Source organism: Hypomesus transpacificus, unplaced genomic scaffold (assembly GCF_021917145.1).
Source record: "Hypomesus transpacificus isolate Combined female unplaced genomic scaffold, fHypTra1 scaffold_176, whole genome shotgun sequence".
NCBI lineage: Eukaryota > Metazoa > Chordata > Actinopteri > Osmeriformes > Osmeridae > Hypomesus > Hypomesus transpacificus.
The window spans coordinates 55,371-123,260 of NW_025813730.1; the positions used below are offsets into that span (position 1 = coordinate 55,371).

Sequence of the window (67,890 nt, forward strand, 5' to 3'; positions counted from 1 at the left end):
TCCAGACCCCCTCCCTCCAGACACCCACCCTCCAGGCTCCCTCCCTCCAGGCCCCCTCCCTCCAGGCTCCCACCCTCCAGGCTCCCTCCCTCCAGGCTCCCACCCTCCAGGCCCCCACCCTCCAGGCTCCCTCCCTCCAGGCCCCCTCCCTCCAGGCTCCCACCCTCCAGGCTCCCTCCCTCCAGGCTCCCTCCCTCCAGGCCCCCACCCTCCAGACACCCACCCCAGGCCCCCACCCCACCAGGCCCAAGACTAATCCCACCCTGTCGAGCACTGCTGCTCCTGAAAGATATAGAGGAAGTGAAGGGTGGGGGTGGGGGTATAAAGGGTTGTGGTGTGAAAAAACATTTTTACAAAAGTTTTGAATAAAATGTTTTGAACAAAAACAATTCTAAAGGTTGAAAAAATACTTTTCTGAAAAAAGTTTACAGACAAAAGTCAGAAATAGATATATTCCTGATCACCCATGGCCACAGATGATGGAGATCGTATTGTATCGGAAATTGTCTGTGTCAAAAAGGATGCTCTGTGTGTTTATAGTGTGTTTTTGTGGTTATGTCTATTTTCCCATAATAGTCCTGTGACCGATTTGTGCACATACCATTTTTATTTTATGGTGATGTCCTGAAAAGCTGTCTCACCACAGTCTTTGGGACTTTTTGACGATCTCACTGACAGCAGAAACTTACTGGACTCAGACACAGGTTTTATCCTCCCCGTGTGTTTCGTGCAGAGTGCGCTTGTGTATTTAACCCCACTTGAAACATTGATTGGTGAGCAGGAAGTTCCACCCTCTCCAGGAAGACATGTTGTATAACCCTGACCAACAGATTGCCCTGTCTGCCTGCCTACCTGCCATCCTACCTGTCTGTCTGCTGCTTGTCTGCCTGCCTGCCTGCCTGCCTGCCTGCCTGCCTGCCTGCCTGCCTGCCTGCCTGCCTGCCTGCCTGCCTGCCTGCCTGCCTGTCTGTCTGTCTGTCTGTCTGTCTGTCTGTTTGCTGCCTGTCTGCTGGCCTGCCTGTCTGCTGGCCTGCTGGCCTGCCTGTCTGCCTGCCTGTCTGTCTGTCTGTCTGCTGCCTGTCTGCTGGCCTGCCTGTCTGCCTGTCACACTGACAAAGACTGTTACTGTCTGCACTGACAGACAGGTAGACGGGAAGACAAACAGCCACACTTCCCAACCTGGGTGGACACAGTTTGGAGTAAGAAACTCAGGAAGCACTGTGTCTGCAGTCACTGCGCTCTCACAAAGCTGTGTACAAAAGAGCTCTCTCCAACACTTACAGCATCCCTTACCAACACAACCAATAACAATGTTCTAATAATAGTTTAACAGTGCAAGTTTGAATGCTTTTTGAGTATTCAATGGCCATTAAAAGACTGTTACTCTATGCAAATAACTGTACTACACGGGAAGACAAATTATGACACTTCTATAGAAGGTGAAATGGGAACAATTGGCCAGTGAAGTGTCACCTTTCCTTGATTCTGACCACAAGAATACAGTTAAAACCACGGACTATAACCATGTACTTCTGATCCCTGATTTTCTGCTACACTTTCTATGTGCACTGTTTAGATGTCTGCTAAATGAATAAATTGTAAATGTTACGTAAATGAAGCAACATGTCTCTTACATGATGGATGCTAAACCCTATCAGGCAAAACACTGCATATGGTTGTACAGACTGTTCCTGCCAAGTTCTTTTAAGAGGTCCTTCTGAACTCTGTGGAAAAGACAAATCATTGTGTCTCCTGTGTTAACCTTGACACTTCCCCCCCCCCCCCCCCCCCCCCCCCCCCACACACACACACACTCATGCCCACATACGCACACCTACACACCTACACACAAGCACATACACACCTACACACAAGCACATACACACCTACACACAAGCACATACACACATATGCCAACAAATATACCCTTGCTGGCATACACACACACAGGTATCACACACCCTCCCTCTCATTAACGAGTCATAAAGCTCTTTCACTCACATCCAGGCTGCCAATGCAAGCCAACTGAGGAAACCTCCCGTTTTTCTGCAATTATCCACTTCCTGCTTCAATCAGCCACTTCCTGGTTCAATCAGGGCCCTGTGACCTTGAACCTGTGCCCAGACCCTGACCCCTTGACCCCAGAGGAAGGCTGCGACCCCAGAGGAAGCCTGTGGAGAGATGGATGGCCAGAGCTGTCTCATAAAGTGGACTGGCATGCCAGCTAGACCGGACACACAGAAGTTAGCATTTACTTTAAAAGTTTAGCATCAAATTTCTCCTATGTATTTTTCTTTTTTTGGGTGGGGGGGGGGTTATTTATTTATGTAAAAGAAAGTGTATGTCGTGTATTTTTAAGGGGATTTTTGGTTCATTTTGTTTGGACCATCATTTTCGGTCCGAACAGTAAGGCCATGTCCCTACAGTTCCCTGGCAGTAGTCAATCAGTTGTGACCATGTAAGGACACCTCAAGCACGTCCAGACAGGTCACAGGTCACATGTCACAGGACAGGAAATGCATCACCTACCTGAGCTACCTCAGGAAGCAGAAAGGGGTGTTACAAGGTTACAGTTGTCTTTCTATGACCAGCCCCTATTACAGATTATGTGATGCGTTTTATTTATGTTTTATTTATTTTGTAATATATATATTACAATTATTATGGCGTGAAATTAAATCCACAAAAAATATCCATAAAAAAATATTTTGCTTATATATTAAACATACCCATTTTAACGGCCTATCATAGAGCTGTTTGAGTGCTTTACAGTTTGAGCCCATGTCTCACACGGGCCACACAAACAATATACTGGGATTCAGTTTCACTTGAGTTATTCTCACATAAAGGTCCCAAAGGCGCCAACTACACACACTGACACTAGGTGGCGCACTTGCACTGTAGATGTAGTGCGCCCTGCTGTGTGGCCTTTAATGTAGGCTAATTTGAGCGGGGAAAAAAGTCAGAATCTGGTAACCTAGATTTTACGACAACCTCAATTCTGTCATATATGGAAGTTTTCGTTGAGACATTTTTGAAGATTCTTTCTCTACTTTTATTTTACAACCCACCGCGTCCACAACAACTTGGATTTTCAACAAAAAAAACTATATGAAATAGCCTAATATGCAGTAGCATATTACTTGTTGGTAAAAAGAATGTATAATTGCTGATGGATTATAGGCCAAATGTATAGGCCCACTGGAAGTGTTTTGCATTCGGCGGATGACGTGTAAAACCAATTCAGGAGCTATCCGTGGTCCTGACACCATGCAGGCTACATTGGCCATTAGACAACAGGTGGTTTTATAACACCTTTAGCTACGGTGCTTCGTGCTGTGGTTTTTTATTTCATATTATGCTGTGTAGATGTGTTTTATCCACTTAAAAGGCATCACGTCGCGTGAATCATTCTTTATCAAATGCTCAGGGCTATTGATCGATCTGGCTTTGTAAATGTAAGGCACATTTAATACAGAAACGTTAAAAACTGAAGTAAAATATATAAAACCTAAGCTTTTAGTAACCTGGTTTTAATTCAACTGTGACAAAGGGTTAGGGTTAGGGACATAAATACAATCAACCAACCTGAACAAGTGAACAACTGAACTCTCTGAATGGTCTGCGTTTGTGACGAGACACACACAAACACACAAACACACACACACACATACACACACGCATATACATCGACAGACGTTCAACGTGCCTCTGAAATTGGTTGCGGTTCCTTCACTTTAAATAAGGCCTATTAAGAAGAGGTAGTGCAGTTGTTTGGTACACAGCCCTTCAAACTGTGTTATCTACCGCTATTGTTGTATAGCCTACTGTATAATGTTATGTGTAATATTTATACTTATCTTCGTGCATGGAGCCGCCGATGGCTCCGGAACCACGCCGCGATATTACACCGCCTGTCCGACCGGTTGTAAATGTGAAAACGACGGAATGCTCGTGCGGGTAGACTGCGTGGACGTCGGTCTCGAGGAACTGCCTTCAAACCTGAGTGTGTTCACTTCATACCTGTGAGTACAGAGGAAGAGCCTTTAGTTTTTGTCTATTTTCTTGGTCTAAAGGCAATGGTTTTATTTCTGTAGAAGAAATGACTCGTCCATTCATGACTTTTTATGGTGAATTCAAATGTTTATACTTCAACTATTGAACATTAATAGCATAAAGTAGGGTGCGTGCACGTGCAGGGCTTAAAGACACTGCCACAAATGTAATTATTCCCTAAAATGCTACAAAACTGGCCAAATTGGTCAACTTTTGACTTGCTGCGTGTTGTTTTATAAAAGACAATGGCACATTTGAGCGTTTATGATTTTGATGATGAATTTGCATCCAGAGGTTTTTAATTAGGCTCCTTCTTGAGTTTGACTCTCCTCGGCTTTGCCGCCCTGTACAACACCGCTCAACTGCTCCGCACGGAACTTTCCCGTTCTCATCATGAACTAGTGGGACCTAAAGCTAAACTGATATTCGTATAGCCTAAGCCTACTGTATAGCATGTATTTTGTCATGACACTTTTGTAATCTAAATGTTTGCGTTTAGAAAGAATCTCGGTGCAATGTGAGTGATAGGCTACAAACAGCCTTTCGTCCACCTCTTGCCAACTATATAATGTATAAACGTCTTGAAGCCAAGATATGGATGGCTGTTCTGACAAGTGACAACACACTTTTTTCCTACAGGGACGTGAGCATGAACAACCTCCCCCTTCTTCCTGTCCACGCCCTGAATCATCTCCACTTCCTCCACGAGCTGTGAGTATCGCGGGAGTCTACCAAGCTTCGGCCCAGGTCCCCGAAATGGTTGTTGAGAACGACTTCATTAATTAACTCTGACTGCGGTTCTGAGAACGCACACATTGTTTTTTGGAGGTCATTTGTAATATTCCTAAAAACAGGATGTATGTTCTGATGTATAATCCACAATTTGAGTTTACATGTATTTACTTAACTTTGAGACACTTACACAGACTGAGAGCGCCCATTAAACTGGAGCCCTTCAGAACAGCAACATGGTCCCGAAAACGTTTCGTAACATCTGCACGTTCCAGAACACTAATGGCAAAGACAGAGAAGAAAGTCCAGGATTAATTTAGTCTGTAAATAAGGGGTTAGAGAAGAAGTTCCACCAGAGCCTGTTCAGAGGAGCCTACAGAGGCAGGAGTCTGACTGTAGATGAACTAGCAGAATGGGGACTGAGCCAAAAGCACTAAACAGGTTAAAAATACACGTTCTCAATACTTTCTACCAAATTAAGTAGATTTTTGCCTTCTGCCTGAAATGTAAGGTTTGCAATTTATATTCATTTTTTCTACATCACCTTTTCACTTCTGCAGGTCCACATTATCATGTTTATCTCGTGTTGTTACAATGTTTGCACACCGTAATCCTTAATTTTCATCAGATGTGTCTTGTTTCGCTTTCAGTCGACTGGCAGGAATCAGTTTAACAGAAATCCCTGAAGGAACATTCTCTGACCTCCTCAATCTCAAAGTACTGTAAGTATTTATGTCAAAATTCATCTCAAACTATATTTATAAATATGTAATTTTCTTTTCTGACCATATATTTTGTTCCTCAGAATGCTACAGAACAATAATCTTAAAGCGGTTCCTGTCGAGGCCCTGGAGAACCTCAGGAACCTTCAGTCTCTGTGAGCCCCCCCCCCCACATCAGTCTGTGAGCATGCCCCCCCTCAGTCTGTGAGTCCCCCCCCTCAGTCTGTGAGCATGCCCCCCCCTCAGTCTGTGAGCATGCCCCCCCCCCCTTAGTCTGTGAGTATGCCCCCCCCCCCCCTCAGCCTCCATAATCATGTACAGTAGGAACAGTCATGCATTCATGATGTCTTCTTTAGCAGACGACTCTAGCAACAAGCTCTAGGTTAAATCATGTGCTAAGCCTGTCTGTTTGAGGCTGTGCTAGGCCTGTCTGTTTGAGGCTGTGCTAGGCCTGTCTGTTTGAGGCTGTGTTAAGCCTGTCTATTTGAGGCTGTGCTAGGCCTGTCTGTTTGAGGCTGTGCTAGGCCTGTCTGTTTGAGGCTGTGCTAAGCCTGTCTGTTTGAGGCTGTGCTAGGCCTGTCTGTTTGAGGCTGTGCTAAGCCTGTCTGTTTGAGGCTGTGCTAGGCTTGGATGTTTGAGGCTGTGCTAAGCCTATCTGTTTGAGGCTGTGCTAAGCCTGTCTGTTTGAGGCTGTGCTAGGCCTCTCTGTTTGAGGCTGTGCTAGGCCTGTCTTTTTGAGGCTGTGCTAAGCCTGTCTGTTTGAGGCTGTGCTAAGCCTGTCTGTTTGAGGCTGTGCTAAGCCTGTCTGTTTGAGGCTGTGCTAGGCCTGTCTGTGGTCAGCCTTAGTTGTCTCTAATAACATAGCCCTATTAAGTTATGGAAAACAGGTCTGCTTATATTTAGAAATTCTGTCTTTGCTTGATGACAGACTGGCTATATTTGACGTTAAGCTAAATTTTCTGGTTTATTTCATACTTTTTGTTTATGCTCTGACTTATACAGAGTATTCTCAAGAGGGAGGAAAAACTAAGAATATTCATAAAAAGTTGAAAACTTGTTTTTTGTGGTTAAGTTAGTCCAGAACACCACTAATGTAATTTTCCAATGTCGTTTATAAATGTGGTCAAAGGGTTGGTAATGGAACTGTGTTCCTCTGCCGATATCGCACGCACAGACATGCATGTGTGGGCTAACACACACACACACTATAGAATTAAAAAATATATACATGTATGCATTTTAGGGCATTTCTGCTATATTTGGACTGAGATAACAAGGAGTGACAGGAAGTAAGGAGGACATGTAGGAAATGCCCTCCTGCTGCCCCCTTCCATGTTTATCTGATTTGCTGTCCTCATCGTCTCAGAGAGTAAACAATGATCACTGCTGTTTAGACGTACCAATCTCAAAATCACACGTTAGACGGGGGGAGACGCCACATCCGAGCTGTGTGCGGTGGAGCCAGGACACCGTGTCAGACACACAAGCCCCCCGAGGGAACGGCAACACCAGAAATTACTACCATGCAGCAGAGGAATGCATAGAGCGACCTCCCTGCTGGAGGACATCTCTGTGTGGAGAGATGTCTCTGTGTGTAGAGATGTCTCTGTGTGTAGAGATATCTCTGTGTGTAGAGATGTCTCTGTGTGTAGAGATGTGTCTGTGTGGAGACTTGTCTCTGTGTGTAGAGATGTCTCTGTGTGTAGAGATGTCTCTGGTGGAGAGATGTCTCTGTGTGTAGAGATGTCTCTGGTGGAGAGAGATGTCTCTGGTGGACAGAAATGTCTCTGTGTGTAGAGATGTCTCTGTGTGTAGAGATGTCTCTGTGTGGAGGACGTCTATGTGTGTAGAGATGTCTCTGTGTGTAGAGATGTCTCTGTGTGGAGGACGTCTCTGTGTGTAGAGATGTCTCTGTGAATCAGTTCTTTATAAATGTTACAGGAATCCGTAATATGGTTCTTGAAAAGCATCACTTTCTTCGTCATATATGCTCTTTACTCAAACATCCAGTTTGATGTTGACTGTTACTGCAGATGTGTTTGTTTCTTCGACCAACATATACGTTATATACTGTATATATATATATATAGTACTACTGTATATACTGTATGTATAAAATATTCATCCTTTATTCTATTCATCCTTTCTTTGGATTCTCCTTTTGTAAAATTTCAGAATGAATGAACAATATGTTCTAATTTTGTAAATTGCAGTCTTCCCGGAACTTTGTTCCAGGCAGTTCCGAACAGAGTCTCTTGTTTTCCAGACGTTTAGATGCCAACCAGATCTCCAGCGTCCCCAGCAGCTCCTTCAAGGGCCTGGCGTCCCTGCGCCATCTGTGGCTCAATGACAATGCCCTCACAGATGTGCCCACCCCTGCGCTAACCAGGGTGCCAGGCCTGCAGGCGGTGACCCTGGCCCTCAACCACATCACCCACATCCCTGACAGCGCCCTGGCAACCCTCAGCGGACTGGTGGTCCTGTAAGTGCTGCAGGAGAGCTGGAGATCTGTCTGCTCTCCTTGCACTGTACAGGTGTCTTCTCCCTCTCTCCCTCTGTCTCTTTCTGTGTCTCTCTACCTAAAGAGACACCCTTTGATCGCTAGTCTCTCCTGACCTGGTCTCTCCTGTGCCCTCTTCAGACATCTACAGAACAACCAGATCCTTTCGCTGGGCGAACGATGCTTCGCTGGACTGCAACACCTGGAGACCCTGTAAGCTACTCCAGCACTCAGCACATAACAACAGTTAGTAGTTCAAGCAGAACCCAAATCCTAGGTATTAGTAGTATTCCTATTGGTTGTGTATTAGCATTACTTGTTGAATCAACAGAAGGCCTCCCTGGTTGGAGTGAACAGGTGATGTAGTCAGAGTGAACCCCCATCCCGGTGATCTAGACAGTGCTGGTGTTGAGTTGGTCATGGTGGTAGGAAGGGCTGTTGAACGCAGCCAGACTGCAGGTGCGCTCGCTCTCTGCTGACGTGCAGGCTGTCTTTATAAGAGCCTTAAGTGCGGTCCTTAAGTGAGCCACCACTGCAGATCAAACGTCCTCTAAATGCTCATCTGGTGCATCCCAGTGTGTGGCCGCAACCCTGCGCCAATTACCCTCCGTCTAGATAGCACATGTTGCCTGAGTGTTTGCAGTGGAGCTAACCCCTCCACCCCCCCGAGCCCCCCCCCCCCCCCAGAACTGCCCCCCCCGTTCCTATACACTACCACCAGCTGGGATTACTCTGTCATCCCTCTACTAAAGACGCTGTATTCCAGTGTTTTAGTATTCCAGTGTTTTAGGATTCCAGCGGTTAGGGTTAGCAGAATTCCAATTTTTCAGTTTCAGTATTTCAGTTTTCCAGGACCGGTAATTCAGTATTCCAGTATTTCAGCACAGCAATGCAGTTTTCCAAGCATTTTCCAAGGATAACACACCATTTTTTGAAATGCACGTGTTAATAAAAGCAAACACTTATCTGCATCTGGGTGAGATTTTGCTGCATTGAACCCATTACGGTATAGCCCTAAATAACAGAGAACAATCTGCGGTTTAGAAAAGAGTTCCGTCTGGTTTTGAATGTATGTTAGATACGGACTCACTGCAAGTCCTATTGCAGCAAACACTCTACACTTGGTTCTACACGAGGACTGATATCTTGATAGTGCAGATCAGTGGACTGGGTAATGGTGCTCTTTGTACCAAGTTGGAGGTAAAACTCCCATCAGGACGATTCACACCAAAAATATACATGAACTTTGAGTCATTTTGGAAATGTTTATCACCAACCGAGACTCCAAATGATTTGCCATTCTCTCTGCTGAACTTTGAGTGTTAAGGCATTCATTCTCAGGGAGGAGTGATGGAGAGGGCTGTGAACCAATCACCTCCTTGCGTTTACTAACAGGAAGCTGGACAGTGTGAAGGGAACAATGATCTGCACATCTAGGGATGAGGGAAGCAAATAGATATGGAAAAATAAGAAACAGCAAGAGAGACAGAAACAGAGACAAATAAAGGCTGAGCATGACTGCATCCAGGACATATTACCCTGACACACTCCTCCCTTCTAACCTCTAGAGATCTGAGCTACAACCACATAGACGTGTTTCCTCCTGCCATCAGAACCCTCCAGAACCTCAGAGAACTGTGAGTGGAACACAGACATCACACCCCATCCCACACACCCCACGTCACACACCCCCACACACGTCACGTCACTTGACAGGACTGAATTACAATGACTCCTCCCTTTCAGGACGTTCCATAGCAACAGAATCACATCCATTCCAGAACACGCCTTTAGAGGGAACCCGGCCCTGAGAACCCTGTACGTGTCAAGCACTTCAAGTTTATAGACATTACGTGTTGCAGTGGACATATTTACTAAATTGATAATTACAATAATAAATACGTTCTTAAACAGCCTTTAAATGATCACAATTTTTGTCATGATATGCACCGCAGCTGTAAACATGTGCGTTGGTAATTAAGTTAGTGATTGACAGTTTTTGTCTAATGACACATCTACAGATACTTCCACAACAACCCTGTCCAGTCCATTGGGAGGTCAGCCTTCCAGAACCTTTCAGAGCTGCGCACACTGTGAGTCAGCACCAGCAATACCACACCTCTTGTCACTCATCACCAGGGATTTCTTTTTTCAAAGAGTTTGTTCCTGATGGTCCTTCCTGGTCAGACAGATAGACACACAGACGGACAGATAGACAAAGTGCACACACCTGTAATGTCTGAATCATCTCAAGCTAACTATCGGGCCAGTGGGTTCCCGAGGCTTTCTGTACATGATCAAGAAAGACACATGTCAATCCTACACATGCTATAGTTACCACAGAGAATCCCAAATAATTCTAGAAGGGTTCAAATAAATCCTCACGCGAGCCTCTTCTCTCCCTGTCATCAGAACCCTAAACGGAGGCATCCAGGACTTCCCAGACCTTACTGGGACACACTCACTCCAAAACCTGTGAGTTCAAAACCATCGTAACAATAAAACACCAGCCCAGGTTTCATCTCTTCAAAGACCTCCATTAATAACCAATACTACAGCTGTCAGACATGCCATCTAGACATTGAGAGATCTTTACAGAAGGTAATATTTACATCTCTCCATGCAGGTCAGTTAGTGGCACACACATCTCATCCCTGCCTGGATCTCTCTGTGATCAGCTACCCAGCCTGCTTCAGCTGTAAGGTCCAGACAGTCATGTGACCCCTCTAGCTATCAGGTGACCCCTCTAGATATCCAAATCTTACAGGTCTAGTACCTCATCCCCACCATGTGCTCCTCAGTGATCTCTCCCACAACCGGATCCAGAACCTGCCCAGCTTCTGCGGCTGTAAGAAGATCCACACCATGTGAGTATTCTTATGCATCTGGTCCTGTCCAAACTGAACCTGGTCCTGTCCAAACTGGACGTGTTCAAACTGGTGATCAGCTGGTACTGCACACCATGGTACTACACAGATGTTTGTGTTGCCTGTGTGTTTGTGTGTGTGTGTGTAGTGACCTGCATCACAACCGCATCTTCGGACTATTGGCAGACACGTTCTGTGAGATGTCGGAACTCAGATCCCTGTGAGTAATCTGCTGATAGGAGGAGCATACACACACACACACTACATGTGAGTAGAGTGTGTTTGTAGTACAGAACTACACACAACCACCCAACATGACACAACCACATTCAACTTCTTTTTCTTCCCTCAGTGATCTCTCGTCCAACCGGCTAGCTTCCCTCTCTCTGGAGGGGCTTGGAAGTCTCGCCCACCTGAGTGTTGGTGGTAACATGGAGCTGAGAGACCTCCTGCCCCTTCAGGCTCGGCCTCGTCTCAGGTGTCTGGAGGGAGGGATGGGTTCAGCTCAGTGGAAAAGCATCTGACTGCAGATTCAGAGTTCCCAGATTCAAATCAAATCTAAATCCAATCCCTCATCCCTCGCTGCTTAGTAAATACATTGAAGACAGTCACTCCAAGTCACAGAGAAATACATCCAAAGTTATCCTTTTGGTTAATTTACTACACTTACATATCTGCGTCTGTGCTTTGTTGGGTTATGTGAAGTTAGTCACATGGATGATGAGGATGTATTATCTGAGTGTTTGTTGTGTGGTTGTGGTCTCAGGGCTGGCCGGAGGGGTGTGTTTGATCTGTGTGAGAAGGCCGACAGCCGACACCTTCAGGAGACAGGCAGAGGTGAGAACGTCACTATCACACGTCCACTCATGCTACACACCCAAGGAGGGGGTTCTTAATAGGTATACACAGATACATATAGAAATATCCAGATTGATGTGTGTTGTTAACTCACATAGCCCGTGAGTGGGAGTGGTTGGTGTAGGTGGTTTGTGGACGCTAACATGAGAATATGAAACAGCTGGAGTAAGATGTAAGGAAGCAGAGGTGTGGAGCACTGACCTAAAGGGAGCAGCTCTGTTCCCAGTGAACGGCAGACAACCAGATCTTTCTGTTAGGTTCAGAGGAGAAACCCCCCCCCTGCATTCTGCTCTCTGCTGCTCTCTGCTGCTCTCTGCTGCTCTCTGCTGCTCTCTGCTGCCCTCTGCTGCCCTCTGCTGCTCTCTGCTGCTCTCTGCTGCCCTGGTCCTGGTGAGTGTGGAACCAGAGCATCCTGGTTCAGGAGAGTTCATCATTTACATTTAGTCATTTAGCAGACGCTCTTATCCAGAGCGACTTACAGTAAGTACAGGGCCATGCCCCCGAGGCAAGTAGGGTGAAGTGCCTTGCCCAAGGACACAACGTCATTTGACTCGGCCGGAAATCGAACTGGCAACCTTCAGATTACTAGCCCGATTCCCTCACCGTTCAGCCACCTAACTCCCATCATACTCTTCATGTGTGGCTACCAACCCTTTCCTGAAGCCCTCCTTGTTGATTGCCTCTCTCCTATGTCTGTGTGTCCTCGCCCGCCCCTAGGTGTGTCCTGTCTGACCCACAGTGTGTTTGGGAGCTCTCTGCAGCGAGGCGCAGCGTGGATCTTCATCGTCCTCTCCCTCGCCTGCAACTCCCTGGTTCTGCTGTCCCTTGGCATCACGACCGCACCCTCATGTCCCTCCCAGCACCTACTGGGAGTGCTGGCCTGGGTGCATCTCCTCTCCAGCGCCGCCCTAGCTGTGGTAGATAGTATGACCAGGGGCGGTCAATGGTGGAAGGAAGGGACAGGCTGTGAAGTGATGGACCTGGTGTTGACCTTCTCTTCAGAAGCCTGCGTGTTCCTGCTCACTGCTCTGGTAGTAGAGCGTGGCCACGCTGCTCAGAGTGCAGCCGTGCTTGGACGGACCAGGAAGAGTCCCTTCTGGTCCAGGGCTGTCCGAGCGATCTCTGTCTCATGTTGCACCCTAGCGGGGGCTGTGGCCTCCTGGCCCCTCCTGGGCACGGCTCTGCCTCCCCCCGGCGGAGCAGCTCCCCACAGACCCCCCTCCAGCTCAGGCTTCTCCTCAGCCCTGGTCCTGCTCAACTCCCTCTGTTTCCTGGTCATGACGCTCATCCACACGCGCCTCTGTCGCCGCCCGGACACTCTCGCTCCGCAGACAGGCCACGCCCACCCACGCTGCGCTCCCAACATGGTGGCTTGTCTCCTCCTCACCAACGGTCTGCTCTTCCTCCCCGCGTCCCTCACCCCTTTCATCTCATCCCTCAGACCCTCTCTCCTCTCCAGCCCAGAGGTTGCCAGGTTTGGGAAGGTGCTCTCCCTGCTGCCTGCCTGTGTCAACCCCCTCCTGTACATGCTCCTCAGTCCCTGGTTTCCAGAGGAGGTGGAGAGGCGTCTGTGCTGGAGGTCGTACAGGAGGAAGAGAGCCCGCCGCTCCAGCAGGGGGTCCGTGGACCTGGAGGCAGGTGACTCTGTTCAAACTCCCGTCTCCTGCTGATCCTAAAGGGAGAGAGGCAGCGACTCACTTCCGAGTCAGACGTTTAAGGAGAGGTTCAAGGATCAAGTTACCTGGCTCTTCCAAGGACATCAAACTGAACTTCTATTAGCATCTTGTTCCTTGTTCACAGAGCTGCTTAGGGGAACTCAGAATCCCTGAAGAGGCATGATGATACTGCTGTTCACTGCCGGGCAGAGAGAAGTGTGTTCCTTCCTGCAGTAATAAAACTCCTGTGTTGCACTCGTGGTTAAGGTATCTCCATTTTAACGTGACTATATCCATAGGGTGTGGTTCATCATTTATTTGTACCATATCCATGTATTTAATTATTTTGTAAACAGGATCTTTTTAGATTTAAATTCCCCACCAATTTGACATGTTAGTTGGTTTCAGTTTAGTTGATTCTTTTGTGTAGTTCTAAATAAATATGTTCTGTATTGTTGTGTTATACATCAAATTTGTTTATGTCTGCATAAATAAAAAGATTGGCTATATTAGTTGAATTTCCACAAGGCAGTAAAATTCACACAAATAAAGAAAAGACAAAAGATATTTGTTTAGAAAATAATTTAATATAAACATTCAAGTTCAACATACAAAATAACAGTTGAAGGACTTCTCGGCTCATAGCCAAATACTCTTTAATCATATATTTTTGACACAAAAAAAACCCCTAAATTGCACATAAGAGAACAATATAGCTCCAATATTGAACCCGTGACTAGTGATGGGTTTGAAGGGCCTCCCCGTCAGGTCTACAGGGCGTCAGCCTCAAATACACAGGACAACGACAGGCCAAATAGAATACTTTGCAGTCAGACATTTTGTTATTGGCCAATCATTTAAATTTTGTTCTTCTTTTATCGTTTAAAACAAATAGTGAAATAATGAGTCCATCTTTTCTCTAAGGATACACCAGAACAAACAGAAACATCCTGGTAGCAGCCTAGTCTGGCCAGGAGAGGGGAACACCCTTTAAAACACACAGATGCCTGCAGGCGTCCGGCAGAACTACTAACCCCCCCCCCCCCCCCGGTAAAACAGAAGCCAAATTAATTTGTTTAAAAAGGTGACAATACAAATAACAAACAAAAGGAGAAACGTGTCAAACATAAAAAGGGAAAGGTAAGACGTGTCACTTGGCAGGGTCCATACTTACGTACATGATGGAGGCTGATTTAAGAGGTCAGAGTTCAGGACACTCGAGGAGGCTTCTGTGACGCGTGTCCTACGCCGTGTCTCCGGGCACCCTAACCCTGCTCACCTCCTCTATCTCTCTCTCTCTCTCTAAGCAGCAGCCTTTCCATTAGGATGGTCTGATTGGCGCTAAGTTCATTTTATTTTCTCCCTTTGTGTTTCTGAAAGGGGGGGGGGTTCACTGAGGGGGTGCAAGTGGGGGTCAGTGATCCTCTCCCGTTTAGCACGAGCCTAAATTTAGGGGCTCATTTAGACTCACTCCCACCTCTTGACACTTGTCAACAAGCTTCCTCAGTCTATCAGTTTTACCTCCTCCCTCTGCAGCCTCAAACAGCAGACGCTGGAAGGAGGGAGAGAGAGGGGGGAGTGAAAGAGAAGAGGGGGAGAGAGAGGGGGGGAGAGAGGGGGGGGGAGGGATGGGGATGGAGAGAGCGCAAGAGAGGTGGGGGGGGCAAGGGAAGGAGGGAAGGTGAGAGAGAGAGAGATGGGGAGGGGAGGAGAGAGAGATGGGGGGAGGTAAGGAGGAGAGGATAGAGAGATGGGGGGAGGTAAGGAGGAGAGGATAGAGAGATGGGGGGAGGTAAGGAGGGTAGGAGAGAGAGAGATGGGGGAGGTAAGGAGGGGAGGAGAGAGAGAGATGGGGAGGGGAAGAGGGGAGGAGAGAGAGATGGGGAGGGAAGGAGGAGAGGAGAGAGAGTGACATGGGGGGAGGTAAGGAGGGGAGGAGAGAGATGGGGGGAGGTAAGGAGGGGAGGAGAGAGAGAGATGGGGAGGGGAAGAGGGGAGGAGAGAGAGTGACATGGGGGGAGGTAAGGAGGGGAGGAGAGAGAGAGACGGGGGAAGGGAAGGAGGGGAGGGAGAAGCAGGTGAACATGCGTGCATATTGGCCAGTCGGACAAGAACAAATAAGCAAAAACCCTGTTGTAAGAGTCATGTGTATGTCTGCTTGTGTGTGCGTGTCTGAGAAGAGAGAACTGAGGAGGGGACATTTACATCTTTCCACAGGGTGGCGCACAGAGGGAGCCTTTGCAGGGCTTGCTGATAGAGAAGTCGCACCTACAAAACAAACGAGGAAACAAACAAAAACAAAAGACACCAAACGTGGGAGCGCTGCGTCAGTTGAGCGGAGGACAGATGGTGAGGTGAGCGTGAGGGGGGCTTAGTGACCGGGGCTGTTACTTGTTTACCAACAACACGCAACATTTCCATTTCATTTCGTCACCCCTCATATGAAAGGCTGTCATACATTACTTTTTCTTCAACAGTGATTAAACAGCCTGCAGGGAGAAGAATAAGATAGAACAACAACGAAGCGATGATTATGGAACGGCTGAGTTAGCAGCAAACAACACAGCCCACTCTGACGCACAAACAGGAAGGCGACACATGGGTCAACAGAGAGAGTTAGACAAGGTTTAAGTCATCACGCAAACAATCCAGATCTCTCCTTCACAAGTCTGTAGTCTCCAAATTCCATGTACAGTCTTACTCTCCCTTCTTTCACCCCACCCCCACCACCTCTCCCACCCTCACCCCCACCCCATCACCCCTAGCCCCCCCACCCTCACCTCACTCCCCCCCCTTCCCTCTCTAACTCACCTCAGATCTCTGCTTGAGCTCCTTCTCCACAGTGATGGCTCTGAAACACACCACAGAGGGTTGTCAGCTCAGGTCCCCCCTCTGACCAGCGTCAGCTCGGGTCCTCCCTCTGACCAGCGTCAGCTCAGGTCCCCCCTCTGACCAGCGTCAGCTCAGGTCCCCCCTCTGACCAGCTTCACTCATGGGTTCAGCTGGTATTAGCGCAGGTCAACGGTAGGGGCTTTGGACATTGCCGTTTGGAGGGTGAGAAAGCTCGGACTTACATTTTCCAGTTGGCCAGACAGTTGGGAATGCTGGCGCTCAACGTTCTCGCCTGGAACTTCAGATGTTCCACGTTCCCGTCCGTCCACTCCTGGTGCAGCAACCTAAACAATAACACATAAACAACAACACATGAACAACAACAAATAAACAACAAGAGACTGAGACTAACCGCCTGGACATAACCAGATTCCATCTCAGACAACGACAGCTGTAACTACCAATTAAGTATTAATTTAATTAAGACCATGTGTATTTACATTTATTAAGTCAATCAAAGTGATTGGAGGGGTGTGTATGTACCTGAGGGCCAGGTGTGTGTGTACCTGAGGGCAGGTGTGTATGTGCCTGAGGGCAGGTGTGTGTGTGTGTACCTGAGGGCAGGTGTGTGTGTGTGTGTACCTGAGGGCAGGTGTGTGTGTGTGTACCTGAGGGCAGGTGTGTGTGTACCTGAGGGCCAGGTGTGTGTACCTGAGGGCAGGTGTGTGTGTACCTGAGGGCCAGGTGTGTGTGTACCTGAGGGCAGGTGTGTGTGTACCTGAGGGCCAGGTGTGTGTGTACCTGAGGGCAGGTGTGTGTGTACCTGAGGGGAGGTGTGTGTGTGTGTACCTGAGGGCAGGTGTGTGTGTGTGTACCTGAGGGCAGGTGTGTATGTACCTGAGGGCCAGGTGTGTGTTGGTGGGCATGGTGTAGCGCAGCCTCTCCAGAACCAGGGGGTGCTGAGACCCTGGCAGGCAGCTCAGGTAGAGAGACACCACCTGCAGAGAACACACCACGGGGTTTAACACACACACACATACGCACGCACACACAAACAAAAGTCCATAGAGTTGTAAAACGCATGCAGCCGAATCAGACAGCTTGCTGATGGCGAGATCGAACTCTGGTCTCTCTGGCCGACAGGGGGGGTCAGCTGACTGAGGGGGGTCAGCTGACTGAGGGGGGTCAGCTGACTTGGGATCACCTTGTTGTGGAACGTGAAGCAGCTCCAGTAGCGGGCTGAGCTGAACGGAACCTCCAGTCTGGACGGCACCGTAACCAGGCAACGCTGGACGAGATCCGCAAACATCCTGAACTCCCGGCCGGTGGCCTGGGACCCCAGGAACTTACTGCTGGTAAAGACGAGATAACTGGAGAGAGAACACACAGGAGTTAGCTGGGCCCCGGCCACCCCCCCCCCACCCGTCTGTGTGGACGTGATGTAGCACCACCCAAATACACCTGCTACCACACCCTTCTGACCCTGCTGACCCTTCTGACCCTTCTCACCCCTCCCTTCCCTCTGTACTTTCTACATGGACGTTTAGCGTGTAACTTAAGAGTTAAAAGTGTCGGCTAAATGAATCAGATGGAAAACTGTAACTGTACTGCAGGCCAGATGAGTTTTCACCTCCTGCCCTTCTGCATGCAGCCTCTTCAGACAGGCCAGGGTAGCAGACCATGGGAGGAGAACACAGGTGTGAAGGGTAACGGGCGCAGGGTGTAACGGGCGCAGGGTGTAACGGGTGCAGGGTGTAACGGGTGCAGGGTGTAACGGGTGCAGGGTGTAACGGGTGCAGGGTGTAACGGGTGCAGGGTGTAACAGATGCAGGGTGTAACGGGCAGCGTGTTGACATGCAGGACTCACTCCATCCAGAGCTTGTGGAGAACATCCAGCTGCATGACGGAGCCCAGAGCGCTCTCAAAGGCCTCCACCGCCACCCCGACTGCCCCATGAGTCCACTGCCAACAGCTGGGGGGACAAGAGCTGCAGTCAGCCTCTCCAGCCTGGCTCAAGACCACACGGCTTATGGAGACATTTCTCCACATGTATCATCCAACTCCATAAGAAGACTCACCTTCTATCACACTCATATATGAAAGCATCTGAGTTTTTACTTATATTTACTGCAATTTATTTAGTGACTGTTACTGTTGCACAGTCTTTTGCGCACGTCCTATTGGATAAAAGCGTCTGCTAAGTGAATCAAACGTCATATAAACGTGAGGCTAGCAGGAGTCTCCGTCGACCAGAGCTCCAGCGGGCCGTGGGAGCAGTGTGTTTGTCTGTGGGCAGTGTGTGTGTCTGTGGGCGCAGTGTGTGTGTCTGTGGGCAGTGTGTGTGTCTGTGGGCAGTGTGTGTGTCTGTGGGCAGTGTGTGTGTCTGTGGGCGCAGTGTGTGTGTCTGTGGGCAGTGTGTGTGTCTGTGGGCGCAGTGTGTGTGTCTGTGGGCAGTGTGTGTCTGTGGGCACAGTGTGTGTGTCTGTGGGCGCAGTGTGTGTGTCTGTGGGCAGTGTGTGTGTCTGTGGGCAGTGTGTGTGTCTGTGGGCGCAGTGTGTGTGTCTGTGGGCGCAGTGTGTGTGTCTGTGGGCAGTGTGTGTGTCTGTGGGCAGTGTGTGTGTCTGTGGGCGCAGTGTATGTGTCTGTGGGCAGTGTGTGTGTCTGTGGGCGCAGTGTGTGTGTCTGTGGGCAGTGTGTGTGTGGGAGCAGTGTGTGTGTCTGTGGGCAGTGTGTGTGTCTGTGGGCGCAGTGTGTGTGTCTGTGGGCGCAATGTGTGTGTCTGTGGGCAGTGTGTGTGTCTGTGGGCAGTGTGTGTGTCTGTGGGCGCAGTGTGTGTGTCTGTGGGCAGTGTGTGTGTCTGTGGGCGCAGTGTGTGTGTCTGTGGGCAGTGTGTGTCTGTGGGCAGTGTGTGTGTCTGTGGGCAGTGTGTGTGTCTGTGGGCAGTGTGTGTGTCTGTGGGCAGTGTGTGTGTCTGTGGGCAGGGGAGAGCAGGCCGCACCAGTGCACCAGGTGGAGGTGAGGCATGTGGTGGATGATCTGCTCCTGAAGCTGCTTCTTGATGACTGGGCTTCGGAGGACGTCTTCTGTAGGAACACCCAGGATGAACCTGGAACGCAACAACAACACAACAAAACCATCCTTTGAGATGTTCAAAATCCCCCCCAAAACTCACGACTGTTCCACACGCCACCACTGGCTAAACACACCACTCATCCGTTCCGTAGTTTCAATAGATTCTGACTGTTAGACACGCCTGTAACATGTTTAACATGTTTGGATGGGACCACGTACCGAAGCACGTCCACCGGCTGCCGATCGCTCTCGTCGTTCTGGCAGAAGGACAGAACGAACCCCCGGAACAGAGGCTCAATGATCTCGGGCTTCTCCTGCTCAGAGGCCGACAGGAGAGGAGAGGACGTGAGTAACGTGAACATCACCAGAGCACCCTCAGACTCCCCCTCTACCTGCAGGTAACAGCCTCACCTGGGCCATGAGGAACTTGCAGGCGTGGTAGAAGATCTCTGCGTTGTGTGGACACTCGGCGAGGGCCCGGAGCCACACTCTGACGGCCTCGTCGCTGTGGCCCCGGCAGACGTGGATGTTAGCCAGGGCGTCCAGCAGGGGGCAGGACTCGGGGCACGTGACCAGCAGGGACTCACAGAGCTCCATGCCCTTGTCATAGCTGCAGAACAACAGCAGCACACACACACTGTACTGCACACACACACTGTACTGCACACACACACTGTACTGTACACACACACTGTACTGCACACACACACTGTACTGTACACACACACTGTACTGTACACACACACTGTACTGTACACACACACTGTACTGTACACACACACTGTACTGCACACACACACTGTACTGTACACACACACTGTACTGCACACACACACTGTACTGCACACACACACTGTACTGCACACACACACTGTACTGTACACACACACTGTACTGTACACACACACTGTACTGCACACACACACTGTACTGCACACACACACTGTACTGCACACACACACTGTACTGCACACACACACTGTACTGCACACACACACTGTACTGCACACGCTGTTGGATGAACTGGACGTGTTTGTAAAGATAGGCGCGCTCTACTACCAAAATAAAAGCGATTTTGAGTAAAAAAGACTGTTAACTTAAAAGTAGAAAAAACCTCACTCTCAGGCTTGTCTCATAGCTTCTTTAGACCAGTTTATTAACAAACAGACGCGTTTCAGTCTAAGCCATCGTCAGTGTGTGGTTTAGCTTAGGCCTTGTTAATAAACTGGTCTAAAGAAGCAATGAGACAAGCCTGAGAGTGAGGTTTTTCTACTTTAAGTTATGTACTGGACATAAACACACACACAGAGCAGGCACACACTCAGAGCAGACACACACACACACTGGGAACACATGCACACTCAGAGCAGACACACACACTGGGAACACACTCCAGACACACCCACCGTTCCAGCAGAGTGTTGAGGGTGATGAGGTTGGTGTGGAGGGCCAAGCAGGCTAGTATCCTCTCCTTCTGAGGTAGTGTCTCATCTGAGCACTGCCGAACGGCATCTGCACACGACAGACCCCACATCAGTCACAGCTTCACTTCACCAGCGACGTTGGATACATCAACCCCGTGTCATGAACCAGTCATGTGTTACTATCCTACACTATATTACACTATAAAAAGTCATGAGACAGCAAAACAAATCTTGGCAGCTTCTGACGTGTAGCATGTCACAGCTGAACCAGTACTGAGAAACAAATCCCGTTTACAACACATTTATTTAGGACACGTTTTTATCCAAAACAGCGACTTACAATGCTTTCAGAAAGTCCAATCAGAAGCACGCACCTTGAAACAGGGCAACCAATCAGAAGCACGCACCTTGAAAAAGGGCGACCAGGATGTCAGGGGGCGTGCTGATGTCCTGCGGGGTGACCCAGGGCAGCGTCAGGGGCTCTGTGCTCACCAGCCTGGAGGGGTTGGAGTCGGCTGGGTCGTACAGGCTGGCCGGCAGGCTGTCGAACTCTGTCAGGTGGATGTAAGAGAGCCAGGCAAGGGCACGGTCGCTGACCGTCAGGTGGTCTGCAATGCTCCTCCCGTTGGCCGACTTGAGAGCACTCTGGAATGGAAAATGATGTTTGGCTGTTCCGCAGTACCTTCCTGTTTCAGTGGGTCTAGTATTGGGAGGGTCTGCTGCCCTGTAGCATGAAGCGTGATGACTAACCTGCTTTGTTTGGATTCCCCACACATGTTTTTGTGGTAAGTAAGCTAAACATTTATAATTTATGACATGTCTAAGGATTTGTACTTCAGTAGTAAATGATGTGTAAGGATTCCATCCAACATATCCTAAGTAGTGTCCCTCCCCCCCCCCGTGTCTGCAGTGACCCTGCAGAGGGACCCACCTGCAGGAAGGCCAGAGCGCTCTGCATGCGGCCTGTGAACAGGCTGAGCTGGACCCGGTACAGCAGCGCCTCCAGCAGCAGGAAGGACAGCTTGTCTGTCTGGCCGCCGGCCACCTGGCCCAGCAGGAACCTCAGCAGGCGGTCACACACGTAGTCCTTCCCCTCGAACGAGCTCTCCAGACTCAGGTACTGCAGAGGGGGAGAGAACCATTTGACGGGCCGTGAATATGGACAGCTCTGATGTAGAGCATGTGGTTGAATATGGACAGCTCTGATGTAGAGCATGTGGTTGCAGATGCAGCTGTTGTCCTCAGTTGTTGCAGATGTTGTCCTTTGTGTTCTGCTCGTATGTGAACCCTGGCGGCAAAACTATTTGACATGAAGTGGGCCAGTAAAGATAACCTTGCTCAAGATCGCAGGTTCAAATCCCTCCCGTTCACTTTGGGTAGAAAGGTCTGCTAACTGAAGACAATATTCTGCCATGATTTTCCTGACTAAAGGCTGTGTTGTGGGAGGTTGGGATGGGAGATGGGGACGGGAGGTGGAGGTGGAGAACCTACCGTCCACCACACTTGAAAGTGGGCAGCATGTTCCACGGCCATCTCACACATCTCCTGCACCTCCTCCCTGGCCCCGCGCCGTGAGAACAGCCGCAGGTAGTGGCACCAGATCTCAGGGTTGTCCCGGTTGTCCTCCAGAGCGCGGGACAGCGTGTTCAACGCTGCGTCCAAACACTCTGACGACGAACTGCGGGAAGAGGAGGAAAAACGTACTCAGCATGTTATACAAGCACACACACACACACACAGTGTGCTCAATGAAAACATTCTACTATTCACTGAGAGGGTTATGAACCCATGGGGGACAGGTCAACGTACGGCTCTTTCTGGCTGAGGTACTTGAAGGCCAGTTTGATCCAGAGCTGGGTGTCCCGAGGGCTCTCCAGGATGCTGGTCTCCAGGTTGGAGATGTCGTCAGTCTCGCTGGTGAAGTAGCGCTTGTCCTCGGGTGACACACACACGTCCAGCGAGGGCAGGCGGGTCTTGGAGACGTCTTCTGGGAAAGACAATGATTCAATCAATCAACGGTTTAGTTTTTTCTAGAAAACATGTCTAATGGTGCGCTGGCCTGGGAAGCAGAGCAGGCACAGACAGAGAGAGACAGACAGACAGAGACAGACAGAGAGAGACAGACAGAGAGAAAGAGAGACAGACAGAGAGAAAGAGTGAGACCTCTTCCGCCTCAGAAAAAGCGACTGACCATATTTGACGGCAGCAGTGCTGCCCTCCAGGCCCTCGTCCCCGCTGTCGTCCCCAGTGTTGGGGCTGGCCTGGCAGGCCGGCTGGGGCCTCCACGTCCTGGTGTCCTTACAGGTGGTGAAGGGAGGGACTGGGGGAGGACAGGGAAGAGGTCTGCCGTTAACCACTGATCAGTGAACCATGTTTGATCTATACCCTGCTATATTAGCTCATGGGGCAGACAAGAGACTTCTTCAACAGTCACCAGACAGCAGCCTTAACAAGCAAGGTTCCACTGAGGAGAAGAGGAGGAGAAGAAGTCTCTTACTATGTCGCTTGCTTTCGTTCACTTTGCTCACTAGGAGGACTGCTTTCTGGTCCATTCCCATGCGGTCTTTGTTGGCCCCAAAGAGTTTCTTGATGTACTTTTCTGTAGACAACAAATTAAGTAAACATACATCAAGACACTTCAAATGTAAGAGTAATGTAAATGTTTGTTGAGAGAGCTATTTCTGCTCTCTGATTAAATCAGTTCCTCGTGTGATTAAATGGCGACCCATATCTGATGGTGCAAACTGAACTGAGGTCAGTGTGAACAAACACCTGTTGCGGCGCAGATCTCGTCATTGTTGCTGCTTTCTGAGCAGCCAATCAGAGGGAGGTTGTAGGACAGGATGTCCTGGAACAGCTGGTTCCCGCTAAAGGTGCAGTTCCTCATGTGCTGCCTGAAACACAATAGCACAACATCATCAGATGACTGATTAACAATGAATAGAAATTAAATGAAGGGGAATGAGGCAAACGCAGGTCCACTCAATCATTTTCATTGGATTCATTTAGCAGCAGATGCTTCTATGAAAAGCGACGTCGACATATCGCAGGTCGTATGGGCAGCAGGACACTGCGGGAGTGGAAGAACCTGTCCAGCAGGACTCGTGCAGGGTCAGCAGGTCAGAGGGACTCACCACTTGCAGTCGTCATCGTTGCACGTTCCCGTCAGGTCAAAGCGGCAGAAGCACTTCCTGGCCTCTATCGTGTTGCTGTGGGTCACCGAGCTGAGGGACATCTTCTCCTTCGTTCTGAAGTAAGGACTGAATCTGAAACAAGATGGCCGACACGGTGAGAAGAGCTGAAACTGGTCACGTTCCTCTCTGAGTCGGGTCCAGAGCAGAGGTGTTACCTGTAGGATCTGAAGACCAGCAGAGGGCTTCTGTACGATCCAAAGGGAACTGGTTTGAGCTCCGCTCGGCTGCTCTGAGGCGTCATGGCCTCCACATCCACCGCCAACACCTGCATATTCAAAACACGCTTACTTCCAACAGTGTGTTCGGTGGACTGGGATTCTTTTAATAGTTTACAAATCCTAAATGACTCTACCCCACCAACATAAAAAGTGTCTACTAAATGAGTAAGACGTCAATGAACAGGCAGCAAAGCAGCAGTTAATACTGGATCAGGGAGGGTTACCTTCTCTGGAGGGTTCCTCTCCTCCCAGCCCCCCATGGTCCTCAGCTCCCCCAGCAGCAGCTCTCCCAGCCTGGCCTGGCAACGTTCAACAACCATCAACACCAGAAGCTACACTGACATCATTCCATCATTCCAATGGAAAGAAGGTTGACAGCAATAGTTTGACCGGTCACCGGTCATCGGTTCTCTGCCCAATAGCAATTGTACCCACAAGGACAAAGGACACGTATGTATACTGTATGTGCCATCACACGAACGTTGGGTTAGGTTATAAAGAGAGTCTATTGATTATCTGCTAGTTTACACATTTTTATACCGTCTGTCAAGACAATATTCCTTTACCCAAGGGAAGGGGTTGAGATCAAAGGTCTGTGGTCTAGGGCCCTAGCCCTGAACAGATGACAACTAAACATGAACCCACATGTAGCTAGGAGGTAAGAGAAGGGCTGAAAGATCCTCCCTCACCTGCTGTTGGTGCTTCAGCCTCAGCGCCTCCACGTCCAGCCCCAGGAACAGCTCCGACGGCTCTCCAGAGCCCACCGGCGCCTTGGTCGGTTTCACCGCCCCGTCTTTCACCGCTGAGCCTGCGGCCAGCTCCAGCTTGGGCTTGGTGGACGCGCCCAGCTCCGGGAAGGACTGCCGGCGGCTCCTCCTGGTGGCGCCGGAAGGTGCGGCAGGTTCCGGCTCGTTCCCGTCCTCGGCGTCCTCGCTGTCCAGGGTCAGCTTGTCCTGGGTGAGGTCATGCCGCGAGGGCTGGGGCACGGGGAAGGGGCTGGGGGGCGGGGGGGGAGGGGTGGGGGGGCGCGGGGGGGTGGAGGGCAGGGCGGGGGCCTCTGGGGCCAGGCCGCGGTGACGCAGCGTCTGGGCTTGCTTCAGCTTCTGGATCTTCAGAGCGTACTCAGACTCCAGCTGCTGCAGACGCTGCTTCTGGGCTATGAGGTCCGCCAGGTAGCGTCCAGAGCTGTCCACACGCTGCAGCTTCCAGGGCTGATGAAACAAACACACCACACATTTACATCTTCATTCAGCGGACACCAGTGTCCAGAGTAACGTACCAACAGTGCATGGAGAAAGCACAGAAGAACAGAAGTACATAGTTCGAACACAGTTAAACTGTTTCAGTGGTAGTAGCCAAAGAACGGTGCAAAGGAACCAAACGTCAGTTCACCGTCTGGTGAACTGAAAATAACTGAATGACACACACCCAGACAGGACACGAACCCGAGGCCACTTTGTTACATGAACGCAGCAATTGGCTGAAATCACCTCCAGGCCTGGTTGACCTGAGGTGCTGTGTTAGGAGGAGGAGGCCAGGCAGGTGTTTAATGCTCACCTGCAGAATGCTGGTGTCAGCTCTTCGTTTCTGCCCCCTGCCTGTGGCCGCCTGGGCCTGCATCAGGTCCCTCTCCAGCCTCACGCTGTGGTTCTTCTTAATCAGCACACGGTGCTCCACACGGGTCACCTGGACACAGGAGACGACCATCAACCACACAGGAGACGACCATCACCCACACAGGAGACGACTATCACCCACACAGGAGACGACCATCACCCACACAGGAGACGACCATCACCCACACAGGAGACGACCATCACCCACACAGGAGACGACCATCACCCACACAGGAGACGACCATCACCCACACAGGAGATGACCATCACCCACACAGGAGACGACCATCAACCATCACCCACACAGGAGATGACCATCACCCACACAGGAGATGACCATCACCCACACAGGAGACTACCATCAACCATCACCCACACAGGAAACGACCATCACCCACCAAGCCAGTTTAAACTGACACACTAATCCTGTATAGTAAAGTAAAAAAAAAGGACAAACAGTCAGACACCGACCTGTTCCTGGAGCTTCTTGAGGAGGGTCCTGTTAGCGCTGACGATCTTCTCAGACGCCAGCAGCTGCTCCTTCAGCTTGAGCACCTTGCCCTCAGCAGCCTTCAGAGACTCCTTCTTCCTGCTCTCCTGCAGGAGCAGCTGTCTTAGGACGGCCTCGTCTCTCTGGAGCAGCTCCCTGGAACACCGGCAAACACATGGTAAACAAGGGAGCCAGGTAAACAGGAGTCAGGTGGCTGAGCGGTTAGGGAATCGGGCCAGTAATCAGAAGATCGCTGGTTCGATTCCCGGCCATGCCAAATGACGTTGTGTCCTTGGGAAAGGCACTTCACCCTACTTGCCTCGGGGAGAATGTCCCTCTGGATAAGAGCGTCTGCTAATTGACTAAATGTAAACAAGGGGGCCAGGTAAACAGGGGGCCAGGTAAACAGGGGGGCCAGGTAAACAAGGGGGCCAGGTAAACAGGGGGCCAGGTAAACAAGGGGGCCAGGTAAACAGGGGGGCCAGGTAAACAAGGGGGCCAGGTAAACAGGGGGGCCAGGTAAACAAGGGGGCCAGGTAAACAGGGGGGCCAGGTAAACAAGGGGGCCAGGTAAACAGGGGGGCCAGGTAAACAAGGGGGCCAGGTAAACACACCTGTGCTTGCTCAGGCTGTCCTCTGCTTCGCTCAGGCAGAGCTTGGCTGCTGCCTTGGCAACCAGGTCCACCTCAGAGTCCGACCCGGCCGGAGACCCCACGGCGGCCTGGTCCTTCAGGGTCTTCTTTTTCTCCCGACTGGAAGGAAAAACACCGACAACATGTAGCTCTTCCTTTCACACCAGGCACACTGGAATCCACTCATTCTCATGTGCAACCTCTATTACAGACAGTACAGTGTATTGTCTACACATCAGAGGTCAGTACGTGGACAAGTGGAGATACTGGGCCATATGAACACGGTGCCTGGCTAATCCAAACATGGTACCTGGCTATTTCCTCTCTCAGCAGGCGGTACTCAGCCTTCTTGGCAGCGGGGAGGCTGTCCGGAGCTCTCACAGGGTGGTTCTCCTTCTCTGCAGCAGCTTTCGGCTTGGCAGCCTGGGGTTCCACACAGGAACATGTTATCACCCCACACAGGAACACGTTATCACCCCACACAGGCAGGAGCTTATACAGGGGCTCCAATCACCTTTCCATATGTTGCTTTTGATACGTGTGATCAATGAGTGAAAGTAGAAAAGGACTGAAGCCATTGGTTAAAAAAAAAAAAGAAGACAAATGGCCACTCACCTCCACCGTCCTGCGGGCCTCCTTGATCATGAACTCCAGCCCTCCGAACACAGAGGGCATGGAGCTGGACGCCTCCTGCTCGTCTGAGTCGCTGTCGTCAGAGTTGTTCAGCTGCACCACTACGGTTTTGTGTCTGGGGAGCTGAGAACACACACACACACACGATGAATTTCAAAGTGGTTTTACACATAGAAGTACAACAACTATTCAGAACATTGTGCTTTTTAACAAGGAGAGAAAGAATAAAAGTTATGTAGGTGACACGGCTAAGCCAGAAATGTCAAGTCAAATGTAACTCTGTAACATGTAGGAAGATGTCGTACCACCAGCGGGACTCTGGGGCCGTGATGGCCCCGGGGGAACTTGCTTCCGCGAGCCTGGGTCAAGACGTTCAGACTGGCGATGTTCAGGCTCACGGTTTGCAGGTTCCCCCGGGGGGCAGGCTGTGGCAGGGAAGCGGGCTGTGGCAGGGAAGCGGGCTGTGGCAGGGAAGCGGGCACGGGGGACGGAGGGCCGCTGTCGGACATCTCCTGGGAGAGAGAGAAGGAAAAGATTGAAGAGAGGAACACTAAACACTTACAGAGAGATCACCAGGTGTTGTGTTTATGGACACACGTCTACAGAACTCCAGAGGGATCAGGGAAACCAGTCGTTCTACACAGACAGGAAACGTGACTCCGCTCAACTTCCTGTGGCGCCACAAGCAGTGTACCTCTGGCGCATTGACACGCTTGTTGGCCATGGACATGAGGCAGGTCTCCCTGAGCAACATCTCCTCCTCCTCTTCCTCGTCTGCAAACGGGGGCTTGGGGGGCTGGTCGTGCTCGTCCAGCGGGGGGGCTGGCGGGGGTGGGGGCGGGGGCGCAGCCGTGGGGATGACAGACAGGAAACGCTGGCCCGAGTCCTGCAGAGACGGGGCTGATTAATTTCAAGTCAACACGGTTCGTCAACGTCAAGTGTTCATGTGTAAACGGCTGGAACGTACCATTCTGTATTCGGGAGAGTCCATTGTGAATGGATTGAGCACGGGGAAACACAGAGCGTTGTCAGCAAATGGGTTGTGTACTGGGGACGGTACTGAAAGAGACAGGAACCAAATGTTACAGTTAGGCAAAGGTCCATGACTCACACATACAGTATCAAAACACACCCTGACTAAAGTAAAGCTTTCACAACATATCACACACATACAAGTTTGTCATAGCAATGTCAGGTGAGCTGTGTGCTCACCTGGGGAATTGGTCTCACTGTCAGTATCCATGGCAACCTCGTCGTAGTTGTCGTACTGGTACAGGTTGCCTGAAGTGTCCAGTCCCTGTTTGCCCACTGACTTCCGCTCGTTGTCCTTGGACTGATGAACACACATTCAAAACCATATCAGCAAAATGTAGACCAGGGCCTGGGTACATCACTAGATATGATGTTGCTGTTACACTAACCACTGCAAGAACTGTACACTTTATGAACTCCAAAAGAAATCCAAGACTTGATCTTTGATTATCTGGTGCACTTGCTTTGGATAAAAACGACAGCTATATGAATCAATGTAAGGTGTCACCTTGCTCCTGGTCTGCCTCTTGCCCCCAACCAGCTTCATGAAGCGGTTGTACTGCTCATCCTGGTTGGACAGGTCCCGGATCTTCCTGATCTCCTCCTCTCTCCTCCGCCGCTCCTCCTCCACCTCCCTCCTCTCCTCCTCCACCTCCCTCCTCTTCTCCTCCACCTCCCTCTGCTGCTGCAGCTTCCACGTGCGCAGCTGCTGTTTCCTGAAGGCCTGCTTAGCAGCCGACCCTGGAGGAACGAGGGGGAAGTAGGGAAGACGAGAGACAAAACATTTAGAATTTAAGAATGTCAGATTTAATTTTTAACCCTGGAAGCTGCTAGAAAACCCAGGCTGTGTTATTTGAAGATGGTTCCAGAAATGGAGGATCCTACCTGGACCCTTGTCCCCCAGGCTGACTGCTTTCCTCCCTGTCTGGGGCTTGGCTGGACCTTTGCCCCTCTCCCCCAGAGCCCTGACCCCAGCCGTACCCCTCTCCACCGAAGCCCTGGGCCCAGCCTTGGCCCTCTCCTGGGGCTTGACCAGCGCCTTGGCCCTCTCAGCTGCAGCGGAAGAGGCTGAGCGCGTGGTAACTCGGCCCCGGTCAGGAGGCCCGGAGCTGGGGGCGGCGCTCTTCTCCTGGGAGGCCTTGGCGATCCTCTCCTTGCTCTCCTTCATCACCTGCTGCTCCTGCTGTTGCCACTTCCTGCTGGCGGACTGCAGGGCCAGCAGCCGCAGCTGCAGCTCGGACAGCTCCTCGTCCTCGTCCTTCCCCTTCAGCTTCACCTGAGGAGCGCAGGGCTGGACACACATGGCTTCTGTGAGAAACTGCTGGGGACCTTTTTTTGCTCAAATGTACATTTGATTGACAGGCATTCCTAGTTCTACTGAAATGGTCAGACATTGAACGAAGCGATGCACAGAGATGGCTGTTTCCCAGCAGGCATAAAGACAGCTGTGCTGTGAACAAATTAATCAACAACATACGAAAGAAATGAGATCCGAGCAGCTTACTTTGACAGGGGAGGGAGGGGAGTCGTCTGATTCGCTGCAGCACATGCCCGTGTTTGTCTTGTCATCTTCTCCCTCTTCCTTTCCTTCCTCACCTGAAAGTATGGTGCTTCTTTATAGCAAAACTATAATAACATACATTCTCACCCAAATACTGATGGAACCTGAGGTTAAGAAAGGCATTTTTGAATAAATCGTGGCAACATTTTATTATGATTCTTACGCACCTTCTGAATTGGCAGTGAGGTCGATTGGGCCTTTCTCTTCCTCCACTCCGGTCTCCTCGACACTCTCTTTTTCAGGTTTCTGGTCGCCATCCCTTAACTCCAGCTCTGATGATCTGGTTTTCAGAGCGTCCAACTCGGCAGGTTTGAGGAGTTTCTGGCGGAGAGGCTTGAGGGGGAAGGCTTGGAAAGCCTTTTTCTCCGCTCTCTCTGTGTCATCAGCGGCATCGTCGCTGGGAACAGTGTTTGTGTCTGCTACTGGGTCGGCTGTGGAAATACTGACTGGGACTTCAGCCTCTTTGGAAGGTGACTCATCGGGTTTTAGAGCCATTGTTTCCTCTTTCCTAATACATTCCAGCTCCAACTGAATCTGCTTGTACTTCGAGAGCAAATCCTCAAAGCTCTCGTCAACCCCATTTTCGGTTTTGGCAACATTATGAACTGGTTTCCTCACCTGGTTCCTCCCAAATACTTTTTCTGAAAATAGTAGGTCAAGGAAAGACTTAGGTAATTGAAGTGGTCTTCCGGCTGTCATGTAAGGCCATAAAAAAAAAAAAAAAACATTAGGCTTTAAACTATGACTGTATTACAGTTTACGTACAAGCCCATTTCTTCAAAAAAATCGACATGATGACCTACAATCAGGCCTATTGCTTGCTACAATTATTGTTAGCAATCTAATCCACATAAAATACAGTTGTCAAATATTTTAGCAACATGTTCATATCATGTCAGCCACAGCTCTGACAAACCACGTCATACCCAGTGTTACCTTACCATCTAGGGACATACATGCCGGTTACATACCAGCCGATGTTGTGCCAATTAGCTCACTTATACATTTTTGTTAGTAAGAATCAATAACAAAGGATACTTCTTGTGGGAGATTCTCTGATGTTGTTGTGATTCTCTCCGGACCCATAACGACCCTGGGGAGGTCTCCCAGGTTCTCTTCCTCCAGCAAGCAAGTCTCCCCAACCTACTCTGTCCCAATCCCCGTGTCCTTCATTTGGCTTCCCCCGATGTCTAAATCTTCCCAAGGCACTATGACTTCGTTCCCAAAAGCTGGAGCGTGGCCTCTGATCTGGCCCCAACGGTAGTCCCGGTGGTGGTGGTCGGTCTGGTCCACTGGGTCCCCCTTGCTGTCGGTGATTTATGGGAAAGGGACTGTGCAGGTGAGGTCCGCGGTTGTATGGCATTAAAAGTCGAAAATCCGGTGGTATAAGCGAAGGTAACATATGCAGTTTTTGCTTCGATTTTCGTGTACTTCGTTGTGAGTTAGGGATCGTTCTACTACTAGGCCTTAATCCCTGCTGTATAAGCACCTTTTCCTCGGTTTCATCATCGCATATCTCTCCGTCTTCGAGCTCCCCTTCTTCTCTCGGAGAGAGATCACTCGGTTTTAAATCCATTTTGTAGCCTAGTACAGCTTGATCGTTACGTGTAGAGGTAAACTCACTACATCTGTCTATAATTACAAAATCGGACCCATTAATAGGAGAGCAAATATGTTAAGAAGTATTATGATCAATAGCACAGTTAGCTAGCTAGCCTGTGCGCTAGCTTCGCCGTTCTTACTTCCTGTGGTTTCGCTTATCAGGAAATGGCGTAATATCCCCCTATGGGAGTGTCCGTGGTTGCATTCCAATATCCTTACTGTCATTCAGTAAGCCAGGCAAAACTTGTGTATGTCTCTGTAAAGAGCACTTTTTAGTTCAAGTTCAAGTCTTTTATTGTCAGATGCACAGAACAACACAAGGTCAGACTGGGCAAGACAGCGCAAAGCAACCCGGCATAACATGACACATCTACCCTGATGTGGATGGACAATAACGTTTTATTTATTTAATTAAAATCATATATTAATGCCATCTGAACAATACATTGTTGGAATAAGTAAGTCGTTCTAAGATTAAAATACACGAATTAAAACGGCTCCCTACAATGTTATTTGTCTGTGATGAACCCCTCTTTACTGCCAAATACATGGAAACGCCTGGTGCTCACGCATGCGCAATCAGACATTTGCGGAAGATGACTTGTCACTGTTGTTGTGGAAGCTGACAGGCACGTGAGCTATGCTACGTAGCTAGTCGAGTCGTGAGTGCTTGCTAGCAGGCGACATGGCGGCTGATACTCCTCCAAAGGTATTGCAAATACATAACTGTTGGAATATGTTTATTTTGTGTGTTTGCGTGGTAACAGATTGACTTCTGTAGGAAAATACTTTAGTCAATATGAAGAAACAATGGATAGATACAAGTAATGTCCAACCATGCTTTTGTTTTGAGTTTCCCTACTGTAGCCTCGCCAGCTACGGAACTGTAGTGTTGTGCTAATTTATCAAGAGTTATTCGAGTTGATGAGGTGATGTCGATTAAATTCAGCTTCAAAGACACCGTTTCATAGCCCCGTAATTGGTTAATCATTTAACTAGCAGAAAAAATGAAAAAGAGAGCTTGCTATAAATCCTTGTTTCATATCGAGTCACTGCAAGTGCAAGCATTAGACGTTAGCATTTTTGGACACGTCACGAAGCATGGGATCCTATCAGAGATCGACAGATACGTGGCTATTTACCTAGTCTAGCTAGCTTGCCTTGAACTGCCTTCACTTTGGGTTAATGTCGACTCGTTTTGTTCAAGAATGCTAGTGATATGTTCCCACTTGTCAAATTAGAAGAACTATTCAATGCTATGTAAATTGGTAATGTATAAGCTGGAACGTGGTGTATTTAGGCAGTAACTGAGATTAGCAATAAAGCTAGTAACAAACCACGGTGTTTTGCAGCTTCTAGCTGGCTAGCTAATTGCTACGAAAGACCCATGCCTTCTATTTGAAGCTTAGCCAACTGCAAACTAGTTTAAATAACTACTTTATTTTATATAAAGTTCCCTATTTCGTTCATGCTCTTAGTACAGCTGTAGGTAAATGCTGCCAGTGACTTGGAGAAGGTAGCCTAGCTACCTGTTAAGCGGTAGCTGGCTAGTTATCTAGTTAGTTAGCTACCGCCACAGTATAGTGCGTGCAGTGTGTTTATATTTAAAGCATAATGATTAGCTACGCTATCTACGTTACCATTTCCAAGTGAATAAATAAACTCTGTTGAAACGTTTTCCTTGTAACAGTGTGTTATTTCTGCTCCCTTGAGGTTGTATTTGAACATGAAGGTGTGTTCATACATTCAAGCAATGACGACAGCGACGAGCAAGACCTTCTATCACCAGGTTTCCTAAGATTAATTGACAAGGTACATGTGGTTTATAGCATTTGGAATTCATGTACAATTCAAGAAGGGACACTTTTGAGTAATATGTTTCTTGTTTCCCCCTAAAAAAAATCAGGATGGGGACATTGTTGTGGAATACAAACCTATGGAGGACAGTGTGGATCCATCCAACATGCTGTGCGCTGGCAAGGTTTGGATCCTTTACTGCGTAATTGCTATATTATACAGACAAAAAACAGGGGTGGCGGTATCTAACTGATCTCACAGCATATTAGGATTAAAAAAAGTGATGTGACAAAATCAAAACCTTATAGAGATATTTTCCTGCATTCTCCCTGCAACATTTAAATTGTGGTGGCTGTTTTGTCTAAAGACGCAACTATTCAACTCCACCAGGACTAATGACCTCCTGTTTGGCCTAAGGTCACCCAAAGCTGCTTTTAGCTGCCCTCTTCTGCATTCTGTATTTAAGACCCCGATGGAGAACTTCATAAATAGTTTATAAGGTTGCACTTAAGAGATGCCGCTGTTCTCGTAACTCTGTGCTATGTTCTTGTAAAGCCCATGTGAGTCCAGGCAGGGAGTCCAGGCAGTAATGGAGAGCTGCTGTTGTCATGGCTCCCTGATGAAGCCCATGTGTTTTCTGAGCAGGACTCCAGCTCAGTGATGGAGTGGTCCAGAGGTCCGGGGGAGAAGCCACAGGTGGAACCGCAGCAGAGCTACGAGACAGAGTGGGACATGATCAACGCCGTCACCTTCAAGAGGAAACCCTGCACCAACGGCGATGGTGGGGGTTCAGGCTCCAGACTTGTTTTCATACGCTGGTTGATATGTTTGGGAATTGATGTTGTAGAGAACTTGTACATTGTTCCTTTTTTAAATATATTGTCTTTTTTGCATTTGTTTTTTAGGTGCTTTGAACCACACTAATGGGAAGAGCAAGTACTCATTCGCCTTCAGTGTGTATGACCTCAGGTCAATCACGGTGAAGGAAGAGGGCTGGTCTTACCTGGTGTTCCAGCTCAAGGAGCCTTCCTCTGCCCTGCCAGCACTGCATTTTCACCAAGGAGGCAGTAAAAGCTTCCTGGACTGTCTGAGGAGATACACAGTGCTTAGCGAGTGAGTACACAGGCCCAGCAAACCAGGTTTTGAGAGAGCAACAAAGGCAAATGTTCACCTGGTGCATTGTGGTTATTGTCCAGCAGATGGGGTCATCAGAGGTCTTTCAGGGACGAATGGTCATTATGAATATTTTTTCTGACCGATAGCCAACACTCGTTAATGACCATTAACCGTTAAGCAACAAGATTAAAATGTAGAATGGACGAGCGTCTGTGACTCAATCGTTTTTTATTTATTTATTTTTATAGCAGCATAAACAACAACAGAAGAGAAACTGATTAAAAACGAAAACACATTGAATCCGAGAGCGTGTTGCACTGTGCTTCAAGTGGCTCGATCACGTGATCACGTAAATCCAAACCGTTAAGATGATTGGCGGCTACAACAACATGGAAGTACAAGTGTTATCCTGCTGCTACTCCTCAATGAAAACGGAGATTGCGGAAAGTCACTTTTCATTAGGGTTTGAGCTAATGTTTCTTCTCCTTTTATGCCTTTTTTTGTGATAATCCTTTTTTTGGGTCAGCGAGCAGCCTCAAGGAAAACAACTGTCATCTAGAAAGAGTCTGGCTTTCTTTCTGTGGGGGATTCTTTATCTCTGAGGAGGTAGCTGTTATTAAAGTTCTTATCCAGGCTTTTTATAATCCAAGCAGTTCCTCCAACTGTGTCTTCAGGTTTTGAGTTATGAAAATGGTTTGTGATATCATGCGTGTGTTATGACGGCAGGTAGAGGTGTGATGAACCTCAAAGCTGTTGAAATTAATTGCAAGAAAGCTATTATTGACTCTGCACGGACGTGTCTCATTGTGATGGTGGTGCTGTTACCGCGGTGCTGTTACCGCGGTGCAGACGTCTAGATCAGTGGTTCCCAACCCTGGTCCTCAGTGCACCCCTGTCCTGCCTGTTTTAGAATGTTTCACTGCTCCAACACACCTGATTCAAATGAATGGTCATACGCAGGCTTCTGCAGAGCTGGATAACGACCCAATCATTTGAATCAGGTGTGTTGGAGCAGGGAAACATCTAAAACATGCAGGACAGGGGTACCCTGAGGACCAGGGTTGGGAACCATTGATGTTCCGATCTCAAGCTTGTTTGTTTGGTTTAGTTCTTGAAGAAGCCTGAATCCTTGTGCTACTGAAACACGCTGTTGAGCACTTGTGTCTGTGTCTGTCGTTTCCAGAGACCCGGAGGACGAAGGCTGCCTGCTAGTCAGTACTCACCACAAAGCTCTCTCCCAGTCCTTTGAGAATCTTCTAGACGATAACAACTTCGGACTCGTTCATGTACGGTGGCAGCTGTCACACAAGCATTGAAATGTGCATGAGGGGATGATGTAGATCACGTTGTTAACCCCCCCCCTCCTCCACCCCCACAGAAGCTGAAGAAGGATCCGTACGTCACCACCCTGGGCGGCTTCTCCAAGGTCACCAACTACATCTTCGATGCGTTCCGAGGCTCGGAGGAGCAGCAACAGCGCCCCCCAGAGGAGGTGGCCGACCTGCTGGGAGAGGTCATCCCAGGCCTGGAGATCAACCAGCAAGAGGAGCCGGGCTTCGAGGTCATTACCAGGGTGAGTGGTCCACAAGAAGCAACGCTGATGTCATGTGATGTATTCATTTAGCTGAGGCTTTTACCCCAAGCTGTGGCGCTGAGCGAGGCTGTTGGTGCTGTTCTGAGGGGCACTGGGGTGGTAGGCAGAGATGGATATGTTTCTTCATGCGTCTTGCTGTGGTCGGGTGTTTATTAGGGGTGGGGGAAAGAATCGATTCACATTTGAATAGAGATTCAGTCTGCTAGCGATTCAGATCGATTCACAAATATATGTCAATACATTTTTTTGTAATGATTTTTTTAAATATATATGTATATATATATATTTTTTTTTTTATGTCGGAAAAATCGTGATCGATTTTTTTTATCGACTCGTTTCAAATCGTGAGGTACCAAAATATTCCCACCCCCAGTGTTCATAGTGAACAATCCCTTCCTCGTCTTTACACCACTGACAGACCTCCACGATCTGCTGTACTTTCTGTATGTGGAAGTCGCTTTGGATGAAGGCGACTGCTAAGTGAACCAAACGATTGACAGATCTTCTTGTCGAGTGGGAGTCGTAATGCCTGTTCCCCCGCCTGTGTCAGATTGACCTGGGTGCCAGGCCAGACGTGCAGAGGAGGAGTCCACTGTCTGCAGAGGATCTGGCGGAACACCAAGATCCAGAGGGAAGATTTCACAACGTCCCCCACCTCAAACAAGCCATATTTAAGGGGGTATGTTAAACAGGCTGTTACCCACGTACATCCATCATGCTGGGAAATTCCTCCAGGTGGATAAAGTGGTTAAAGGTCTTTTTTAAAGGTCAGCTTTTAGTGCACTGAATAAATGAAGCTTCTTTCTTATTTGTTTTTGTCATTGTAGGGTCTGTGCCACGCACTGAGGAAAGACACGTGGAAGTTTCTCCTTGGCTACTTCCCATGGGACAGCACCCACGAGGAGAGGAAAGCCCTCCAGAAGAAGAACACGTAGGTTGCTTATCTCTCTATCCTCGTGTTACTGGATGATTTGCTAGCGTGTACACAGACACACACACAGACACACACACAGACACACACACAGACACACACACAGACACACACACAGACACACACACAGACACACACACAGACACACACACAGACACACACACAGACACACACACAGACAGAATGCCAGGCTTCATTGCCTGCCTTCCACCATTGGTCCACTAGAGATGAGTACTTCAGGATGAAGCTGCAGTGGAAGTCGGTCAGTGAGGACCAGGAAAGAAGAAACTCCCGCTTAAGAGACTTCCGCAGTCTGATAGGTAACGCCATGGCAACCAGAGCCCCTTCATCCACTCTCTCTTCCAGCCAGACTCTGAGACTGTGGGCTTCATACCACACTGTTTCTTCCTAGAGAAAGATGTCAACCGCACGGACCGAACGAACAGGTTCTATGAAGGCATCGACAACCCAGGACTTGTCCTCCTGCATGACATCCTGATGACGTACTGCATGTATGACTTTGACCTGGGTGAGTGCACACAGTGATCGCTGGCCATGCAGATGTCCTCAATCACAAACAGGGGCAGAAGATTTGAACATGATCTGATCATTAGTAGTATTAGTTGATTGTTATTAGAATATTCTAAATGTTACCTGTGACTCACCCCTGATAACTCCCTCTGAATCCCCATCTTTAACTGAAACTATCCTGTCAAAGGTCAACATATAGAACAGTGTTCTGAAACTGTGTAAATATTTAGCAAGTTGTGAGAATTTAAGAAGGCATCATTTTGAATAGCACATAATGAGTTTCTGTCTTAACTGCTTGATTGTTGAGGTTTGCCTCCACAATTAAGGGCGCACCATAAATTAAACGCGTTGATATCGTTATGAGCTTGTGTTGCTGTGTTTGTGTCCTTCAGGTTAGGGTTAGGGGTTAGAGCTTGTGTTGATGTTGCTGTGTTTGTGTCCTGTCCTTCAGGTTACGTCCAGGGAATGAGCGACCTGCTGTCTCCAGTGCTGTATGTGATGGAGAACGAAGTGGACGCCTTCTGGTGTTTTGTGTCCTTCATGGATCAGATGGTAACACTGCTTTGCTTTAATCTTCTTCTGTTCCTTCTGTTAACGCCGGGGGGTCCAGGGTTAGCCTGTCTCCTGGACATCACTGGACATCCAGGCGTTCCAGTTGGTTTGAATCTTTTGAGGAGCAACATAAGCTATTTCCTCAGTCCCGTATATATGTGTGTGTGTGTGTGTGTGTGCAGCACCAGAACTTTGAGGAGCACATGCAGGGCATGAAGACCCAGCTCATCCAGCTAAGCTCTCTCCTCAGACTGCTGGACGTGGCCTTCACCACCTACCTCGGTACAAATATTGCATGTATAAAATACATCAGAAAAATCAAGGATCAGAAGCGCATAGTTCTCACTATTTCAGTGGGTAACGTCAAGGAACGGTCTGTATTTACCGGACGCACAGTGCTTATGTAGAGTAGTAGCTCATTGTTTTGGTTTTGTTCTCAACATTTCTCATGACAGATATAAAAATACAGTATATGTGTAAAAATCAAATCCTTTTTAAATAACTGTCAAACTGGCACTTGGTCTGTTAACCCCCCTCTCCTCTTCCTACAGAGGCGCAGGATTCAGGATACCTTTACTTCTGCTTCCGTTGGTTACTGATCCGCTTTAAGAGGGAGCTGAGTTTTCAGGACGTGCTTCGGCTTTGGGAGGTGAGTTCCTTCAGCAGGACCTGCAGCCCTGTTCCTCCTTCAGCAGGACCTGCAGCCCTGTTCCTCCTTCAACAGGACCTGCAGCCCTGTTCCTCCTTCAGCAGGACCTGCAGCCCTGTTCCTCCTTCAACAGGACCTGCAGCCCTGTTCCTCCTTCAGCAGGACCTGCAGCCCTGTTCCTCCTTCAGCAGGACCTGCAGCCCTGTTCCTCCTTCAGCAGGACCTGCAGCCCTGTTCCTCCTTCAGCAGGACCTGCAGCCCTGTTCCTCCTTCAGCAGGACCTGCAGCCCTGTTCCTCCTTCAGCAGGACCTGCAGCCCTGTTCCTCCTTCAGCAGGACCTGCAGCCCTGTTCCTCCTTCAGCAGGACCTGCAGCCCTGTTCCTCCTTCAGCAGGACCTGCAGCCCTGTTCCTCCTTCAGCAGGACCTGCAGCCCTGTTCCTCCTTCAGCAGGACCTGCAGCCCTGTTCCTCCTTCAACAGGACCTGCAGCCCTGTTCCTCCTTCAGCAGGACCTGCAGCCCTGTTCCTCCTTCAGCAGGACCTGCAGCCCTGTTCCTCCTTCAGCAGGACCTGCAGCCCTGTTCCTCCTTCAGCAGGACCTGCAGCCCTGTTCCTCCTTCAGCAGGACCTGCAGCCCTGTTCCTCCTTCAGCAGGACCTGCAGCCCTGTTCCTCCTTCAGCAGGACCTGCAGCCCTGTTCCTCCTTCAGCAGGACCTGCAGCCCTGTTCCTCCTTCAGCAGGACCTGCAGCCCTGTTCCTCCTTCAGCAGGACCTGCAGCCCTGTTCCTCCTTCAACAGGACCTGCAGCCCTGTTCCTCCTTCAGCAGGACCTGCAGCCCTGTTCCTCCTTCAACAGGACCTGCAGCCCTGTTCCTCCTTCAGCAGGACCTGCAGCCCTGTTCCTCCTTCAACAGGACCTGCAGCCCTGTTCCTCCTTCAGCAGGACCTGCAGCCCTGTTCCTCCTTCCATGATGGGAGTAAACCTCAATACAGACCGGAGTTATAGTGACAGAAGTTGTGCTCGATTCTGTGGGCATATGTGAAGCCCTCTGTGACATGACTTGTAAAAAGGGCTATACAAATACATTTATATTTGATCCTGCTCAGGTCATGTGGACCGGCTTGCCCTGCCAGAACTTCCACCTGCTGGTGTGCTGTGCCATCCTGGACGCAGAGAAGCAGAAGATCATGGAGGAGAACTATGGCTTCAACGAGATCCTCAAGGTAAATGCTGTTCACACCCAAAGCCAAGTTATTCGCGCCAGTGAAGCGACTTTTTTTGCTTCTCGTTCACGTGTATTTGAATAAATATTGTCCCCTCTAAATGTGCATGCTGTTGTTTCCTGTTCGAACAGCACATTAATGAGCTTTCAATGAAACTGGACATTGAAGAAATCCTTCACAAAGCCGAGGCCATTTGTATGCAGATCAGAAGCTGTAAGGTAAGAAAACGGTTTATGCTCTAACTTTTAAGTGTCTGAAGCAATTTCAAAACAGAACAAATGACATGTTCTAGATCTTCGTAACCTTCTTGTCACGTTTGTGTGCTCCTGCTGCCACTCATGTTGTACTGATGCCTACAAATCCACATGAAAGACGATTGAGGGTTTGTGTGAAGACTAATATATACATATTTCTTGCTGAAACAGGATTTGCCTCATGCAATAAGTGAAATCCTGGGATTCAACATAGAAACAGAGATTCCTGGGTGTGAAATGAGGGAGTTTGGGACGTGTGAGTCATCTTCATCTCCAAGATCCACACAGAGACAAGAGACCTTCTCCAACGGCCATGGACATTTAAGAGAACCCCTTAAGAACGGGTGCAAAGTTGCCTTCATATCATAGTGAACAATACAACTCAGACAACAAAGAAACTTTTCTTATATCCACCCATAAGGAGAATAGCAGACCTCTGCTGGAGAAACCGGCAGGTCGATGCCACAATATCAAGTTCTGGAGGAGAGAAATGTAATCGAATGTACAAAGGATTGAAGATTATTCAAAGTTTATTATTTTTGTAATTTCTTGAACCATTTTGTCTTTTCATTGAGTCATTACTTCTCTTTTGCGAGTGATTTTGACATAAGATGGGTGAGGTGAGTTTGCAATGTAAGTAATGATGTGCTTATTATTCTTTAGGAAACCCTTTTATGAATCATGCACACAATGTCCAAATCCTGTTTTTGAATTTAAATGTTTGTTTAATTACATGCACATTTGGCAGGAGATTTTAATTGCCACTGACAAACTGGATATTGGCACCAGAGATCTCTAAGTGAAATGTGAGAAAAGTCAAAAAACAGCCACCATAGTTACAAAACCGTACAGGGATAATACAGTAAATGCAAACCATTGTGTACTCAAATTTCAGTATTGATGAGTTTGGTTTATTTTTTATTATTCCATGGATTAAAATATTTTATAGACTAAATATTTCCTTCCTTGAAACCTATTGTTTTCCACTTGAGTTACTAACCATAATCCTTACATTGGATTGTTTTTGGATTTCTTTTGTCCATTTTTTAATACAAGCATAATCTTGATCAAATTGAAGTATCCATTTGTTTTGCTCTGATTTATGAACAACTTTTATTTTTTGTTGAGTGAATTGATTAACATAAATGTAACAATATTCATAACGTTTTTCGTTCTGGAGGTATTTAGTAGTGTTAGCACGTGAAGCAAAGGGTTCAGTTCCTATTTTAATTGAAGGGAATGTTTTCTTCAGGGAATAAAATCAATCATTCAGGGTTTATTTAAATGTATCCTTGTTAACTGGCAGTTAATCTTGTGATAGTGACACATTTTCTATTTCCTCTTCCTCTGTATTCTTAAAGGGGCAATTGACTGTTTTTTTGGGGTATTTCACACTGTTCCTTAAGGTCTCCGAATAGGGTATGTAACATTGGTTGGGTTGAAAATGGCCCGGGTGCTGTTCTATGCCCTCTTACAGATCGTCTGAAATGTTCCCGGGAAAAAACACTAGCTTTTCTCCTTTTATGGTATGCTCATTAATATTTAGATAAGCTGCGCGCTGATTGGTTGGTTATCAACGAGTGAAGCTGGGAGCAAAAACGCAACACGGCCAACAGCAGCACTCGCTGAAACACTGAAGTTGGAGACTTGAAATAAAAACGCGCAAATAAATCTATTGTGTCTACACAACACTGTTTTCAACAGATTGACTATATAACATTTGAAATGATAACATTACTTGTTTCCACTTCTGTTGTTGAAGCAAACTGGATTGACTTAGGTGGGTAGAACATTAGGCTACAGCTTAGCAACCAAACGTTGTTGCAATCGTGATTCTACTCGGCTTCAGTTAGCTAGCTAGGCTAGCTCTAGATATCTTGCTGTAAAATAACATGACAAAGATCTGGACAAACATGCATCGTGAATTGTAGATTTTCATTACACAGGTTATTTATTTGAATGAAACACAGTCAGGAACATGAATCAACGTTAGCCCCATTGCCAATAAACTAGGCTAAATTATTACACATTCTATGCTCTTGCATTAACTAGCAAGCTAAACTTGTTTACATGCCTACAGTCTAGGTGTTACTAGTAACAGTTACTAGCAATGCTAATGTATCCTGTATCTAAAACCTGCCTTTCTCCAGTTCTTTCAAATAGATTATCTAGACAGGCGTTAGCAATAAGCCAGACTGCAGTTCGTATTCTGGCTATTTTTCGGAAGCTTCCCTTCTAATGCCGACTACAGCTAGTCTAGCTAGAGTCATTTGATGTGTGTAGAAACGTATTTAGCATTCTACCTGGTATGCTATATACAGGAAACGTTAGCATTGCTAATAACTGTTAGCACAACATCTTACTGTCCTTATAGCTTGCGGTTGCAATGAGCATACGGTTGGAACAGCACTTCTTTCCAGGTTCAGTTTCCTAGCATATCCTGCTTGAAATTGTCCAAGGTTGTCAAAACTGTCTTGGGTGAAATGTTCAGAGCAAATGAATGATTGAGTGTCGAACTTCGCCTGGATCTTCTCATAGACAACAGCAGCCATGCCTGTTGAATGTTTGGCTCCTTGGGAAGACTGTAAGTGTTAGCCTTCCCTGTACAGCCTGGAACACAGCATTTACGACCGTGGTCCATAATCAATATCCTTGTTATAATTCAAAACGTTCTTCTTTGTAATTCCTTATAAGTAGCCTACACAGAGCAGCGCGCAGCTAAACTAGTATCGGAGATAGACGCTACCTCTGGCTGGTCTGGATGTAAATTCTGGGGCGTGACAAAGATACAGACCAGAGCCAATAAGAGGGCGATCACCGGTCCTACGTAGGACCGGTGGCTTTGTTGAAAAGCTAGCGTTTTACAGCCAAATTTTTTCTTTTTGAGATTTGAATGGGATAGAGGTGTCAATAGACTTTGATATTCACGGTATGTTCAGTTTACCCTCCGAACTGTCGTTTTTCAACAATGACAAGGTAAAATCGGTTTTGCAGTCAATTGCCCCTTTAAATTCAAAGTAAACTCGATTAGATTAATGATTAAGTACATCTCAGTCTTCCTATTTTTACTAAATATGGAGTTCTATAAATTGCTTCTGCTTAGATTATTTGAGCGTATTGCAAGATATTAAGTTATTATTTCAACTAAAATGAAACTATATTTTCATTTGCTGTCCAACATGTAGTCAATGCAAGGAATATTCAAGTCTCCAATATTGAAGCAAATGTGTGGTTATTTTCACTTCTTAGTTTTTTTTTATGCCGTACTTGAATTTGTCCTAAAATGTCACGGAGGCCCGAGACGTTATTCAGGCATTTGACTGCGATTGAAGAACTGAAGCACCCATCATTCCCGCCCCCCTCCTGCCCCCATAATTCCACTTGAAATGCAGGCCATGCACGGCTCTAAATGCCATTTCGCCCTTTTTAAGTCTGTGACGGACGTCAGTATGTGACGCTCGTCTGTCTGTGACAGTTCACAGTGCTCCCCGTGGCTTTGATGGAAGACGTTTGGAGTTGTCTCAGGCATGGAGGCGGCGGGGTCGGCGCTGCCTCCGGATCGAAGTATCAACACACAGATCTGCTCATAATTCGAAGTCCCCTTTAGAACAAAGCCTAGCCCGGCATAGCGTCCCAGCGCCGCATGCTTTCATTTCCTGTCAAGCAGGAAATTGCTTCAGAGTTGCCCGATAGCGTATCGCCTACAGCTTATCTTCCAGGGATTTAATAAAAGAGGCGGCTTTGTTTGGACTGACAGCTACTTTACCATTCAGACGCACCTGTATTGTACTTTATGAATGCGGGAAAATAGCCAGAACGCATTGTCTGCGTCATCTTGTGTAGCCCAACAAATCTCGTCTCATCAGCTGGCTTCCATTGCATCATCCTGTGCAATATCCCCATCAGCCTCCTTCTATAGAGGGAGATCTTGGTGTTAAGAGTGCATTGTCAAGGATAAAATCTTAAATCTGATATAAAATGATAATATTTTGTCAAGTCACCCCCCCCCACACACACACACACACACCTAATGAACAGCAACACCTGCCTCCTATCCCACAGTTCTGACTGATGGAGTCGAGGGGCGGAGAAAGCTCTTCAAACCTTTATACCAACCTGTGTGTCAGCACTGAGTGTCATGAGGGGTGCCTCAGCCCCCCCCCCCATCCCCCCTCCCCCTCATCCCCCCTCGCCTATAAAGCAGCTCAGGGCAGGGGGTGGAGGCAGAGCGCAGCACGGAGGCGTGAGACGAGGCGCGCGGTGGACAGCATCAAGGCACTGTGCGGTACACTGTCCTGCCTGGCCATGGCATCATCGTCACAACCCAGGAAGAGGGAGCCCGTGCCCAGGATGCAGCCAGCCATGATGATGTTCTCCAGCAAGTACTGGACCCGCCGAGGGCTCTCCCTGGATTCGGCCATGTTCAGCCAGCAGAACCTGCGCCACACTGGTGGACAGATGGTAAGAGCCTGAACAGGGCACCTGCCGTGGGCCCCTGAGGGCACCTGCCGTGGGCCCCTGAGGGCACCTGCCGTGGGCCCCTGAGCATTGATTGGTTGGTTGATTGAAAAGCTTTTGCTATTTGGTTGGTTTGATAATTGGATGGATTTCTTGTCTGTTGGATATAGTTATGCATTGTATGATTGATGATGGTATATTAGAACATTTGTGGTCTTAAAAACACTATAAACTATGTTTATAATCTGACAAACTATCCTTGCTATTCCGTTATTTAGGCTTTATTGTCATTCAACAATACAGACTGAGTGCACATATGAACGAAATTTTGTCCAAGTAGTGCTCTAACTAAAAACATTACTCCTGTGCAGAGTGAATACAAATAAAGGCAAAAACTATACAAAAGATAACCATGTTAAATATAATTATTGCACATCATAAATATGGATATTGCACATATTGAAAAGATAGCTTACAAATACAAAAAATCCCTTTCAAACAGCGGCATATAAATACAGTTGTTGCATGTCACAGACCAGTAAGGCTTTGAGATGTAGAATTATAGGTTATTTAGAGTTCACTGAACTCAGTTCAGAAGTCTGATAACTTGACAGTAGTCATTGAACATTTTGTTTGTGAGTATATCCTTGTATCCTGTTTTGTAGATAAAAAATCTAACTTCCTGTTCATTTCTGGTTAGTCTGTAGTAATCAAAATACTTCATCATGTCAAAGCTAATCAGCGCTTTTGTTGCCCAGACACGACGCCCCTCATTCTATCCTATCGACGAGAAACCTAACACCGAGAATCAGGCTGCAGAGACAGGGAAGACTGCCGTGGTTTTCACCCTGAACAACGAGGTTGGATGTCTGGTCAGAGCGCTGCGCCTGTTTCAGGTCTGTCACATCTTGATATCAATCATATTTTAAGATGTAGGAAGTACGTTTTACGAATGTTTATTAAAAGTTTCTTACACTTTCGATTTGATTCCCCTATGATTGATGGAAAAAATGCCTGAGTTAACATGCTTTACCTTTTTTTTTATTGCTATGAATATATTCTAATGTTCACCAGGAGAAACATGTCAACTTGAATCACATCGAGTCTAGAAGGTCAAAGCGCTTCACTTCGGAAGTGGAGATCTACGCTGATTGCAGTTGCACCAAGAAGCAGTTTAATGAGTTGCTTCAGCACCTCAAGGATCACGTCAACATCGTTTCCTTCAACACTCCTCCCCACGTATGGACCGCTGAAGCAGGTAGACAACTCCTCTGTTTTGTCTTGAATCACTGGCCATGGGTAAGATCATGTTGTTCTACATTCTTTGTAAAACAAGTGTGCCTCTGTTGTTGCTTAAAGGTTGAGAAAATAAGATTAGAAGACTAGATTGCGGCTGAGTGTGTGGTGGACAGTTGCACATGCGTTCATTGGTTTGAATGCTCAGAATGTCTGGTTATAGTTTTGCTCCTGGTTCAACATCTCATGTATGTCCCTGTGCCTGACATCATGTGAGTTAAGGACTTGCACAGAGTATTGTGTTTGTTTATTTACATAGTATCTTGTGTGTGCATATACAGAGTATAGTGTGTGTGTGTGTATGTGTGCAGAGTATAGTGTGTGACTATTGTATATGTGTGTACACTGTACATGCAAAGTATCTTGTGTGTGTGTGCAGAGTATATAGTGTGTGTGTGCAGAGTATATAGTGTGTGTGTGTGTGTTGTAGATGAGGAAGAGGTGCCCTGGTTCCCACAGAAGATCTCAGAGTTGGACCAATGTTCCCACCGAGTCCTGATGTATGGATCAGAGCTGGATGCAGACCATCCTGTAATTTCTCTACATTATCACTCAAATTCTACATGATTATTTTCCTCTCAGTGACAAACTGGTAGCCTTCAGTTCATGGATGTTTCATGTTGCTGTTAGATGAGCTGTAATCACCTGAAAAGGAGAACCCATTCACTACTTCATACCTAAGCAGACACTAAACCTAACTGATCTCTTATCTCCCTGCTCTTCCTCTCCAACCAGGGCTTCAAAGATAATGTTTATCGCGAGAGAAGGAAGTATTTTGTGGAAGTGGCCATGAATTACAAGTTGTGAGTGTGGTTTCTGATAGACTTCACTAATCCTTCACTATATATCTGCGTAATACATTTCCTCATACACAGAACAATACCAGAATCACATCAGACAGTACAAAACTGCATAGCAATGTTGCACATTTTGTCAAGTAGAAGCTGCAAAACTTACCTAAATGACCCCCCTGTATCCTCATCTCCCAGTGGCCAGCCTATCCCTCGCATAGAATACTCTCCAGAGGAGGTGAGGACATGGGGGGTGGTGTACCGTGAGCTCACCAAGCTCTACCCCACACACGCTTGCCGTGAGTACCTGAAGAACCTCCCCCTGCTCTCAAAGCATTGTGGGTACCGAGAGGACAACATTCCTCAACTGGAGGACGTGTCTCTGTTTCTGAGAGGTAGGGGGCAGCCGGGTCCTTTAACAGGTTCTGTCAAGCGTTTCAAACTGTAAATCAAAACTGAAACCCTCACCCATGTACGATCAGCACAGTGGATGTTTGTGTGATGACTGTTTCAGAGATACCAAAATGTTTATGTGATGACTGTTTCAGAGATAACAGAATGTTTGTGTGGTGACTGTTTCAAAGATACCAAAATGTTTGTGTGAAGACTGTTTCAGAGATAACAGAATGTTTGTGTGGTGACTGTTAAAGAGAGATCAGGCTTCACCGTGCGGCCTGTCGCGGGGTATCTGTCGCCGAGAGACTTCCTGGCTGGCCTGGCCTACCGAGTGTTTAACTGCACTCAGTACGTTCGCCACAGCACTGACCCCCTCTACACACCAGAGCCGTGAGTACCACAGCTACCCTCCCCTGTGAGTACCGCAGCTACCCTCCCTCCCTCCCCCTGTGAGTACCGCAGCTACCCTCCCTCCCTCCCCCTGTGAGTACCGCAGCTACCCTCCCTCCCTCCCCCTGTGAGTACCGTAGCTACCCTCCCTCCCTCCCCCTGTGAGTACCGCAGCTACCCACAGCTCCACGCTCCACTATTGCTCGTCTGATCAAACTGGTTTGTCAGCGAGAAAGAGAAGTACAAAGACATTGAAACATGGATCGGACACTGGTCTGAGACAGTTGATGAATTTCCGGTTGGTGAACTGTGTGGAAATGCAGAACAATTAGTTTTTCTTTGTGAATTTTGTATTATTAACATTTATATTCCCTCAACCATATCTTAAACCTTTCCCCTCAGAGACACCTGTCATGAACTGCTGGGTCATGTCCCTCTCCTCGCCGACCCTAAGTTTGCCCAGTTCTCCCAGGAGATTGGTCTGGCGTCTGTAGGAGCATCGGACGAGGACGTACAGAAACTAGCCACAGTGGGTACCAGCTGGTCTACATCTGACCCTCTGTGGGTACCAGCTGGTCTGACCCAGCTGGTGTGGTGCTGAGTGTGACCCAGCTGGTCTGACCCAGCTGGTGTGGTGCTGAGTGTGACCCAGCTGGTCTGACCCAGCTGGTGTGATGCTAGTGTGAATGGTGGAGCTGTCTGACTGTCTTCCTTCTGCAGTGTTATTTCTTCACCATCGAGTTTGGCTTGTGTAAACAAGATGGCCAGCTGAGGGCTTATGGAGCAGGCCTGCTGTCATCTATTGGAGAGCTACGGGTAACACACACCTTGAGTACACACACACACACACATTGTACTCATATTGTACAAACACACACACACACACTTTGTACTCATATTGTACACACACACACACACACTGTGCACACACATATCAGACAGGGTCAAAAACCATTTAGAATACTTCTAAATACCTCACAAGTGTAATGTCGTCCCCACCTGCCCCTCCAGCACGCCCTGTCTGACAAGGCCACAGTGAGGATGTTTGACCCGGGGACCACCTGTCACCAGGAGTGCCTCATCACCACTTTCCAGGATGTCTACTTTGTATCCGACAGCTTTGAAGAAGCCAAAGAGAAGATGAGGTGAGGGCAGGTGTAGGTGGCACGCAGACTGGCGATAGCACCTTCTACTGTGTATATAACAGCAGTAATGGATGGGTGGGGGACAGCATGAGGAGAGGTGGTATGCACTACTGGACTACACCCATGGGAAATCTCACTGGCTCTTTGGTTGATCTGCAACTGTGGGCCGTCTTAAATGGCTTTGATCTAACCCATCGTCCTACACAGTCCATATCTCTACCTGTGACACCCTACACAGTCCATATCTCTACCTGTGACACCCTACACAGTCCATCTCTTTACCTGTGACACCTCACACAGTCCATCTCTTTACCTGTGACACCCTACACAGTCCATATCTCTACCTGTGACACCCTACACAGTCCATCTCTTTACCTGTGACACCTCACACAGTCCATATCTCTACCTGTGACACCCTACACAGTCCATCTCTTTACCTGTGACACCCTACACAGTCCATATCTCTACCTGTGACACCCCACAGTCCATCTCTCTACCTGTGACACCCTACACAGTCCATATCTCTACCTGTGACACCCCACAGTCCATCTCTTTACCTGTGACACCCTACACAGTCCATCTCTCTACCTGTGACACCCTACACAGTCCATATCTCTACCTGTGACACCCCACAGTCCATCTCTTTACCTGTGACACCTCACACAGTCCATCTCTCTACCTGTGACACCCTACACAGTCCATATCTCTACCTGTGACACCCCACAGTCCATCTCTTTACCTGTGACACCTCACACAGTCCATCTCTTTACCTGTGACACCCTACACAGTCCATCTCTCTACCTGTGACACCCTACACAGTCCATCTCTCTAACTGTGACACCCTACACAGTCCATATCTCTACCTGTGAGACCCCACAGTCCATCTCTCTGCCTGTGACACCTCACACAGTCCATCTCTACATGTTACAATCTGCCCTCCCCCATACAGGGAGTTTGCCAAGTCGATCAAGAGGCCCTTCTCAGTGTACTATAACCCGTACACGCTAAGCATCGACCTGCTGAAGGACACCAGGAGCATAGAGAACGTGGTCCAGGAGCTCCGGAGCGACCTCACCACCGTGTGTGACGCCCTGGGCAAGATGAACACTTATCTGGGGATCTGACCATATGCCGTCAGGGCGATTTAGACTCAATCTATTTCCTGTGATACAAGCACACCCCAAGCCCAGGGAAAGCCTCGCGATCTGTCAGTGGGTGATGTTTGTTGTCTGGGACAAGGAAACCAACTTTAAATTCTTACAAATGTAAATAATCCCTTTTTCCTCTCCTTCGTCAGTGCTACTGCATAACTTCAGTACGTAATGAAGCATATGAGTTTAGTGTTGAATGTTCTCCAAAAAATGAAAGGATTTTTTCCTGCTCTGTACATAGAGCATGTCATTGCAATATGGACTTTAACTGTTGTCTGTCAGACTGTCCATATCTCAGACATGCCCTTGAATCTAGAATGTGTTAACATGTCAGTCTCCCAGCTTGACAACATCATCAACATGTTATTAAAAAGCTAATTAAGATCCATTTCTAAAAACAGAACTTCAAGAATGTTTTAATTTTCAAGAATATTTTCAATAAGTGCCGTCACTGGGTGCAGTATGTGCGTGTGTAAATGTTGTACGTGTGTGAGCTTTCAACTCTTGTTTAACGACCAACACTCGACATTTAGTAGATTGCATGCTTTTATTTGTATGCATTTGTAATACATATCATTTCAAAGCAAAAATATAATTAAATGTTTTATGTTAAACAAACCACTCTTCATTCAAAACAGTAAGACAATAATTCATATTTAGTCATTTAAAAATACAAATCCCTGCATCGCCTCTTCTGAACTGTTATTGCTGCTGGTAATAATTGGTCTAAATTAATAAAATGTCAAAATATTAAAGATGCTGTAATCCTGCAAAACCTGTTGCCTAAATCCTGCTTTGATGTGAAGGTGTAACCATGGTGATCTGCGGGCTGTGGCAGTTCTTTGCAAGTGTTAATCAATGTCTTCGGATTCAAATACTTTTTTCTAGGAGGCAAATAAATGAAAGTAATCATAAGAATCATAAGAATCTTAAAACATTATTACCATAATGTACCCACCCAGCACCTCTCACCCCCCCCCCCCACACTCACCCAGGCCCCGCCCCCCCACACTCACCCAGGCCCCGCCCCCCCACACTCACCCAGGCCCCGCCCCCCCACGCTCACCCAGGCCCCGCCCCCCCACGCTCACCCAGGCCCCGCCCCCCCACGCTCACCCAGGCCCCGCCCCCCCACGCTCACCCAGGCCCCGCCCCCCCACACTCACCCAGCCTCCGCGCTGCTTCACCCAGGAGGAGTGGTGTATCTGGACGTAGTGAGTGCCGTAGCCCATGGCCCTACTCATGGGCAGCAGGTCGACCGCTGACAGCCTGCTGGTCACCTCGAAGGCTACGGCGATCTGCTGCCTCTCCAGCCGGTCCCGGGCCTGGGCCGTCCGGCCGCCGCTTCCCCCGCTCACTACCTCCTGAACCCTAGAGGTCACCTGCTCAAACAGAGCGTAGGTGAAGGTGCTCTGGAGGTAGGTCTGCATGGCCTGGTTCCTCTGGATCTGCCAGGGAGGTGCTCCCATTTCAAATGCATGGAGGGGTTTTAAATGTAGTTCTGTGTTACCATTTAACACACCAACAGACACACACACACACACACACACAGAAACACTTACCGATACACGTTCACACACATGCATTACCTCCTCATTCAGCTGGTCTCCAGAATTCTTCAGAAGCTCCACCAGTTTCTGAATCACATCTGCAGAGAAGAAGTTGTTTTCAAGTTCAAGCCTGTGAATGTCGTGGGCCGGCCGCAAAACTACCGTTCTCAACGTGGTAGAAAGGCGGTATGAAACATAACCACCAAGTCTTTCAGTCAGACAGATGTGATGCTTGTGATCCACACACTGTGTGAGAAAACTGATACGATCTATCCTAATCGTGTGTGTGTGTGTGTGTGTGTGTGTGTGTGTGTGTGTGTGTGAGAGAGAGAGGCCTACCCTCTGGGTTCTCAGGGGAGTCTGGTTCTAAACTGCTCGGTTCTCTAATCTGCACATTGACATCGTCTGCTATCTCAGTCAGCCTGTCAGCCACAGCAGTGAGACCCCGGCCTTCGTCTGCTGCACCTGTCACACACAAACAACACACACACATACACACCAACAAACATGCACAACACACAAAACACACCAACATTAACAGTGTGTTGTATAGAACCAGAGGAACCAGAATGTACAGTATAGAACCAGGGTGTACAGTACCAGAACCAGAAGAACCGGGTTGTATATCGGCACCGGATGCACACTCGAATATTGCCACGGGCTTCTTCTTAAAGATGGTTTCTCTAGCCCCTGATTCAGCATATGCCCTCTGCGTTACTTTATAAGGCCCTGAAGGCGGTCTCATTAGACCTTCAAAACGTATGCCTTTACCTCTTTCTCCCAGTAAGGATGGCCCAGGGGCAAGTGGTGGCAAAGAGCCCTCAGCCCTCATGAAAGACTTTGGCTTGTGCCTGGACCTCCTGGTGCAGTAGGCCTGGAGGAGCACGTACTCGTCACTGTTCGTGTCCACTCCATAGTCCTCCTCTGCCCGGAACTCCATGTTGCTCTTCTGGAGATAGAAACCAGCACGAGTGCACCTATCACTTCAACATTAAGACCTAGATGACTGGTGTTATTAGTTTCTGAAAGCAGTGCAAAATTGTATTTTGATGTTTAACTGGTCATGTTGTGTAGCCAACCCAGAGCCAGAGCCACAACCTATGTGGTGGACATTAGCGTTATGTAGAGTTTGTCAATGAAACTTGAGATATAATTTGGTTGTCATAGCATTGTAAGAGTCGAACGCTTTCATTTGCATTTTCCATTAGGCTAACTCTGAAAAATGTTAGTACAATGTTCAGTCATGTGACGTCTAACTGTAACCTACCGTCATTACTTTAGTGTTCATTTGAATTTTCTTAAAGCGTTAGGTAGAGTTTGTCGGTTATTTCTTTTTAGAATTACCTATACATTATTATAATGCTAAGGGAATTTATTTGCACGATTGCACAAATTGCACCTTCTATTGGGCTATACTCTTTGCTAAAATCAACCCGGTAGTTTAACTTTTTTAACAGCAATGGTTACAGTTTCATTGTCTTAACCGATGAACTACAGTTATTACTATTTTCCAAAGCATTCGTTTTTTAGGGTGCCTACCTTAACGTAACTGCCTAATCGGTGTTGAGTGTATGATTAAACAGCTTCACACATAGCCTTTAATAAGGCATGACAGCAAGTTGGCCTGAATCCACAACAAAAATCAAGCGGTGGATGAATTTATACAACTTTCAAACAGTCAAAAGACGAAAGGCTCGTCGTGCAGTCGCCTACTACGTGTTAAACTGCTTCCTGGTGTTGTTGCTTTCTCACTGCCGCCTCCTCCTGGTAGGTTAACGATTAATAAAATGGCCTTTTACTTTTCACTATCCTTTTGCTTTTAGTTCGTGTATCCTATTTATCTGTTGTGACCAGCTGCTCAAGACCTCGCCCTGTCGGTCGGCCGGTTGGTCTGTCCAGACAAATGTCCCTGTGGTCGCAGCTATTGGGAACCCATGCTTATTCAGTGACATGTCAATATTAAGGCAAAGAAAGTGAATTGTTTTTTCTTTTAATACATTTATTTCACAATCATGTCGATATCCATAAGGCCTGCAATTATATGATAACCCTTGAATTAGGTGACAAGGTTGTTCTCCTGTTAAACATCGCCAATATCATTCCGTTATAGGCTTCTCGCCAGTCGCCACCCACCGCCGTATGGTTGGACGGGGTCGGATGAAGTCAAGCCGTAGAGAAAACACCAGTTCTCCACGCTCGGTGAAATCTGTCACCGTCCAGGTGCCATCCACGTCACCGTCAGTGCACATCCGGCGGGACAGAATGCGCGCGTAGCGCTTTCCTTTGAAGGACACATAGATCAGCTCGTCACGCTGACCTTCGCTTGTCGGTGTCGCACCGGGGAGGCTTGGTGACTCACGGAAGGACGATCCGGAGGCCGAGTCCCAACGGGCACAGCACGTGGCTGGAGAGGAACCTGCCGAACAAGTGTAGAAATCTTCCGAACCGGAGTGCTCATGGCCTGGAGATTTCTCAGTTGTAATCTCTACAGGTTGTCTACATTCAGATGTGACTAATCTCGTGGTTACATCTCGATCTGCGCGCATCACCTCACCAACGTCCTCGTTCAGATAAAAGCAGGCCAGTGGAGGCGCGAGTGATGTCTCGTTGTCTCCGTCAGGTTTATCTGCCTGTGCCGGTGGAAGACAATACACTTCCACATTCCCATAATGAAATAAACCAATATTGCCGATCATAACTTTCAAGCGAATGTGAAGGCTGGGGATACTGAAAGAGAGCGACTGCAAATTGTCGGGTGTTAGCGGGACTTCTAGACGGTTTGTCACGCGCACTTCTACACCATGCTTGAAGCCGAAGCCGATATCAATAGGCCTACCTGGCGGAAGGAACACACCAATGCGTACATTAGTAGGCCTATCTGTTGTTACACACTTGACACGAGTGGGGGCTTTTTACCTCAGAAAAAAACAATAGTAACAATGGGCCTCACATGCACCTGCACATTCATTTTTTGAATCCGGCATAGTTCCGTAACTAAAGATCATAGAATATCGAGCTGTGGGGAGCTTTGATGACTCCATAACTGCGAAAAACTTGTGTCCCAGCACAGAGACAAGGGTTGAGGTCTTGGTCAGAGGCCAACGGCTTTAGACCACTGTTGATGTTTAACAACTCTACCTATTATTATGACGTCACGAAGGCCAAAATGCTGTAGCATCAAGCTGTCCATTTTCCAAAAATGTCATATAAATTGCCATTTCGTTGACAGTTTGTCAACGAAACATTAGTACACTTAACTACTAAAATGTCATTAATTTTAACATTGTACAAGTATTATACATTATTATTATTTTGAAGATTCAATGTAAGGCTTCTTGTGTGAATTTCTTTTTAAAAAAAATCAATAAAAGCTTTTTATGAAAGTATAGCTATTTATAAAAATATAACCATGGTGCTTTTCATGTTGTGTTATAACCTGTTAGCAATAAACATACAGCATGATGTATAGAGCTGCCAACATCCAGCTGGACCCTCACACCGTTCTGAGGGGGACTGCCAAACATTTGGACCCAAGATCATTTACATTATGGTAAATAGAGATGCATGAGAAAGGTGTTGACAAATGTCAACAGGAGCTCACCTGACCACAAAGTTTTCTTTTCCATGGAACATTTGCATCTAAGTGTTTGTTCACTTGTAAAAACGACGAGAATGAAAACCCATCAAACCTTGAAATTCCGCCGCATTCATCACTCACATGTCCACTGGACCATCACTGGAGAATGCAAACTGCTTGGTCTCTTTGTCTGTCAAATTATCATCATGAGGAAGGGTAGTAGCAGCCAGACACTATAATCACAGACATCCTTAGACGTGCATCATCCTCTACCTGAACTGGTGAGTTCCTTCACAGCCAAGTTTATCTCTGAAATATAAAAAAAATAGGAAATAAACTCATCTTCACATTGTTTAGATGTTGAATAGTTTGGACGTTTAGCTTATTGCTCTTTTTATTGATCTTCAGTTGTGCAATTTTTTTTTTTGTATGGTATGTTTATTAAATTCTCCTTGACAATTTCTGTTTTAATTTGTAATAGGTAATTTTTTTTGTTTCAGTGAACAAAATTAATGACTACTCTTGGTACATTCATTAAGATTCAGTGACAGAGTTCCAGGCACTTGATGAGCGACACACCCATTTATCCTGCCCTGTCTGACTAACGTTGTTTTCTGACACCATTTTCACACAGGAAGCTCTGCCTGATTTCCTCCCAAACTACACATAATGGCCGTCAACAGCAGCCCCTCCATTAACATCACATCTTCAGGAAACACATCATCCAACCACTCTACAGACGACGGGGACTCCTTCCCGTCGGACTTTGAGTGTTCGCCTTTCTCATGCTTCCTCTCAGAGATGTTGGTTGAGAAAATATACCAGTGCATTGTTAACTCCAACCCCAACTTGCTCCTTGGATTCAAAATCTTCATCCTGCTGACTAGCCTGACGGCTAACGTGGGCCTGACTTGGCTCCTTCTGAGTCCCAGGAGGGCTCTGTCTGCCTCCGAGGTGCTGGGCTTCAACCTCTCCCTGATGGACATCCTGTCTGCCTCCGAGGTGCTGGGCTTCAACCTCTCCCTGATGGACATCCTGTACTGCCTCAGTCTGCCGCTGAGTATTTATATCATCCTGCACCCAGACGCCCCTGTGAAGACCCTAATGCTCGCTGACGCCGCCTCTATCCTCAACCTGTTCGGCTGCCCGCTGCTGCTAGCGTGCATGTGCGTGGAGCGTTATCTGGCGGCCGCGCACCCTGTAGCGTACCTCAGACTGCGCAGGCGAGAGTACCGCAGCGCCGCATGTGTGCTGGCCTGGCTGCTCACTCTGGCCGTGGTTCTGCTGGCCTATTACCTGGGTGTGTTCAACATGGTTCTGTATCTGGCCGTGACCACCTCTGTCCTGTTCCTGGTCATGCTTCTGTGTCTGGCGGGGATGGTGTGGGTCCTGTGGGGGAGGGGTCCTGGTGAGGGTCCACAGGACGGCGTGCCTCTGAAGAGGAAGGTTGTGAAGAACATTCTGGCGGTGATGCTGCCAGCTGCTGTGGCTTACATGCCCTTGGTGGCCCTGGTGCCTCATTTATCCATCATCTACTCCCAGAAAAGTGTCAATCCAGCTCAGTGCTCCGTCCTGCAGTTCCTCTGGATGTCCCCAAGCTTTGGCACCTACATCGGGCCCATGTTTTACCTGTCCCGTGTTAGACAGCTGGCTTGCTGGAGAAAGACAGGGAGGGTAACAGAGCAGTCCCCCAACTCCAACATACAGGTAGGATCATCTGTAGATGGTGTAAATGAGACTTGAGGTTTGGAGCCATGGAGTTAGGGATTGGGGCCATCGAGTTAGGGGTAAAAACTCGGTAGTTCCAAGATCATGATGTTGTGCGAGCCGATGCTGTACAGTTACAAAAAATTGCTCTGTAGGGGGATTTCTGACCAGTAGACTTGGTTACTTTCAACATATTACTTCATGTGGTTATGGATTTTTGGGTACACTATTAACATTTTCTGCAACATGTGTATAATTGTTTTAAACTTTTGATTGTGACATTTTTACTATTGTTCTATATGTAATAAACATGGTTTCAGTACCAGTCAAAAGTTTGGACACTATAAAACTAGAACCTATTCCGCTTGTTTCCTGCATGAGTGTGGGGTAACAGGCAGTGGCGTGTTCAGGGAGTGGCCTAGGGTGGCACGGGCCACCCCTGAAATCTGATTGGCCACCCCAATATCTTAAAATATGATTGGCTATATGCCCAGTCAGAGGCGGGCCACCCCTTGTGCCACCCCTATCAAAAATGTCTGGACACGCCCCTGGTAACAGGGTGCAGGTGTTCACAGTCATAAATCCCTGTGAGGGTGTCCCCAGAGAAGCCCCGAGGCTGGGGCTTCTGCCTCACCTCCACCCTGCCATCCCAATGATCCACCTCCTACGGGGCCGGACCATCACCTGCCACATCTTAGTCTTCAAATCAAATGTATTTGTCATCTTAGTTTTCAGCTCCACTCCATAATACGTTTAAAAAAAAAAGAAAAAGAAACGGAAGAGATCTACGTGAGGGCGAGCACTTCCGTTCACAGATTTTTGTTAGAAACTGAGAAAGTCATGTTACATGACATTATCCATAGGGAACACATATGACTTGCGTGACTTGCGGATTGAGCTATGCAAGTGGGCCCTCAAAGTGGAAAAGGTCGGGAATGGCTAATTACTGATTAAGTATATGTCAGAGCCCATACTTCTTTACATTAACTTGAGAGAAAATGTGTATCAGAATCAGAATCAGAATTTGTGTTTATTCGCCATGAAAGTTTGCACAGACAAGGAATTTACTTTGGCAGGAGAGCCTACCCAGGCAGCCATTTTCGGCGCCAAGTCAGTGTAGTCAGCACTTCGACTTTTACCAGATCTTGTTCAAACAGGAGTATCTGTACTTCTATTTGAGTAAAGGATGTGTGTACGTCTGCCATCTCTGCTTAGACAACCGAGTGTCATTGTTCAGTGTTTGACTTTGTGACTACCACACCAGACCACCAGAGGGCAACCCCGAGCCTATCTGCTGCGCGAGCTCAGGTAAGGTTATGATCGGTCACTTGCTAAATCGACAAATAGCCTATACCACTGATATTAATTCTTATTTAAGTCATCCCCATAAAGTAACCACTACATTAGTAGGTATCCATTCTGACCGAAACAAATTACGTTCTAAAAGAAACAGTCGCTCCATGTACACCAACCTGTCATCGATCTTAGAACACTATTCTGATCTTATTGCGAGCTTTTGTGGCCCTAATTGGTACGCCGGTTACGTTGAATATTACAGTTGGTGAATTTAGTTTTAAGAATATATTGGTAACTTTTCTCTGGTGTCACCCATGCGCGCTAGGCTATAGCAGCCTATTTTTATTCAGCCTATTATTATTATGTATTTGTTACAATTGTCAAAATGTGCAGTAACTGGTCGACCAACCTAGATACGAACAATAGTCTACCTGTGGTTTGTAGTCGTTTGAAGCTCTAGCTATTATTGTAACAGTTGCTTAGCGGCGACGGCAGTATCAGCGGCATCACTTCCCACGGGACTGCTGGGGACGTCGGGCGTAGAAATAGAAGCAGGGAATTGCAGCGCGCTCTGCGCTCTAGTCACATTTGGCAAATCGCCTTGGCTACAGCGGTATGCGCTCCTTGTCACCGTCGAGCTTTATCTATCGTCTCACACCGATGAAATTGGGCTCTCTATGTTGCTACTACTGTGAACTGACAGACGACTTAATGACATGTATTATTTTCATTGTCAAATATTCTAGGCCTACGTTTGAAGAGTTGTCTGTATTCTAATACGTAGAATTCAATATAACCGCGAACAAGAGCAGAACATTCACTTCCGACGGGAGAAGCAGTCTCTTCAGTTCTCAAGCCAAATGGTGATTTCTTCTGAGGTAAGTAAATTAAGATTTAAATAGGTTATAAATGTCTTTTCATACAGTGTTGTAACGGTTGGTCTTGACTTGATTCAACCAAATAGATGCGGACATTTTGCCAACTTGCCACATCAAAATAGTTTTACAAGGTGGTACAGTAGACTACACACCAGAGTTTGCTTCTATCGGGGTATAAACTTTGCATCATATGTTATGCATTCTCATGAACTAGGCCTAATTTAGACAGAAACATTTAGTCCAGTTCAATTATCAATAACGGAACATCCCAATCCTGTACTGGGCGTCGTATGAAACTTCGTGATGAGACAGCAGCCAAACATGACAAGGATGACAAGCTAGTATTCAGTACCATGACGACCAGACAACCTAGTGCGAGTTGTTTTGGTTTAAACATGAGTTTGAAACCAATATGAGGTTAAAGCACTTTAAAAACGTTCAACTTTACTTTAATTAGTCAGTTGGGATGAAAACCAACCTGTGGTGCTAGCTAATATTCCTCCAAATGACGTCAGTGTGACGTGAAGAGGCTGCTATTAATTTGGTGAATAGGAAATCCTAGATTGGCTCATTAAATATAAACATTTATAAACAAGGTGTCAGGTGGTTGAGCAGGTAGAGCATCGGGCTAGTAATCTGAAGGTTGCCAGTTCGATTCCTGGCCGGTGCACATGACGTTGTGTCCTTGGGCAAGGCACTTCACGTATGTCTCCAGTGTTAGTCTGTGACTGTTCACAGAGGGATGGAGCCATCATGCTTCAAACAGATATCATATCCCACCTGTCAAGCCTGCTGATTGGTAGAGAGAAGGAAGAGGGGGGTTCATCTGTTCAGTCCTCCTCACCTCCTCTGTCAAAGAGGAGTTGAAGAACCTGCTCTGTGATCACACTGAATTATTTCTCTGCTCAGCTATAAATAGTTGTCCTGTGCACCTCGTAGCCCTGGGGTGGGAATCTGTGCACTGCGCCCGCAAGGCACACACACACACACATACTCTCACACACACACACACACTTGCCTGGACACAAACTCTCAAAGGCTCTCACACACACACACACACACACACAGTCATCCAATTTCAAATACTCATGCACACACACTGCAGACACTACACTTTCAAAACTCTGTCAGCTGTGTCAGAAACAACCTGACAACATGTCACGATGTCAAGTGATTTGTCACAGAGCTGATACGTCCTCCACTCAGACCAGTCTACTTCCTCCTTTATTAAATCTGCTGCATGATAGGGAGTAGCTTAGCAGTACTGTAGGGTTATCAAAACGCCCATAAAAATGCTCTTAAGCTTAATCACCACAGCCTAGATTTTAATATGGTACAGTATTTCAGCGTTCTCTGCCGCGGTGCTGACTGAATCAGGTATAAAGATTCAATTACCACCAAGACCATCTGACCTTAAACTCAGTCTCCGAGGAAATACAATGCTTCCGAACTCGGCTAATGAGAAAAACCACACTCCCTTACTATGCATCGGAGACGTCAAATAAGCCACAAAGGGCGTTTATTTCAAGGGTGGAGACCATTAATATTACATCCAAATGATCCCCTGACTTACTGAAACAGGTTTTAGTCTCTTCCTCCTTCCCCCCCTGAGGACACCCCCCCTGTTACGGTGACCTTTACTGTCGTTCGCTTTTGTTTACTTTCCCTCTTGGGATGGACAAGCAATTGGAATGTGTGTTTGTGGAGAGATGGGCGTGCGAGGCTTCTTCCACTATCAGGACGTAGGGCTGGGATCAGCCATGCATCTTTTAGCTCCATGTTTTAGCATCGCGGCTAATGGATGGTAGGCTTCCTTTGAGAACAGACACATAAAGTTGCAGAGCTTTTTATCGCAGCTTACCTCAGTAACTCTCTCTACTGGTGTTTTAACGAACAGTCATTTGTTGATTTGTGCTAAAAAGCAACAACATAATTAGCAATTGGCAGGGGAGGAAGGGTTTCTTCCCGTTTGTGCAAAACAAATGTACACAAAGAGGTTATTGTATAGTTTCTTGGGTCCATTACCGTCATGTAAGAATACCACTGTTTACAACCATGTGTTAGGCTTTTTACCATTTAAGGGTTCATTTACTGAATATTGCTGACAGGCCTGTGTCAAACATTATTAATAAAGCCTCATTATTTCTCATTGGATTATAAAACCCAGTGAATAGCCCATGTTTCACAGTAAGAAATATCCTCACGTTTTTCTGAAGGAGGCACTGAAAGAGGTCCTTGTGGCTGAATAGAAGGAACTATGGCTCCCTTCAGAAGCCTTTTTATTGGATGGAAGCAAAGCAATCAAGACCCTGAATACAGGGAAAATGGGTCATATTGACGCTGGACTGTCACAATAGAGAGAACAGTTTTGGTTGAAACGTTGTTGATCGGTTTCTTCAGAGTTCAGTGTTTCCCACAGATTAGAAAACTATATGTGGCGGGGGGGGGGGGGGGATTGGAAATAATTCACAAAATCAACAACAACAAACAAATAATTTCTGCATATGCAGGTAGCGACGCTGCATACAGGGTGCTAAATAACTATTTAACTGTTCGGCTCCATGACGCCGGGTAAGTAGCTAGCTCTTGAAACTTCTCACCAAAAGAACGTAGGGGAACCTTCGATTAAGACATGTCCGTCGGTACCTAGCGAAAAGTAGCCTCAACTTTCCTAGACCTTTAGCTACGGCACTAATGCTGAAGGCTCGCTGATGTAGCTGTCGGTCTCACTAGAACGGCGTATGCATTGTTGCTAACGTGTGCTGACGTAGTGACTGTGTGTGTATGTGAGAAAGACGCGTGCGTGAAAGAGACGGAGGGAGAGCAGGGAAAGGAAATGCAGCTGAACGAATACGCTGCGTGTTTTTACCTAAATAGCGATAAAAAAAAATGTTTTACGAAACGCAATGTGTGGCGGCCGGAGTTGATTCTGTGGCGCACCGCCACAAATTAGTCTATGTGTGGGAAACACTGGAGTTCAAGTGGGGGGGATCAGCTGAAATCTTTCCTTAGTAACGACATTGCAGTGTGATTTAAAGGGAAAGGGAAACAGAGTCTTGCGTCTCAAAAGCAACAATGACTGATGCATTCATCTTAGATCGGTTGTTTCGTATCGCAAGGTTTCACCGATTCTCTTGAATGATTAATTTCTGTCAATCTCAGTCCTGGGGTTAAGGGTTAACACATGGCTGCATAATCCTGTTATAATACTGCTGGAGAAGATAGATCAATAATGGGAGAGGCACAAGGAAAGGGGTTCATGCATCTCTATCACAACATCAGAGATATAATCCCTTAATCCCGAGGGTTGAGAAGTGTCATAGCTCCACCACAGTAAAGGGCACAGCACACGCTTCTCTGAGGCCCACACAGGAGATTACATCCCTGATCATCTCTGATGAAACAAATAATCTTATGTTGGCTTCTGCTGTGCTCTGCATCCTCTGCATGGTGTTGAGCTAAACATGTATTATAAAGGTTAGATGTTGATTTCATTGCCCTAGAACAGTAGAATCGGCGTGTTGCAAAGAATAAAATATCTGTGCTATTTTATTGTTCTCTTCCAGTATGGCTGGTTTTATGACCAGGCAACAAGGGACCCTCCATCACAACACTCCACCTACAGCAGATTGTTGGTGTATTTTAAGCTGTTTTAGTACTTTTTTATATTGATGTATAGATGTACCCAACACATGAAGTGGATGTCTGGCGGTCCAAATACCGTTTAGAGTCACCAGTAGAACTGATCCGTAATAGAACCAGTGTCTCTCACTAAACTCTATTTGTAAAGGGCTCATCGCATTGCAGTCACAATATTGACACATTTTGGACGCTTCAATATTTTTGTTTCCTATTTCAGTGTGTATGATCCACCTCAGGGTACTACGTGTTGCTGCTGTGCGTAATGGCGGATGACGCCTCCATCATTCTTTCTCTGAGAGAGCTATGATTGTCTGTAGTTTCTCAGGCAGCCTGTCCAGTGGTGTGCAGACAGCTATTGATCTCAGTGTGAGTTCTCCATCTGTCATGGTGATCCTGTATCCACGGGACTCTGAGCTGGATACAGCATTCTTGGCCGATCTGATAAAAGTAGCTTCCACCAGAGTTAAAACTCGATCAAAACGAGCGGGCAGGAAGCAGGAAATACACTTTCCACTGCTAACAGTCCAGGTGCTGAGACAGGTTTGGGTTTCCCTGGACGGTTTGATGTCTGTCATCTGAGTCGTTATTCAATACCTAAATACAATTATGATTGACCAATAGGAAAAAGGTTTTAGTTTTTAAATCAAATTAGAGAGGTTGCATAGCTGGCACCTTTTTAAATGTGCAAATAAGCTTCCTGGTCTTGTAGTTTCCACAGCAACAACAAAACATTTGTTGTGGGAAGTCAAGGGACTAGTATATGAACTATGAACACGATGAACAACGTGTCTTCGTTGAAAGCAGTGTTAATAATCAAAAGGTGTCGGAGGAGGGAAATGCTTTCACAATCACAACAATTGTTCTTTAGCACCATACGTTCTTTTCTTCAAGTAAAAATTATTGGAGTCAGGGTATAATTATCATGTTATATAATCACACCTCTGATTACTTAATATGGCAAGCAAGCCCTTCTGAGATGGAACAAGCCAGATTTGGACAAAAATCCCTTGTAAAGTGGATATTTTTTTCAGCAAATATTGTAAGTGTAGGCATTTAGTTGGTGTGTTTGTGTATATATGCATATATATTGCATTAAAGGTACATTAACCACCCTATAACTACACAGCAAAACTTCACATTAAAGTTCCATTAACTACCAACCACGTAGCAACACTTAACATGAAGGATACAGTAACAACCATTTAACTACATAACAAAGCTTTACATACAGGTTATTTTAACTACCACGTAGCTACGTTGATATGCTTACTATAGATTTTGCTTTGAAGTTACATGGTAGTTAATGTAATTAACCTTAACGTAAACTGTATTCCCACACGCTGAACGCAGATGAACAGCTGTGAGAAATCTAATGTGACCAGTCAGCATTGTAAAAGGTATTGATTTGAGATATCAGATCAGGGTTACACATTGCGGTTCAATGAATCTGCTTTGATAATACAAAATGTCACTGTTGTAATTATATCTGTCCCTATTGAAAAGATCAATATGGATGCCTGCAGCTGGCATACAAACTAGACACCCAACAGATTAGAATTGTAATATTCAACCCATCATTTTCAGTACCAAAGGGTAGATTAGAGAGGGGAAAACAATCACCCCTAGAGAAAAGTTGCAGTTGCCTTTCAAGGAAAAGCAATCAACAGCCAACACACCACAGCAGATGAAGGGTGAGGTTGCTGTCTGGCTGCCCAGGATCATCTACCTTCACTCTCATTCCCCCACCAGTAAATGAGCAAATGGCTGGAAGTGTGTTTCCGTGTGTGAGATTATGTGTGTGTTTCTTTGTGCGATCGTGTCTGTGTGTGTGTGTGTGTGGGCCTACCTGAACAGCTGATCTGTGCTGCTAGTCACACCTGCTGTGTGTGTTTGACCCTGCGCCTGAGACAGATGCGTCTTCCTGGGCTCTGGGGAACAGCAAGCTGCAGCAAACTCTGCAGGGGTTCCTGAGCAATAAACACACACACACACAGAAGCACACACACACACTCACACACAAAATTCTGCTAGATAGTTAACTAGATGTCTATCTTATATATATCTTAGATAGATAGATAGATAGATAGATAGATAGATAGATAGATAGATAGATAGATAGATATAGATAGACAGACACACACACACACACACACACACATATACATACATACATACTTACTTCATACTTACTTCTTTGCATAGCAACAGTAAAGTAGTCTCATCGTCACTGGTCTATATACCTTCCAGCCTGGTCCTAATCTCTCCTACAGTAAACTCAGCCAGAGTCTGGTTCCTCTCTCCTGTCCCCAGGTACCAAGGCCAGGGCCGTGGAGGGATGCCCGGGGTGGAGTGTAGGACTGTGGGAGCCCCGTGTGGTAGGAGGAGGCCCCTAACCATGAAGCTGCCCTGCTCCCTCTACTGCTCCCTGTGGCTCCTGCTGCTGCTGGTGGCCGGCTCCCTGCTGCTCCTCGTGCACCTGCAGGACGTGTCTGAGATGCTGCAGCACACCGCAGGTCAGCACATGGCAGGTCAGTCCCCGTCGCAGAGGACCAGGTGCAGAGACGTCTGTCCCTGACTCCCGCGCTTCCCCTGTTTGAATTACTGACCACAAAGGCTGATTTCCCGCCAGTCTGCAGGAATGAGATGGTCTTGAGACCATCGTGATTATTTTTTTTATGTAGTAGATATAGAATATATAGTAGTATTCTGGGAATCTGATATCCAGTGTCTCTCATCAGCCTCCACAGCAGGTTACCACCCCGGGCGTGGCCAAGACAGTGGCACCTGACACTGGTGCTGTGCCTCCTGAAATCCTTCTTCTGTTTTTGCTCAGGAGATTAACAAAGCTAACAGCAGGGTGTGTGTGTGTCTAGGTGTGTGTGGGGAGGGGGAGGGGGGGTCGTGTTGACCCTGGCACATCCATGCAGAGGGCTCAAGCCCTTCAGTACCTAAAGCCTGTCCACTGTGGAGCTCCTGCTGTGCTCTGTCAGGCCTCTTCACTAGCCTCCTCATCTGTTTGGACTTCCCACAGTTTCCTAACGCTAATTGATTAGCTTCTTATTGATTTCCGTTCTCTGGGAGGGAGGGGCTGAGTGTTGAATGAGATTACCCAGAGCAACAGTAACTCACGCTGTTCCAGATTGTTTTTTCATTAATTGAACCAATCACATCTCTGTTTCAGATGTGTGAAACTCGATCCCTCTGCTTTGCTTACTCTGCAACCCGCCATTTTAACTGCCACTTAATCCCTTAGAGGCATGGTCCTAAAAACCTTTTTTTGTTTATAACTAGATTTCCATTCAGTATTTTAAGATATATATACATCACATTTACATTTAATCATTTAGCAGACGCTCTTATCCAGAGCGACTTACAGTAAGTACAGGGACATTCCCCCCGAGGCAAGTAGGGTGAAGTGCCTTGCCCAAGGACACAACGTCATTTGGCGCAGCCGGGAATCGAACTGGCGACCTTCAGATTACTAGCCCGAATCCCTCACCGCTCAGCCACCTGACTCACCTGACTATATATATCATATATATGCACAGCGTATTTCCATTCTACACCATTGTGATTAGGGTCCCTGTATAATTATTTCCTCTGCCTGCTCAACTTCCTCCGGTCGCTTGAATGCCTGTGAGATAGTGCCAGTTTAGTTCCAGGCGTCTTTCAACACTGCTTTAAACTGAGTTGAGTCTGCTAAATAAAAACTCACATTTAATCACAACAAAGACTTCCTTTCCCTTCTCCCCCTCGTTTGCACCCCGTGTGCCAGGTTGTCTGTTTGAAGTGACCTAATGACATGTGAGAAATACAAAACAAAAATACGTCACGGCAAGTTAATTTCAAGTGGGAGGTTTAATTAATGTTCTCTGTGGGTGGTCCACTCTGGGATAGACTACCTGTGGGGGATGAACACCATTACCCAAGCTGCCTCACTGTCTCTTCACAATGAGGATGTGTTCGCTCAATAGAAATACCTCAGTTGACATTTTCATTGGGTATTATTTCGTCTTAATTAATTTTTAGTTCAAGCTGTTGGTTCCCTGTCAAGGTTATTTCTGGGGTAAGTCTGCTTGTGCCTGCCTGCCTGCTGTGTGTTTTAAACACATTCTAATGTTCCATACCTTCATCTAGTCAAGCAGAGTTCAGAATATGAGGAGTCAGATGGCTGAGCGGTTAGGGATTCGGGCTAGTAATCAGAAGGTTGCAAGATCGATTCACGTCCATGCCAAATTACGTTATGTCCTTGGGCAAGGCAGTTCACCCTACTTGCCTCGGGGGGAATGTCCCTGTACTTACTGTAAGTCGCTCTGGATAAGAGCGTCTGCTAAATGACTAGACGTAAAATTTAAATGTTGGAGCCTGAATTCAGGGCCTACTCTTTTCTACGCACCAATCGTTTCCATGCCGAGTCAACTTGTCTGCTCAGTTAACCTCTAAAAGCAGATTTCTGATTCTCTGTCATGAAATATTTGCAGACATGCTGCTACATCAATACTGTTGTGGATGTGCTGCAGCATCAATACTGTTGTGGATGTGCTGCAGCATCCATACTGTTGTGGATGTGCTGCAGCATCAATACTGTTGTGGATGTGCTGCAGCATCAATACTGTTGTGGATGTGCTGCAGCATCAATACTGTTGTGGATGTGCTGCAGCATCAATACTGTTGTGGATGTGCTGCAGCATCAATACCAGGGGTTTCAAGTATGTTCCTGGAGAGCTACCTGCCTCCTGGTTTTTGCTCCAACCACACTTATTGTACGTAATTCAACACTAGTTACTTGACCAACCAGCTAATTATTAGAATCAGGTGTGCTAGATTAGTGTAGGAGGGAAAACCTGTCATGATTTGTAGATAACTGAGTAACTGTGAGACTAATTAGATAATCCATAATCAATATGTTCGCTGTCAGTGACTTGTTATCCTTAATGCTTTGTGGACTAACAGACACATGCCTAACAGTGCTACATGGAGCAGACAACGGTTGTTGTTCCAGTACAGAACCCTTCCTGTCCTGGAGTCTGACATCATCAGTAAAACTAGTGGTGGGCAGACAATAGGCTTCACAGTGCATTATGTCATGGCTCCTACACGGCTAACAGATGTTGCTGTTTCTCTCTCGGCACACAACAGACATTCCCCATGCTTGGGGGAGACCAAGGGATGTTGAGTTACAGTAATGAACCAACTCATGGTTATGCTGTTGTGTGTGTGTGTGACAATTTGCATGACTAACAAAACACAAATTATAAATGATCCCC

General features: G+C 47.3%; 7 protein-coding genes across 15 annotated transcripts in view; 5 read left to right on the top strand and 2 right to left on the bottom strand.

Moving 5' to 3' along the window:
* Positions 1-3,563: 3,563 nt before the first annotated feature.
* LOC124489123 (leucine-rich repeat-containing G-protein coupled receptor 5-like) lies at positions 3,564-14,439 on the top strand. 2 transcript variants are annotated; one of them, XM_047051779.1, is made up of 16 exons: positions 3,564-4,025; positions 4,696-4,767; positions 5,439-5,510; positions 5,594-5,665; positions 7,777-7,992; positions 8,152-8,223; positions 9,579-9,647; positions 9,757-9,828; positions 10,032-10,103; positions 10,423-10,485; positions 10,637-10,708; positions 10,812-10,877; positions 11,026-11,097; positions 11,230-11,355; positions 11,644-11,714; positions 12,453-14,439. In XM_047051779.1, the coding sequence occupies exons 1-16, from the start codon at positions 3,835-3,837 to the stop codon at positions 13,403-13,405; spliced, it is 2,331 nt and encodes a 776-aa protein (XP_046907735.1). In that variant the 5' UTR covers positions 3,564-3,834; the 3' UTR covers positions 13,406-14,439. The 2 variants fall into 2 exon arrangements, with proteins under 2 accessions (XP_046907735.1, XP_046907737.1); XM_047051781.1 differs by lacking the exon at positions 11,026-11,097.
* LOC124489122 (zinc finger C3H1 domain-containing protein-like) lies at positions 14,008-31,844 on the bottom strand. Of its 2 annotated transcripts, none has more exons than XM_047051778.1 (36): positions 31,133-31,844; positions 30,262-30,735; positions 30,038-30,129; positions 29,419-29,824; positions 29,042-29,274; positions 28,732-28,834; positions 28,469-28,560; positions 28,196-28,387; positions 27,807-28,013; positions 27,484-27,624; positions 27,179-27,291; positions 26,851-26,988; positions 26,218-26,392; positions 25,688-25,816; positions 24,820-25,341; positions 24,355-24,429; positions 24,068-24,177; positions 23,853-23,984; positions 23,491-23,612; positions 23,216-23,317; positions 22,910-23,038; positions 22,528-22,705; positions 22,210-22,396; positions 21,650-21,838; positions 21,126-21,363; positions 20,701-20,806; positions 19,706-19,904; positions 19,514-19,608; positions 19,221-19,328; positions 18,090-18,194; positions 17,427-17,592; positions 17,120-17,220; positions 16,465-16,566; positions 16,202-16,241; positions 15,596-15,658; positions 14,008-14,942 (listed from the first exon to the last, which is right to left on the bottom strand). In XM_047051778.1, exons 1-36 carry the CDS (start codon positions 31,668-31,670, stop codon positions 14,823-14,825), a joined length of 6,222 nt encoding a protein of 2,073 aa, XP_046907734.1. In that variant the 5' UTR covers positions 31,671-31,844; the 3' UTR covers positions 14,008-14,822. The 2 variants fall into 2 exon arrangements, with proteins under 2 accessions (XP_046907734.1, XP_046907733.1); XM_047051777.1 differs by having other exon boundaries at positions 28,714-28,834.
* Positions 31,845-32,299: 455 nt separating this feature from the next.
* On the top strand, positions 32,300-41,623 carry tbc1d15 (TBC1 domain family, member 15). Of its 2 annotated transcripts, none has more exons than XM_047051810.1 (17): positions 32,300-32,405; positions 33,410-33,508; positions 33,603-33,677; positions 34,139-34,274; positions 34,399-34,606; positions 35,793-35,895; positions 35,988-36,182; positions 36,754-36,882; positions 37,031-37,134; positions 37,360-37,454; positions 37,547-37,663; positions 38,117-38,217; positions 38,400-38,499; positions 38,769-38,866; positions 39,976-40,092; positions 40,224-40,310; positions 40,518-41,623. In XM_047051810.1, exons 1-17 carry the CDS (start codon positions 32,382-32,384, stop codon positions 40,713-40,715), a joined length of 1,986 nt encoding a protein of 661 aa, XP_046907766.1. In that variant the 5' UTR covers positions 32,300-32,381; the 3' UTR covers positions 40,716-41,623. The 2 variants fall into 2 exon arrangements, with proteins under 2 accessions (XP_046907766.1, XP_046907767.1); XM_047051811.1 differs by lacking the exon at positions 32,300-32,405 and adding an exon at positions 32,826-32,964.
* Positions 41,624-44,577: 2,954 nt separating this feature from the next.
* On the top strand, positions 44,578-50,171 carry tph2 (tryptophan hydroxylase 2 (tryptophan 5-monooxygenase)). 2 transcript variants are annotated; one of them, XM_047051797.1, is made up of 11 exons: positions 44,578-44,807; positions 45,563-45,700; positions 45,879-46,062; positions 46,531-46,631; positions 46,836-46,903; positions 47,090-47,286; positions 47,542-47,677; positions 48,080-48,206; positions 48,398-48,493; positions 48,689-48,822; positions 49,772-50,171. In XM_047051797.1, the coding sequence occupies exons 1-11, from the start codon at positions 44,652-44,654 to the stop codon at positions 49,944-49,946; spliced, it is 1,512 nt and encodes a 503-aa protein (XP_046907753.1). In that variant the 5' UTR covers positions 44,578-44,651; the 3' UTR covers positions 49,947-50,171. The 2 variants fall into 2 exon arrangements, with proteins under 2 accessions (XP_046907753.1, XP_046907754.1); XM_047051798.1 differs by lacking the exons at positions 44,578-44,807; positions 45,563-45,700 and having other exon boundaries at positions 46,060-46,103.
* A 330-nt stretch (positions 50,172-50,501) lies between these two features.
* Positions 50,502-53,276, bottom strand: si:ch211-218c6.8 (apoptosis facilitator Bcl-2-like protein 14). Of its 4 annotated transcripts, none has more exons than XM_047051800.1 (6): positions 53,063-53,275; positions 52,295-52,472; positions 52,124-52,213; positions 51,863-51,988; positions 51,140-51,621; positions 50,502-50,857 (listed from the first exon to the last, which is right to left on the bottom strand). In XM_047051800.1, exons 2-6 carry the CDS (start codon positions 52,461-52,463, stop codon positions 50,825-50,827), a joined length of 900 nt encoding a protein of 299 aa, XP_046907756.1. In that variant the 5' UTR covers positions 52,464-52,472; positions 53,063-53,275; the 3' UTR covers positions 50,502-50,824. The 4 variants fall into 4 exon arrangements, with proteins under 4 accessions (XP_046907756.1, XP_046907757.1, XP_046907759.1 ...); XM_047051801.1 differs by having other exon boundaries at positions 51,140-51,421; positions 51,563-51,621; positions 52,124-52,472; positions 53,063-53,273; XM_047051803.1 differs by lacking the exon at positions 52,124-52,213 and having other exon boundaries at positions 53,063-53,276.
* Positions 53,277-55,302: 2,026 nt separating this feature from the next.
* On the top strand, positions 55,303-57,081 carry LOC124489139 (atypical chemokine receptor 3-like). Its single transcript, XM_047051809.1, has 2 exons — positions 55,303-55,381; positions 55,735-57,081. Exon 2 carries the CDS (start codon positions 55,770-55,772, stop codon positions 56,841-56,843), a length of 1,074 nt encoding a protein of 357 aa, XP_046907765.1. The 5' UTR covers positions 55,303-55,381; positions 55,735-55,769; the 3' UTR covers positions 56,844-57,081.
* Positions 57,082-58,651: 1,570 nt separating this feature from the next.
* The window catches only part of si:ch211-269c21.2 (carbohydrate sulfotransferase 8), a 25,124-nt gene continuing 15,885 nt past the window's right edge, over positions 58,652-67,890 (top strand). Inside the window, exons 1-2 of one of the 2 annotated variants that reach the window (XM_047051813.1) lie at positions 58,652-58,981; positions 64,934-65,151. In XM_047051813.1, the coding sequence (XP_046907769.1) occupies positions 64,959-65,151 (193 nt within the window). In that variant the 5' untranslated portion in view covers positions 58,652-58,981; positions 64,934-64,958. The remainder of the gene's footprint in view (positions 58,982-64,933; positions 65,152-67,890) is intronic. The other variant, XM_047051814.1, reaches the window with a different exon arrangement.

Bases quoted from the DNA above. Each gene is read 5' to 3' on its own strand.
- LOC124489123 (XM_047051779.1), top strand. From the start codon at position 3,835: ATGTTATGTGTAATATTTATACTTATCTTCGTGCATGGAGCCGCCGAT. The intron at 5,666-7,776 runs GTGAGCCCCCCC...CTTGTTTTCCAG, and splicing joins CTCAGGAACCTTCAGTCTCT to ACGTTTAGATGCCAACCAGA. The intron at 11,715-12,452 runs GTGAGAACGTCA...GCCCGCCCCTAG, and splicing joins CCTTCAGGAGACAGGCAGAG to GTGTGTCCTGTCTGACCCAC.
- tbc1d15 (XM_047051810.1), top strand. From the start codon at position 32,382: ATGGCGGCTGATACTCCTCCAAAG. The intron at 33,678-34,138 runs GTTTGGATCCTT...TTTTCTGAGCAG, and splicing joins ACATGCTGTGCGCTGGCAAG to GACTCCAGCTCAGTGATGGA. The intron at 38,867-39,975 runs GTGAGTTCCTTC...GATCCTGCTCAG, and splicing joins ACGTGCTTCGGCTTTGGGAG to GTCATGTGGACCGGCTTGCC.
- si:ch211-218c6.8 (XM_047051799.1), bottom strand. From the start codon at position 52,463: ATGGAGTTCCGGGCAGAGGAGGACTATGGAGTGGACACGAACAGTGAC. The intron at 51,622-51,862 runs GTAGGCCTCTCT...TCTTCTCTGCAG, and splicing joins CTCCCCTGAGAACCCAGAGG to ATGTGATTCAGAAACTGGTG. The intron at 50,858-51,139 runs GTGAGTGTGGGG...TTTGCCTCCTAG, and splicing joins TGAAGCAGCGCGGAGGCTGG to AAAAAAGTATTTGAATCCGA.
- LOC124489139 (XM_047051809.1), top strand. From the start codon at position 55,770: ATGGCCGTCAACAGCAGCCCCTCCATTAACATCACATCTTCAGGAAAC.
- LOC124489122 (XM_047051777.1), bottom strand. From the start codon at position 31,670: ATGGATTTAAAACCGAGTGATCTCTCTCCGAGAGAAGAAGGGGAGCTC. The intron at 27,292-27,483 runs GTGAGTGGCCAT...GTGGAACCCCAG, and splicing joins AGGCCCGCAGGACGGTGGAG to GCTGCCAAGCCGAAAGCTGC. The intron at 23,985-24,067 runs GTAACACCTCTG...ATCTTGTTTCAG, and splicing joins CTGGTCTTCAGATCCTACAG to ATTCAGTCCTTACTTCAGAA.
- tph2 (XM_047051797.1), top strand. From the start codon at position 44,652: ATGGCATCATCGTCACAACCCAGGAAGAGGGAGCCCGTGCCCAGGATG. The intron at 46,632-46,835 runs GTAATTTCTCTA...CTCTCCAACCAG, and splicing joins AGCTGGATGCAGACCATCCT to GGCTTCAAAGATAATGTTTA. The intron at 47,678-48,079 runs GTGAGTACCACA...CTTTCCCCTCAG, and splicing joins CCCCTCTACACACCAGAGCC to AGACACCTGTCATGAACTGC.